Source organism: Lithobates pipiens, unplaced genomic scaffold (assembly GCF_037356315.1).
Source record: "Lithobates pipiens isolate NorthernLeopardFrog02 unplaced genomic scaffold, aLitPip1_a1.2 Scaffold_19, whole genome shotgun sequence".
NCBI classification, from domain to species: domain Eukaryota; kingdom Metazoa; phylum Chordata; class Amphibia; order Anura; family Ranidae; genus Lithobates; species Lithobates pipiens.
This window is the reverse complement of record NW_027507764.1, coordinates 23,942,851-24,009,734: the sequence shown is the minus strand read 5'-3', so window position 1 is coordinate 24,009,734 and position 66,884 is coordinate 23,942,851. Positions and strand designations below refer to the sequence as shown.

Sequence of the window (66,884 nt, the reverse complement as noted above, 5' to 3'; positions counted from 1 at the left end):
GTGAACCCAGCCTTAAGGGAATCACCGGCTGAAAAAAAAAAATGATATCTGGACGATGCCTTCAGCTGCAGGCGTTATTCAGATATCCCCACTGAAAGCCCAGGAAGGGATATGACGGCCTGCAGTATGAAGTGGTTAAAGCATAACAACATATTTTTTTTTTTGGTAGGTTGTTATGGCAGGAGAGACTCCATATGGTGGAAGCTCTTTCCATGCTTACTATTTTCTTTTTTTTTCTGAATTGTACACAGACAGTCACACAAAGCAACTTCACATGCAAACTCTACATGACATGAGTAAGTGCTGGAATGACATTATATCATACCTGGCCAGCCAATAGAGAGAGTTTAAGCCTCTGGACCCAGAAAAGCAGAAGAAGCTGCCAATGGAACAACTAGGTAGAAAATGGGCATTGTGTGAGGTAAGTCCACCATAATGGGCTAATATGATGTTTATACTTTCCCATTATGGACTGGAGACCCTTATATTTAGTTCCACTTTCAGCTGAGCATTTTCAAATCAAAATCTTTTAAAAAGACTCGGTGTCTACAATTCTTTATCAATCTTTTCATCAAACATTCACAATGCTCTGCATTCAAAGTGATGCATATCTTTAAATTCTTATGTCTTAAACATACTTCTTAGGAAATCTGTGATCACCCTTCTAAAGTATAATTTCAGAAAGCCAGGAAGTCTTACTCAAAGGCCTCTACTGAATTTGCTTTACTATAATAAAATCACCATGGAAAGATGTTCATGAAGATGGCACAGCATTATCGTATCAGAATTATGAATTTTAATATTGTACTGTTTTGAATCAAGATCCATGAATTCTTATTATAGACTTCTTATATCCAGAGCAAGTGATGGTCTATATAATGAGATAAAAAAAAAGGTATGGACTATGGAGGTCCCTTCCTATCCTGAGATTATCATGCAAATTTGGCATTCCCTGAGGATCACAGTTGGACCCCACCAGTCCCAACAATGAAGTCCCAACAATGGAGGTTGGCTTCCATAAACACGGTCATTGTGATGAAAACAGTATCAACAGTCACACCTCAGCCAGGCATTCTACATCCTCTTTAACATATCAATTCACAAGCGCATCACCAATGAGTTCAGTTATGTCCTGGGTGTGAATGTTCTCTCTGTAGATAGTTGTCAAATATTTTTAGCAAAACTAAAAGTACATTTTAAGTGAATAACACAATCTCATTTGTATTTCTTATAAACCAGTGACCAGTTAAACATTTGGATAATTATAATTTCTCAAAATTTTTGACTTTTAGGTTCTTCTTTTAGTGGTCATCTCCATGCAGTAGACATTTCTGATGAACAACAGATGGCATAAAGTGGAAGCTGCAATGCAAGTGTATTGCCCACGCAATTATCAATTAAAGTAACGCAGTGCCGTATCGCAAACAATGGCCTGGTCATTGAGGGGGTAAAACCTTCCGGGGCTGAAGTGGTTAGAATGATTTTAAACACAAACGTGTAAAAAAAATATATATATATATTATACCAATCTTTCTAATATAGTGGCTGCATTAGTAATGTTTAATAAAAGCTGAATTTCATTGTGCATTGAGACAACCTACACCACAAAAGCAAATATTTTGATAATGAACTAAACCCCTCCCCCCACAAGGCTACAATCGATTGGGAAGGGTTTTCCCTTAATGCTAAAAGGTGCAATAAGTAGCTGTGCCCCTTCCAATACTGAGATAATCATGTAAGTTTGGCCTTACATGAGGGTCACACCTTCACACCACCAGTCCCAACAATGGAGGTTGGCTTCCATAAACATGGTCATTGTGATGGAAACAATAGCGGCAGTCACACCTCAGCCAGGAATTCTGCCTCCTCTTTACCATATCAATTCACAATCCAATCACCAATTGATTGATCAGTTATGTCTCCTGGGTGTGAAAGTTCTCTCTGTATTCTGTAGATAATTGTCACATATTTTTAGCAACACCAAAAGTACATTTTAAGTGAATAACACGATCTGAGTTGTATTTGTTATAAACCAGTGACCAGTTAAACATTTGGATTATTCTATTTTCTCAAAATTTTTGATTTTTAGGTTCTTCTTTTAGTGATCATCTCCATGCAGTAGACATTTCTGATGCACAACAGATGACATAAAGGGGAAGCTACATAGCAAGTGTATTGCTTTTATACATTCTATTCAGACTGATAAAACTTTATTGAGATGAGGGGAAGTAAAACAAAAAAAATGTTTCCCTTTTTTGTAAATATAAGCATTTTTTTTTCTACTTGAAGCAAAGCTCAACACCTTTGTTTGAAAAATAAATGCTGGAAGGTAGGTTTTAATGGCAGAAGAGACCACATATGGCTCTTGTGTCATGGAAGCTCTTTTCATGTCTACTAGATTTATTTTCTGAATTGTACATTGACTGTCATACAGAACAAGTCAACATGCGATCTCTGCATAGCAGGAATAGGTGCCAAAACAAAGTTACATCAAACCTGGCTGCCAAATAAATAAAGTTAAAGTCTCTGGACCCAGACGACTGGAAGAAGGTGGCAATAGAGTGACTAGGTGAAGCATGGACATATTTTTGCTATAATGCGCAAAAATAATGTGCTCACGTGATGTGTTACATTATAGCAAGAGCCCTGTGGTCCCTTATGTTTAGCTTTATTTTAAACTGATCACATATAATGTATGTTTCCCCTATATAAATCTCCTTTTTTTTGGATTGTCCAAACCATCCTTTCTCAAACTCTTCAAAAGGAGGAACCACGGCAATTACTTTTCAAATCTCAGAGATCCCCTTCTAATGACTATTATATCCAAAGCTCTGTGTACATTAGTGTGAGGGTCAGTGGAAAGAATGTTCCCTAAATTTGTGCTCCGTGAGAAGAATCTTCCTTACAGATATCTAGATAGATCAATGGTGTTGGTTGCTACTTATCGACAAGGTAGAAATTACTTTTTGGTCACGGAACCCTTAGCAACCTCTGGAGGAACCTTTATAGATACATGGAACCCTGGACGTGAAAAGCTGATCTAGACTAGTTCTCTAATCACGGGAACTGAATTTCCAGCAGTTAAAGAAATTAATAGTTTTTGCCAAAGAGTCTATTCTGTAGTGAAACTATGATTTAAGGCTTCCTTAATGCCATGGAAAACTCTACTGTTGTGTTAATGGTTAGAATAGTTATGTATAAACCACCTTCTTTTTTTTTCTAATGGGTATTCAGGAGCAGCAACATTTTAAAAAGGTTGTCGCTTTTGAAAGCGATAGCTACCGATTTTTGTTATCCTTGTCTCAATACTTAATTTGTCCTTCACCCAGAATATTATGTCGGTATGATATTTTCTATTACCTGATATACACATGATTGTTTTTGGTCAATGACTCACCAAAGTAATGAAGACATGATCAGGGTGTTTTGAGATGAATCTCTAGAAAAAAGCCCAGACATGGCAGCTCCAATAGTCCAATCCTGAAAGGTCCTTTTAATCTTCATAAAGATATTTTTATATGAATTTCATGTTATAGTAATTTTCTTTTTTTCAATAAAGTCCCCTTTTAACTAAAAAAGAGGGGAAAAACTGCGCTACGGGAAAAAGGAAGCAAATGGTGTTGAACGGAAGCTGCAATTCAAATATATACCAAAAATATATCAAACAAAAATAGAAAAATGAAGAACTGCGCTAACCACAAGATACCCAATGTGATTAGGATATGTAAAAATATCAGGCCCACACTGTGGGTCTTGGTATCTAGTGTGTAGATATTATAAATTCCCCAAACTCAAATGTGTGTATCAAACTCCGTGCATGAACCCCTAAACCATAAAGATAGGCTATAAAAAATATATATATATTGCTATTAAGCGTAAATGACCTATCGAGAAATACTAAATCTGTGTTCAAAGACAATCTGTATAGTGTCCATACAGTCATATATCGAAAATCAAAAAAGAAAATTTAAATAAAAGCATAAACATAAAAAATATAAAAAATAAAAAAATAATAAATAAATGTCCATATAGTGAGTGAACACCAATGAAAAAATTCCAAATAAGATACGACAATAAAGAAAAGTTCCAAACGACTGAATTGCAAAAGAACGTATTGAAAATCTTCTCCAAAAAAGACGTGGTGTGCTTATCCTATCACCGAAATAAATGAATCAGCTCCTTACCAGATCCAAACGACCCCCCGTTACAGAGGGTCACCGCAAGCAGTAGTAGTCAAAAGGGTATCCGGACAACGTCTCCTCCTCAGATGGTCACGAATCTTCCGCACGATGGGGTTATGGCTGTTGCTCACTCCCAACACGACGTGGTATCACATAAGGGAAAACATAGGCTCCAGATAGTGTAAAACCAAATGACTTTAATTCTTAAAAAACGATCGTAAACACTTACATAAAAGACTTTAAAAGCAGGTTCAAAACAAAGGCGTGCACCGGCCGGATACACGCCAACGCCAAGACCAACCCGTCCTTCCTGGTCCACGAGAAAACGAACACGACTTGGGGTGACGTCGACACGTTCGCACCGCCCTACGCGTTTCGTAATAATTTACGTCGTCCAGGGGCACGGGCGGCGTGCGACGTCACCCCTTTTATAACCATATATTTAACCAAGCCTCACTTTGGGTCAGCGGCCATTTCGGACGTCACAAACAGTAGTAATCGAAGAGAACGTAGGCCAAGCCTCACTGTCACTCACGAACGTCAGGTGTGCGTACCCGCAACGAACGTCCTATAGTTGCGGGCCAGGCCTCGTTTTCATGTGAATATTATGGGACCGTGAGCCAAGCCTCGCTTCCAGGCATTAACCCTATCGGCAGAGTGACATGGCAGATGCCCCCACTTGAAGGTGCGCCTCCTGAACCCCGAAACGGGGTACAGTATGGATCGCCAAAAACAGAAAAGTAAAATAGATAAAAATCAATAAAATAAAACAATATAAAATTGTAATAATGAATTAGAACAAGATAATGATAAAAAATATATATATAGAGAAATTAAGCCATCCCAAATAGGGACAAGGATGCATCAGAAATTCTACACTTACTGCTGCATTCATACAACCCACAGGTCCAATTACATGTGGACAAATGGATGTAAAGATGTCTCAAAGGTAGTGCGTTTACCCGGTGTGTTTATATAGCAATCAAATCCACTTAATAAACAAGATTGCTATAGACATATGTTTCGAGTGCCATTCTTGTCTCGCGTGTTCCCCAGGGACTTTTCTAGAATGCCCCCAAAACAACGTCGAGGGATAGACCTAACAATAACCCAAAAGGCCGCCAGACCCAAAATCAGGTCTGTTACACAAGAGTATGTTCTACAATGATATACACCAAAGCAAACAGCAAAAACAATATTAGTAATTAATAATGCAGCAAGAAAAAAATTAAAATTAATAATACAATCGAATGGTTTTTCACAGTAACTAATACAGTAAAACCGTTATAAGGAAAACTTACATCAAAAACAGGTCACCTCATGAGTTATTAATGAAGGCATTTACATCGGTGTCCACATTGAGGCCAAACGGAGTATACGTTTTTAATTTATAAATCCAGGCCATTTCGAGCTTGGATATCTCCCTGACCAAGGACCCTCCCCTCCAGTGGGGCTTATATTTGTCTAAGCCAACAAATAGGGTACCTGATGGATCTCTCTTATGTGTCTGGTCGTAATGCCTGGACACAGGGTGTTTATCGAACCCCCGTCTGATGTTACCAATGTGTTCGTTCACCCTGACCCGAAATGCCCTCTTGGTCCGCCCAATATACTGGAGGCCACAGGGGCACTGTAAAAGGTAAACCACGGCCTCCGAGGAACAAGTAATGAAGGACTCTATGTCATATGTCCTAGAGGTGCTTGAAGATGCGATACTAGAAATCTTGGAGCCCCTAAATGAATTCAGGGTACAGACCTGACAGTTCTTACATTTATAGTAGCCAACTAGATTTTGAAAAAAACACCTATTGGCCTTAGGCGGGTCTTGTACACTGGGGGCAATCTTGTTTCCCAGTGAAGAGGCCCCTTTAAAGATTATTTGAGGTTTAACAGGCAGAACTGGATTCAAAACCTGGTCACTAGTAAGTAAGTGCCAATGTTTCTGAATCAGATTTCTTACACCACGATGCTGAACTGAGAAAGTCGTGACAAACGGTACGCCACCCTGTGTACATGCCCTGGCACTTTGTCTATCTGCCAGTAATGAGGGTCTATCTCTAGTTCGGGCAATCTCCATAGTGTCACCAAGAGAAACGGGATCATATCCCTTTTCCAAGAATCTACCTGCCAAAATCGCTGCCTGTTCATCATATTTTACTATGTCCGAACAGTTCCGTCTGAGGCGTAGAAATTGCCCCAGGGGGACAGCTTTTAGCCAAGGTTGAAAATGGCAACTATCGGTGGGGATGTACGAGTTCCTGTCTGTTGACTTGAAATATGTAGATGTGATAAACTCATTGCCAACCCTCCTGATGTTAAGATCAAGAAAGTTGACCTCATCCTGGCTAGCCTCAAAGCTAAATTTAATCCCTCTGTTGTTTTCATTTAGACCGGCCATAAATGACCGCAAGTCTGGTTCTGTGCCTTCCCAAAGGAGGAGGACGTCGTCGATATACCTCGCCCATAGGACTATCTCAGACCTTCTAGGGGCATTGACGACGTCCTCCTCCCATTTGGCCATAAAAAGGTTGGCCAGACTGGGGGCATATTTAGCCCCCATGGCCACTCCTCTATCCTGGCGGTAAAATTGCTGGTCAAACCAGAAATAGTTGTGTCCAGCCGCATATTCCAACAGTTCTATTAAGAAGTCAATCTGAGCTGAAGGAAGGCCTGATCCCCTCTGTAAAAATAGTCTCACTGCCTCGACCCCTAAGGAATGGGGAATGATGGTATACAGTGAGTTCACATCTGCTGTGACCAACCAAAGACCATCTCCAGGGGTGATACCAGACAGGAGATTGATTATATGTTTAGTGTCCTTAACATAAGACGGAACCTTTTGGACCAGGGGTTGTAGATAATGATCTATATACTTGCCCACCCGGGACGTGACCGAGTCGATACCACTGACTATGGGTCGTCCCGGGGGGCAAGATTGATTCTTATGGAGCTTCGGGAGGTAATAAATAACAGGTGTACGGGGGGCACAAGGTATCAAAAAAAGTTTTTCTTTATCATTTAGAATGCCCCTCCGATGACCTCCCTCCACAATCCTACCCAATTCCTTCCTATACTTATCCACTGGATCCCGATTCAGGATAGTGTACGTTTCCCTATCTTCCAAGATGCGGTGCATCTCTTTCATATAGTCACAACGGTCTAGTACCACAATCCCCCCACCTTTATCGGCAGGTCTAATGACCAGGGACTTGTTATTACACAAGGTGTCTAGGCCCATCCCCAAATCTCTCCGCATTCGAACTTTCTTTACCCTAATATCCTCCAGGTCACGTAGTACCACATCCCTGAACACCTTAATACTGGGTGCAAGGGATCCCGGAGGATTAAAGAGGGAAGCATTTGAGAGGTTGGAGTGTTGAAACTCCGTAATTCTCGTGGTACTCTCTCTAATGGGATTACCCAACATATATCGTTTTATGTTCAACTTACGGACGAATTTGTGTACGTCCATATAAGTTTGAAACTTGCTCAGGCATCTAGGCGGAGCAAATTTCAAACCTTTGTCTAGTAATTTGGTTTCAGAGGTAGTAAGTATCTGTTTGCTGAGGTTAAAGATTCCAGTACCTATGGCCTCTTTCTTTTTTGTTGATTGGGCTCGCCTCCCCCCTCTAACCCCTCTCTTTGTTCGACGGACCTTTTGAGGCCTCTGCTGTCCCTTTTAACTAAACCCTTTGGTGTTCAATATTAAGAAATAAAACATAATGGTATAAAATAACCCACAAGAACCTACAGCCAATGTTAAAAAAAATGTCTCGATTATCTGGTTAGTACTCCATCATGTATTTTTTTTTTTTTTCCAAAGGTTTTTATTGGTTTTCAAAATACATCAAACAGTGAAATAATAACACATAGAAATGTATATATCTAGATATATATAACAGGTAGGCAATCCATGTTGAGCAGTAATAATACAACCAAACAAATTGGACATAGTTGTACAGTAAATGTAGAATGGAATCTTAGGTCTAAGTAAACAGCTTCAATAAAATGCTAAAATCCGTGGGAAAAATTCCCTATGCAAATAAAATTAGCACATTTAATCGTGTAAATATAAAGTTGTACTATGATCAACAGGTCTAGAGGTGGATAGCCCGATCGTGACAACAAAGAACGTGTCAAGATAAGTAAAGATGGATACGGAGATAAGGGGATATGTGATAGGTTTATATCTTTTATTCTGGAGATGTATCCCCTCATCGAGAGGAGAGTGGGGAGAGGGAACCTAGGTTAAAGAGAGATAAGATAAAGAATGAATGAAAAAGGGTAAAGAGAAGGGAGGATGTGTCTTCAGGTAAAGGAATCAGAAAGGGGGTGTAGGAGGTCTGCTACTCGCCGTCTACGAATCAACACTTTTTCAAAGTGGCCGGATGAAATGTCGTGTGGTAGAAAACCCAGGGGGTACTCTGTGCTGAGTGCGGGTATGTAAATATGCGAAGGTTATTCAGGGGGGATTGTGAAGCAGGTCATGAAAGTCTGTAGTAGTTCGAAAGTGGATCCAAGGTGCCCATTTGGAGCTGAATTTCGTCGGAGTGTCAGCATGGATGTGGATCAGTTCTTCTATGTGTGCTATCTTGTCAACTCTACGGAGCCATTCTGTAATGGAAGGGATAACAGAGGATTTCCAATGTATTGGGATACATTGCTTCGCTGCACTGATTAAGTGAATTGTAAGAGATTTTCGGTAAGACGTGCTAGAGTGGGCATCATGATGTAGCAAGAAAAGTGCTGGAGAGAAGGGGATTGTCGAGCTCGTAAGTTTTTCAATGTTCCTATGTACTAGCTGCCAGAAAGGACGTATGGCTGAGCAAAGCCACCACAGATGTAGGAGGGTGCCACCTGAATTGTGACATCTCCAGCATGTATCCGGAGTTTCTGTATTCCAGGAATGGAGCAAAGCAGGAGAACGGTACCAGCGACATTGTAATTTATATCCATTTTCTTGTGTTGAAACGTTCAGTGAACCTTTGTGAATATGTAGAAAGATACGTTCCCATTCTTCCTGCGAAAAGGAAGAATTCAGGTCTTTCTCCCAAGCCTTGCAAGCCAACGAAGCGCCAGGATTATAATTTTGGAATAGAAGTGAATGAGTCAAGGAGACAAGGTGTGTCAGGGGGGTCCGTGAGGTGCAGAGTTTTTCGAAGGGAGTCAAGGGTCTAGAGCAGTCAGTTTGTTTAGTCGTGAATTGCAGGTAATGTCTGATTTGTTGGTAAGTCCACATGGAGATTGGAGGCATTTGTAAGTTTTCTGCTATTTGTCGTGCCGTGAGCATTCTGCCTTTGTTGTAAAAGGAGTGGATGAGAATCGGGTCGTTATTCCAATGTTGAATCAGGAAGGATTCGTGCATGCCTGGCGGAAAGAGTGGGTTCAATTTCAGTGGAGTCATTGGTCCAGGATTAGATGATATTTCCTTTCGAGCGCATACAGTAGAGAAGCAATGTAAAGTTGGAGCTATTAATGGGTGGGATTTGGTCGAAGCGAGCATGTGTGAGCGCTGTACCCAAGGAAGATGTCTAAGCGGAGAGTCTACGAACGAAGCTTCAAGAGCAACCCAATCTTTGTAAGGTGAGTGGATGTTCCAGTCAATAATTCTCGTCATATGAGTGGCTTTGTAGTAGTTAGCGATGTCAGGGAGACCTATGCCACCTTTGTCTTTGGGTAGGGAAAGTTGGTGATAGCTAATTCTGGGTCTGCGCGCATTCCACAGGTAATTTGTACAGGTTCGTTTATACGATTTAAAAAAGGCTACGGGGAGTTTAATCGGGACGGCTTGTAAAAGATACAGAACGCGAGGGAGAATGTTCATCTTGAGAATAGCAGCTCTACCGAACCACGAGAAAATTGGTTTGTTCCAGAGTTTTAGGTCTAACAGTATTTTATGTAGTAGTGGTAGGTAGTTTTTGGCGTATAGGTCGTCTAGATTTTTTGGGAGTTGTATGCCCAGATAGGTAATAGTCTCATTCGTCCAATGGAACGGGAAGTTAAGTTTACATTGTTCGACTAATTCATGGGGTAAAGAGATATTGAGGGCATGGGATTTACTAAAGTTAATTTTTAGATTAGACAAATTATTAAATGAGTCAAATGCTTTTAAAAGGGACGGAATCGTGATAAGGGGATTGGTGAGGAATAGTAAAATGTCGTCAGCGTATGCTGCGATTTTATATTCTTTCGTTTTTGCTTTAATTCCGGTGATATCCGGATTACATCTTAAGCTATTCAAGAAGGGTTCCAAGGTGAGAATATACAAAATGGGGGACAGGGGGCATCCCTGTCGTGTCCCATTCTGTATGGAGAAGGCATTCGATAAGGTATTATTCACTCTGATTTTCGCCCTCGGATTAAGATATAAAGCATCAATAAAGCGTAGGAAGCGAGGCCCCAACCCGATGGTTTTCAAAACACATTGCATGTAATCCCATGCAACCCTATCGAATGCCTTCTCTGCGTCAAGGGAAAGAAAAAAGCTCTTTTGTCCAGAAATTTTGATCAAATGGTGCAAGTTAATGGCTTTAATCGTATTGTCCCGTGCCTCACGGCCAGGGACGAATCCGACTTGATCACCAGAGATCAGTGTAGGGATGAGAGGAAGAATTCTATTAGCAAGAATTTTAGAGAAAAGTTTCAAATCAACATTAAGTAATGATATAGGTCTGTAATTTTCAACTTTAGTTGGGTCTTTGTCACCCTTCGGAATCACCACTATATGGGCTTCTAGCATATCCTGGTGGAGGGGATTAGTGTCCGAAATAGAATTGAAGGCTCTACAGAAGGGATCTAAGAGAACGTCTGAGAAGGTTTTGTAATAAACCGCAGGCAATCCGTCTGGGCCTGGGCTCTTTCCAGTTTTGGTCTGCTTAAGGGCAGTCTTCCATTCTAAAGGAGTAATCGGAGCCTCAAGAGAGGATAAAACGTCTGGGTTCAGGATTTTGGGACAGAATTGGTGTAAAAATCCCTCCATCGTTTGTTGTCTGTTACATTTAGTTAAGGGGGGTACATCGGAGTTTTTTTTAAGATTGTATAAATTAGAGTAGAAGCGTTCGAATTCTTTGGCTATCTCCCTATTCGAGGTAAGTTTCTGACCTGTGGAAGCATGTATGGAATGTACATTCGTCTTCGACCGTTTGGCTTTCAAGGCTTGGGCCAAAAGGTGACCACTTTTATTGCCGAACTGGTAAAAGAGTTTCTGAGAGAGCATATATTTTTTCCGGATAGATTTCCCCAATTCTTCACGAATGGAGGAACGAACTGCTTGTAAATCGTGGAGGGTTTGCTCAGCCAGTGTACATTTGTGTGCTGTCTCTAGCTTTTTAAGGCGTGTGAAAAGGTCGGATAGGCAAAGTTTTCGTTCCCTATTGATCGCAGCAGAGATGGAAATGAGTTTCCCTCTGATAACAGCTTTGTGAGCTGCCCATTGAGTGATGGAAGAGGTATCTGGGGTGGTGTTTTCAGAGAAATAATCAGTGAGACATTGTTGGATTTGAGAGGTGTGAATAGTGTCCGTCAGGATACTTGGATCCAGTTTCCATATATATGTGTAGTCATGATGTTCAGGAAATTGCAGCGTAATGGAAATCGGGTGATGGTCCGACAGAACCATTGGTTCTATAGTCGCACGTGTAAGATAGGGTAGATCCGTCTGTGTTAGGAAAAGGTAGTCAAGTCTTGAGTATTTGTCGTGAGGGTTAGAGTAAAAGGTGAAGTCTTTGTCGGTCGGATGAAGGGTTCTCCAAGTATCGTGGAGAAGTAAATCTTGTAGTGACAGTCTAATTTGTTTTAGGGCTCTGTAGGGGAGAGTAGAGGAACCAGTCGATGTGTCGATCAGAGGGTCTAGGGGAACGTTAAAGTCGCCACCTAGAATCAGCATACCCGATTGAAAAGTGGCCAATTGATTCGAGATCAATCTAAAGAAGGGGACTTGCGCCGAGTTAGGGCTGTATATATTCCCATCATGTATTAGTTACTCAAACTAGAATTAGAGTTAAAAAAATATATATATATACATATATATCCAAAAACTGCTATTTTCTAGTTAATATGGTGGCAAGTTTAAATTTAAAACTCAGTAAAGTTTAAAAAAATGTGTGTTTCAGAGTGTTTAATCTCATCACCTGTTCTGTAGAAAACCTGTTTATATGCAAATTGGCAAGAACAATGTGGGGCTATTTACACAACATTTCCATTAGAAGTCAGCCAATGGAACACTTCATTCTCTGCCTTCCCCGCCCATCTCCCTTGTATAAAGTGGAACTTTCCCTCCTCTGATCAGTGATTCTACTTCCAGAGATCCCGGTATACTCATCTATTACAGCCTAGCTGGAGATTTGGTGACGTTGTCCGGTGTTCAACTGCAGAGGAACAGGAATATTCAGAAAAACGAATTTGACTTCATCACCGCTGAAAACTCACCACATTAAGGTAAGGAACTTTCATCTAACCAATCATTGGATCTTTATTATTTAATGAACATTTTGATAGTAATTCTCCAGAGATGTATGAGGTGTATGTAATAAATATATAAAAATGTATATATGAATAACTGAGAAATTGGGCAATGGGTTGAGGTTCAGGACAGGATAACATGTAATACAATGTATACAGAAGACAGGATAGACATTGGAGGCTTGCCATGATCAACCTGATGAAAAAGGTTTTAGTAATACGGGATGTGTAAAAAAAATTGAGGCTGTAATTTGTGTGATGTAATACAAATGGAAACAGATGTGTTTTGGTGGTCAATTCATGTATAATTTATCTAAGGCTCTTCTTACAAGTATATTCCAATCTGTACAAAAAATACCTTGAAAATGATTAAGGGTGGCTGAAAAGGGATGCGGAAATTGAGTGTTTGGTTATCGTGGGTCATTCTAGGACTTTGACATTTTGGGGAGAATGATTTAAGGAAGTGTCAGTAATATCTTCTGATGGCCTTTAGCATGGTCTCTGCTGTCTATTGATTACAAACGGTGCAGAAACCAATTCCATATTTTACATGATAGTTCTGATTAAAATTACACTTCTTATCTGGCTGAGCTCGGTGTTCATCCTCCCGAATTTATGTAATGAAACTGAAACTCGGCATAGCTGGTTGGCAACAAGAAAGCAGAGTATATTTTGTAGGTCATCCTTATGGTATGTTTAGTCTTTTAATGATGGGATCTGCCAGAAATATGAGGGTCACCAAGCTGCTTCTGGCAGCAGATACATCACATTTGTTGCGTTCCTTTCCTGAAGGACACTTCAAGATAAAATTAGTCTTTTGACCCAGTTCTAGAGAGCCCCTTCCCCCACTTACACACACACACAAACTGGAAACTATTGGCTATATCCTGCTATTTGTGTATTATATGTCTTGGGGATTCCTTTTGTTTTTGGTACTTGCTCAATGTCCTTTAGCTGTACTAAATATATTTTGGTTGTGTTCAGTCTCCATATTTAATGTCCACCTTTTTATTCCCAAATATTGTACAAGTAGATATGGAGGTCTATTAGGCATTTTGTTTTTATAGGTTTATAACTGCAGGTAACAGTATTTATATTTGACACATTTCTAAAGTTTCTTTTCAAATGTACTTTTTTTGCTTATTAATGTAACGAGTTTTAATGTTTTGCTCCGCAGGAAACTATGGCCTCTGTTGACCATAATGTGGAAGGTCTTTTGGATAGAATGGTCTCCTTCTATGCACAAGGACTACAGCAGATCGACTTTGAAAAGTACTTCCTCATTGAGGAGGAGCTTGGAAAAGGCGGATATGGAAATGTATTCTTGGTGAAGGACGAGCAAACAGGTTAGTGAATCTAGCTGCTATTTCAGTATCCTCTATGTATAGGGATGTAAATTCAATCTGCAAGATACAGGCTTTTTCCAAGAGGTCACTAGTTGTAGACTTCGTCTAAAATAAAAGGGACAGTAAAGTATAATCGCTGTGCAACACTCGTAATAAAGAATAGCAGGTAAATGCAGTGAGCAAATATGGCCCATTATTATTACATCATTATGAATAGAATCTTTTCCAAATATTCATGTTGGAAAAATGATTTAGAGACCCGATTATTGGGCTGTTTCTTGGGAGGAGTTTTATGCAAATATCAAAATGTATTGATGGGTACATATCTGTCTGGAAGAGTGGGCTTTCCTAGATGAACTATATTTGTATGTAGAACACCATAGATTAGGATCACATGTGATGTGGAGTCCAATGAATAAAATGAAGGGGTTAGGAACAGTCAGGCTGGAGATGATATGATGCTGGATGTTCTCTAGTCTTGAAATTAGGTGGGCTCTATCTGGAGAGGTTCCTGTACAGCTGAGTGCTGGTGAGGCTGTAGTTTAGCTTCCAGTGAAGCATAATACAGTCTCAATCTGGCAGCAGATCTTCTTAAAATATTGAATATTTTCAAATTAAACATATAGAAATTACCAATTGAACATTTCTAGTTCTTGATCTAAGTTATTTCATTTTTTCACAGGTCAAAGAATGGCAATGAAGGTTATGGATAAGGACAAAATCAGTCAGCGGTCTTTCCTCCATGAATTCAGTATTTCATTCTTACTGTCTTCTCATCAAAATATCACCGGATGTTTTGGCTTCTTCTTCTCCACCATTGACTACTTCGTCTTTGCCCAGGAACTGGCACCTGTTGGAGATCTGTTCTCCATGATCTTTCCACATGTAAGTACATTAAGTTGTAGGAATGGCCGATTCTTTATTAAATCCTTAAAAAAAGGTTAAAACAAATTATTTGAGTTTCCCATCACTTTTTTTCTAAATGTCTTGGTGACCACTGTAATTAAGACTAAGCAAATTTCCCTGGGGGTGACACGTTCAACTATAAAATCCATCCCTAGCCTAAAATAAATAAATAAAAAAATGTATGGCCATACAAGTATGCTTTTACCTGACTCTTTATCCTTATATTCTCCCCTACTGTATTTAACATCTATTATGTTTTTGAACTTTTTCTAGGTGGGAATTCCAGAAGACGCAGCAAAGAGGTGTGCTGTACAGATGTCCAGTGCTCTGGAATTCATATCTGAGAAAGGTCTTGTACACATGGACTTCAAGCCAGGAAATGTTCTGGTGTTTGACCAGGACTGCCATTGTGTTAAGATCACAGACTTTGGACTCACTAAGGTAACAGGGACAGTTATTAGAGCAAGATGTGGAAGCAAATCGTACATGGCCCCAGAGATGTTTAACCTGGCTATTTCAGATGGGCTGGCTGTAGATGGCGGCCTTGATGTGTGGGCGTTTGGTGTCGTTATTTACTGCCTAATCACAGGAGAGTTTCCATGGCGGGTGGCCATGTTTGAAGATGAAGCATATAAACAGTATGTTGACTGGCAAAATGATTTCCAGGAGGTTAATCCTCCAGAAGCATGGGAAAAGGTTCCTGCTGGGATACAAAAAATGTTTATTAACCTTTTGGCAATCGACCACACCAAAAGAAGTAAAACTTCGGAAGTCTTGAAATACCTAAGTGAAAGCTGGAAAGAAGAAACTCCAGAGTCAACTTTAATACAAGAGGAAGATGATTCCATTGAAAGGATTTCTTCAGTCCAGTCCGAGGCAACATTGGCTTCCCACGTGAACACATCACAGAGCACGGTCTCCATCTCATCAAGTATCGGCACCTTGTCTTACCTTCTGACCACCGACCCTTCTGTATCTCAGTCTGAGATGATTCCAGAGCCACAGAAGGACCACATGTCAGTGGCACCAATTTATGTTTGATGAGGAATATTGGTGATGGCTCGTCTGAAACATCATCACATATGTTCTACTTTTCTCAGGTATGTGAATTTGAATCATTTGATCATAACATTCTATATGTATTTTGTAGTCAACTCCAAATTTTAGGGCCATGTCACACTAGCAGTTCTTCATCTTGATTTCGTATCTATATATAATATTCCTGTGCATAAAGCATATATCAAGATTACTTTTTTTGGAAATAATCTGTACTACTCAGTTGTCCCTCTTCTGCAAAGAAATGTACTATCCCACTACCAATAATGCTGTGGTGGAGTAAATCTTTCATCCAGGGATTAAACTATTGCAAACACGGGACTGGCACATTTTATGTGTACATACTTTGTGTTATGTGTCCTTCCCTTTCATCTCGGAAAGTTGGAAGGTATGGCACATATAACTTATGTTAGTCATTCTCAGAGTGGTGGGGCTCAGCCTTGCAGTTATGATTATTAAAGCAAAACTAAAATGAAGGAGGTTGATATGAAAGGTCTTCAAGCTTACAATGGTAATAGCAGGACTCTTGTTGGGTATTTTCTTATCATTTTGTGATTAATTATTTTAAAATATTTACTGATTAATTTCAATATGACATTGCCAAGAACAATGTTTACATATTTTGTGCAGTAATTCATAGGAACTTGAGTTTGGTTTGTATAAATCAAAAGAGTAGAACCAGTAAAGGAGGGTTTCTTTTTGGATGATTTAGGTCTCTATTCCTTTGATTATTGTCTTATTAACTAAGATGATCTATTCTAGGGCTGTTTTCTAATTTACACAAAACACCTCTATAGTCAGTGTCTGTAACCTTATCAATGTTTAGCATCTCATATATTATTATTTACTGCAGGATATTCAGTCAATCTATAATGAAGAAATTTAGAACTGACTATGTGGAGTTTTTTATTACTAATTCGATATTCATGTTTGCTGTTGACAGATAATTTTCTTTATTTTACTCCAACAATATCTTTTAGATGACAAGTCTGGACTATTTCCAGGGGTTGAACAAGACCCCTGCCTGGTACATGGGGGAATGTAACTTGTACATAAGTAGTTACTCCTCCTGTGCACTGGGTGGGGCTCTTGGATTTTCGCCATGCAGAAAAATACCCGCTGATCCTGCCAGAAATCCAGTGAGCTCCCAAATTCCTGTTTGAACTGACAACACTGGAGGAGTTATGCAATTAGGGAAATGTATTGATGGGTGGATGTCAGTCTGGAGGAGTGGGTGTAATTTTTTTAATTTTTTTTAAAGTACATTGAGAAGGTATTGTGTTTCTTTTCTCCCTTTTCTCTTTCCTTTAGAGCCCTTTCACACTGACAGCGCGGGCTCATTAGTGGTAAAGTGGCGCTTTACCATAGTTTTAGAGGAGCTTTTCGGTCACTAGCGGGCCGCTTTTAATCCCCGCTAGTTGGCCGAATAAAGGTTTAAAAGCGTTGCAGCGGCACTGCCCATGGATTTCAATGGACAGGGGCGCTTCAGGAGCGGTGTATACACTGCTCCTAAAGCGCCCCAAAGATGCTGCTTGCAGGACTTTTTTAACGCCCTGCCAGCGCAGCGCCCCATTGTGAAAGTACTCGGGCTTCCACACTGGGACTGCAGATGAGGCATTTTTCAGGCACTTTACATTCCATTTATTGCAGAACTGGCCACTGCCCTTAGGGACATATAGCAAAGAAAAAAATCTAAAAATTAAATTTGGTTGGGTAGAGCTTTAGTAAAAGCTTATTTAAACATTAAAAATGATATGTCATTGACCTCTTCATTGTGTTAAAATAGCATAATGATAACGTGAAGGGCATTTAAATATAGAGCTCTCCGGTCGGACGCTATTAAATTTGGAAGCAACGTTGTTTGTATCCAAGAATCTCACTTTGCTAAGGATAACCCACCCACATTTATACACCATAAATTTACACAGATATTCACCTCTAGCAACACCCAAAAAACGGAGTTATTACGCTATAAAAGATATCTTCTATTTTTAACAAATTTATATCAAAACAGATGCCCAAGGAAAATTCATAATTTTGGTAGCCTCATTAGACAATGCAATATACACAATTGTCAATATCTACGCCCCCAACAAAATCCCTCACCACTTTATTAGGTGATCAAGAAAAAAAATAAAAATACAGAAGGGGCATCTCATTGTTTGTGGTGACTTTAAAGTGGTTGTAAACCCTTACAAACCACTCTGACCTACAGGTAAGCTTAGATTAAGGCTTACCTGTAGGTCCAAGAAATATCTCCTAAACCTATAAGGTTTAGGAGATACTTACCCGAAGACAGCCACCGTTGTCTGCAGCGCGCAGGCGCACTGGGCAGGCCAAAGATCGCGGCGATATGCATGTATCCCGGAGCGACTTCCGGGTCTCGCTGCTCCCGCGCCGTGATTCGCCGGAGCCACGATGACTTCACTCCCGCACACGGGAGCCGACACTCGCGGCATATCGCCTCGATCTTCGGCCTGCCCTGTGCGCCGCAGACAGCGGTGGCTGTCTTAGGGTAAATATCTCCTAAACCGTATAGGTTTAGGAGATATTTCTTGGACCTACAGGTAAGCCTTAATCTAGGCTTACCTGTAGGTCAAAGTTGGTTGTAAGGGTTTACAACCACTTTAAGGTTTACCTGTAGGTCCAAGAAATATCTCCTAAACCTATACGGTTTAGGAGATATTTACCCAAAGACAGCCACCCAAAGACAGTCGTCGCGGCTCCGGGGAATCGACGAATCGCCGGAGCCGCGAGACCCAGAAGTCACTCCGGGATACATGGCAGCGGCGAAGAGGAAGACGGAGGACCTCTTCGGGGGCTTCTTTCTCAGGTAAGTTATTCATAATGAGCTAGTATGCTATGCATACTAGCTCATTATGCCCTTGCCTTACAGGGTGTGTTTTTTCCCCCCTTTACTTCCTCTTTAATGCACCAATGGATCCGGACATGGACACATCTAAGAAAGGAAAAACTCCCAGAAAAGGAATGGCCAACATCTTTTCAGCGAAGATATGCATGATTCCTGGAGATGTTTACACACTACAGAAAAGGACTTTACTTTTTTCTCTAATGTTCATAAGTCTTATTCTAGAATAATGAATGATAATAGCTCTGTTAATGACTCTACATTTTGGTGTTCTCACAAAGCCTATGCTAGGGGCCTGCTAATTCAAATAGCCGCCAGGGGAAAAAAAAAAAAAAGTAAAAATAACAAAATAAACTCACTACTAAAGGATATATCCAATCTGGAAGTCTCACATAAAAACCTCCCAATATAAATTTAGATCGCCAACTTAGTAACCTTATGCCCCATACACACGGTCGGACCACACAATCCGTCAAATTTTTTCAGACGGATTTTGCCTAAAAAATTGTCTTGCATACACACGGTTGCACAAAGTTGTCAGAAATTCCGATCGTTCTTAACGAGGTGACGTAATATACGTACAATGGGACTACGTAGAACCCAGTAGCCAATAGCTTTCGTCTCCAATTTTTTTCTGAGCATGCGTGGCACTTTGTGCGTCGGAAATTATCTACACGCGCTCGGAAAAAGTCAGGTCAGATTTTGTGGTCGGAAAATTTGAGATCCAGAAATTCCGACAGAAAAAGTCCGACCCTGTGTGGGCTCTATCGGATTTTCCAACAACATAATCCGATCTGACTTTTTCCGTCGGAATTTCCGACCGCGTGTATGGGGCATTAGAACTGAACTCCTAATTGCTGATCATGATAAATACTTGGAAAAAATTAACAACGTGGTTGAAAACAGAACAAAAATTTTAAATACTGCTCTCAAGGTAATAGAGCGAGTAAATTACTAGTGTCTCAACTTCATCAACAAAAAAATTTAATTAATCCACCACACCTTGAGCAAAGTAATACTCAATCCCCAGGAAATAGTAGACACATTTTCACAATACTATGAGACATTATACAACTTAAAAGATGATAAAAATACCCCCCAACCTTACACCAACAAAATTTAAAGCATTCCTAGACAATGTCACTCTACCCTCCATTGACCCCGTGTCTTTAGATCAGCTTAATAAACAAATTTCCAATGAAGAAATTATAAAGGTCATAAATGATTTACCCAAAAATAAAGCACCAGGAGTTGATGGCCGATCAGCAGAATAGTACATGGCCTTCTAAGACACCTTAACTCCATATCTGTCCAAAATGTTTAACCAAGCGGCACATTCAAAAACCTTTTCTAAAGAACTTCTAGAGGCCATAATAATAACATTACCAAAAGCAGGAAAAGACCCTGCGCCCCCCTGAAATTATACACCCATATCTTTACTTAATTCCGATCTTACAATATACGCAAAAATACTGGCCAACAGATTAGTTAATATTACCCCCACATTAATTAAACCTGACCAAGTAGGATTCGTTAAAGGGAGAAAGGCAGGCCTGGACTGGGACAAAAAAAAGGCCTGGGCATTCTGGACTAAGCAGCCTGGGGGGGCGGCGGCGCTTCGTGGGGGCGGTTGATGATGGGATGTGGGGTTTCAGCACCTTACCCCCTCCCTACAGTGCAAACCCCCTCCCTACAATACAGAACCCCCACCTACATTACAGACCCCCCCCACTACAGAAGCCCCCCTAAATTACAGAACCCTCCTACATTACAGAACCCTCCTACAATACAGAACCCCCCAAAAATACAGAACCCCCTATAATACAAACCCCCCTACATTACAGCCCCCTACACTACAGAACCCCCTTACATTACAGACCTCCTACACTACAGAACCCCCCTAACAATACAGAACCCCCCTACATTACAGACCCCCCTACTCTACAGACCCCCTACTCTACAGATCCCCCTACATTACAGAACCCCCCTACATTACAGAACGCCCCTACATTACAACCCCCCCTACATTACAGACCCCCTCCCACAGTACAGACCACCCCCTATATTAGAGAGCCACCCACATTACAGACCTCCCTACAATACAGAACCCCCTACATTACAGACCCCCTACATTAGAGACCCCCCTACAATACAGACCCTCTACACTACAGAACCCCCTACACTACAGAACCCCCCTAACAATACAGACCCCCCTACATTACAGAACCCCCCCCACATTACAGAACCCCCCCCACATTACAGACCCCCCCTACATTACAGTACCCTGCTACATTACAGACCCCCCCCACATTACAGAACATCCCTACATTACAGTACCCCCGCTACATTACATACACCCCCACATTACAGAACCCCCTAAATTTCTGGCCCCCTACAATACAGAAACCCCCCCCCCCCCCCCTTCAGACCCATAATGTACCTTGGATCAAAGCAGGACTGCATGTCGAGTCCCCTCCCCCTGTGTAGACATAAAGGAGGAGGGAGAGGCGGCTGCTACACTTTGCCGAGCCGAGACTGATCAGAGCCACGGCCACCGTGCCAGAGAGAAGGGGAACGTTGCGGGTCCCGGCCCCCTGATGTGCCGACAGGTGTCACTCGAGTGCGCCGAGGAGGCTCGCACGCACCCACCCTCCACTGCAAAGCACAAATACATTATACAGCACTTAGTACACCACTGGCCGAACATAAGCGGTCGGTGTTAGAACACCGGCCCTGCGTGTCAGAGCCCGCGGCTGGCTCTGCATATCCCAAGGATGCAGACATGCAGCCCAGCGGCCCGGCGGCCCCCGGCCCACCGGGAAAATGCCCGGTCTGCCCTATGGCCAGTCCGGGCCTGGAGACAGGCACCCGATAGCACCAGAAGGATGTTAAACATGATCAATACGATACATAATGACCGAATGCCCTCTCTACTCCTAGCATTAGATGCTGAGAAAGCATTCAATAGAATGCATTGAGAATATATTTCAAAAACCCTATCCTAGCCTTGCTGGAGGTAAATTTTTTGCATGTGTGCACTGTAATATTTTTGTTCCCCTTAACCACTTAAGCCCCGGACCATTTTCCAGCTAAAGGACCAAGCCCCTTTTTTTGTGATTCACCACTGCGCCGCTTTAACTGACAATTCGCGCGGTCGTGTGACGTAGCTCCCAAACAAAATTGGCATCCTTTTTTTTCCCCACAAATAGAGATTTCTTTTGGTGGTATTTGATCACCCCTGCAGTTTTTATTTTTTGCGCCATAAACAAAAAAAGAGCGACAATTTTGAAAAAAAAAAAAACATTATTTTTTGTACATTTTGCTACAATAAATATACCCAAGAATATATATAAAAAAAGTTTTTTCCCTCAGTTTAGGCCAATACGTATTCATCTACATATTTTTGGTAAAAAAAATTGCAATAAGCGTTTATTGATTGGTTTGCGCAAAAGTTATAGCGTCTACAAAATAGGGGATCGTTTTATGGCATTTTTATTAATATTTTTTTTTACTAGTAATGGCGGCGATCAGCGATTTTTTTATTGTGACTGCGACATTATGGGAGACACGTTGGACAATTTTGACACATTTTTGGGACCATTGGCATTAACCACTTAAGGACCAGGCCTCTTTTTCAGACTCGGTGTTTACATGTTTAAAACAGTTTTTTTTGCTCGAAAATTACTCAAAACCCCCAAACATTTTATATATTTTTTTTATAACACCCTAGAGAATAAAATGGCGGTCATTGCAATACTTTTTTTCACATCGTATTTGCGCAGCGGTCTTACAAGCGCACTTTTTTTGGAAAAAATTCACTTTTTTGAATAAAAAAATAAGACAACAGTATAATTAGCCCAATTTTTTTTATATTGTGAAAGATAATGGTACGCCGAGTAAATTAATACCCAACATGTCACACTTCAATATTGTGCCCGCTCGTGGAATGGCGTCAAACATTTAGCCTCAAAAATCTCCATAAGCGACATTTAAAAAATTCTACAGGTTACATTTTTTACGTTTATTATTGCTCTTGCTCTGCCGATCGCGGCGATACCTCACATGTGTGGTTTGACCGCCGTTTTCATACGTATTTCATCACGTATGCGCTCGCTTCTGCGCGCAAGCTCGTCGTGACGGGGTGTTTTTAAAACCTTTTTTTTTTTCTTATTTATTTTAATTGATTTTATTTAATTTTATACTGTTTAAAAAAAAAAATGGATCACTTTTATTCCTATTACAAGGAATGTAAACATCCCTTGTAATAGGAAAAAGCATGACAGGTCCTCATAAATATGAGATCTGGGCTCAAACATTCCTCAGATCTCATATTTGGACTTAAATGTAAAGGGAAAAAAATAAAAAGTTATTTGAAAAAATGATAAATATACCTTTAAGACGTATGGGGACGGAAGTGACGTTTTGACGTCGCTTCCGCCCTCCTATGGTATAGAGACGAGTGGGGGCCATCTTAGCCTCACTTGTCTCTATGCCCAGCTAGGAAGAGGACCTGATCGCCTCCGCCACTACCGACGGCTCCGGTAAGCGGCGGAGGGCGGCGGGAGGGGGGGTGGCACCTCTCCCGCTGCCGATAATGGTGATCTTGTGGTGAACCTGCCGCGGAGACCATCGTTATCGTACAGATGACCGGCGCCTGAAGAGATGGATATCTCGGTTGTGAAGAGATATCCCTCTTCAAAAATAGGACGTACATCAGCGTGCGCTGGTCGTTAAGTGGTTAATACAGCAATCATTGCAATTAAAAATGCACTGATTACTGTAAAAATGTCACTGGCAGTGAAGGGGTTAAGTGTGTGATTTTTTTTTTAACTGTAGGGGGCGTGGCTTAGCGTCTGAAGTCACTCATTGTCTTTCCCTATAACAGGGAACAGACGATCAGTGACAGGCTCAGTAGGAAGCACGAGTAGAGGTTTGTTTACACTTACCTCTCCTCGTTATTCAGCTCTGTGACCCGATCGCGGGACACCGGGGGGGCGATCGGGTCCGCGGGTCCCGCGGCCACGGTCACAGAGCTCAGGACCGGGTCGCGAGTGCGCCGCCGGCGGTGCGCTCGCGACCCATGGCTGGGCACTTAAAGAGCAACGTACAGGTACGTGATTGTGCCCAGCCATGCCATTCTGCCGACGTACATCGGTGTGAGGCGGTCCTTAAGCGGTTAAAGTATAGACCCATGTCTTTACTAAATTCCGATCTTAAAATATATGCAAAAATACTGGCCAACAGATTGGTTAATATTACCCCCACATTAATTAAACCTGACCAAGTAGGATTCATTAAAGGGAAACAGGCACCCGATAGCACCAGAAGAATGTTAAACATGATCAATACGATACATAATGACCGAATGCCCTCTCTACTCCTAGCATTAGATGCTGAGAAAGCATTCGATAAAATGCATTGAGAATATATTTCAAAAACCCTATCCAAATTTGGTTTTCAAGGCTTTATCCGTTCTGCCATTATGGCGTTATATATTCATCCCACTGCAAAAGTCTTCTCATCAGGTATGATATCCAGAACTTTCTCCTTAACCAAGGGGACCAGACAGGGCTGCCCTTTATCCCCAATAATATTCTCCCTGGCAATAGGACCTCTAGCGGAATATATACGCTCCTCCCCATATATCAAAGGTATTACCATAGGCCAAGATAAACATAAATTAGGCTTATTTGCCGACGACATTATATTGACTTTAACTAAACCTGATTTGTCTTTACCAGCAGTAAATTCAGCTCTATAAAATTTCTCAGAAGTGTCATACTACAAAATCAACCAAAACAAATGCTACATAGTTACATATACATAGTTAGTAAGGTTGAATAAAGACACCAGTCCATCCTGAGTGAGTGTCTACAATTGTCCCCATACCTGTACATTGCACACTCACATCGGTCCCTACCTTCAAGGAGCCCACAGTCCAAGGTCCCCATTCATATACTAGGGCCGATTTTGGACAGAAGCCAATTAACCTACCTGCATGTCTTTGGAGTGTGGGAGGAAACCAGAGTACCCAGAGGAAACTAACTCAGGCACAGGGAGAACATGAAAACTCCAGGCAGGTAGTGTTGTGGTTGGGATACGAACCCGGATCGGGGGGCGATCAGGGGGGGGTTTGTGTGCCTGTGTGTACCTACATGTCAGTGTAGTGTTGGTGCACACTTACTATTAGTCTTCTCCTCGTAGTCCGGTCAAAAAGACCGCCCCGAGGAGAATGACATCACTTCCTCCTTCCTGTGTAAACAATACACAGTGGGAGGAAGTTCGTCATTGGCCAGGAGCGATCCAGAGGGGGTGGCCAGAAACCAACGGCCATCCCCTCATCACGGATCGCTGCTGGAGGGAAACGGACCGCCGTATCCAGCGGGAGGGGGTCCGATCGGACCCCCCACCCGCTGGAAGGCAGGCACGTACATCTACGTGCTTGTGCCTGCCTGTGCCATTGTGATGACGTACAATGGCAATACGGCGGTCCTTAAGTGGTTAATAGAGCTTTCTCTGTCTGTTTTTCTATTACCTGCCTATCTCCTTCCCTTTATTTAGAACCCCCTAAACATTATATATATTTTTTATTCTAACACCCTAGAGAATAAAATGGTGGTTGTTGCAATACGGTCTGTCATACCGTATTTGCGCAGCGGACTTACAAGCGCACTTTTTTTGGGGAAAAATTATTTATTTAATAAAAAAAAATAAGACAACAGTAAAGTTAGCCCAATTATTTTTTTAGATTGTGAAAGATAATGTTACGCCGAGTAAATTGATACCCAACATGTCACACTTCAAAATTGCACCCGCTCATGGAATGGCGACAAACTTTTACCCTTTAAAATCTCCATAGGCAACGTTCAAAAAAATTCTACAGGTTGCATGTTTTGAGTTACAGAGGAGGTCTAGGGCTAGAATTATTGCTCTCGCTCTACCGATCACGGCGATACCTCCTATGTGTGGTTTGAACACCGCTTTCATATGCAGGCGGGACAGGGCGCATTTAAAAAAAATGTTTTCTTTCTTATTTTAAACTTTTTTATTTTTATTTTTTCACTGTTCTTTTAAAAAAAAATGTTGTCACTTTTATTCTTATTACAAGGAATGTAAAAATCCCTTGTAATAGAAAAAGCATGACATCTTAAATATGAGATCTGGGGTCAGAGAGACCTCAGATCTCATATTTACACTAAAATGCAATTAAAAAAAAAAATGTCATTTGAAAAAAATAAATAAATAAAATGTCCCTCTAAGAGCTATGGGCAATGACTTGGAGACGGGGGGGGGGGGGGCTGCGGCGCTATCTTCCCCTCACTCGTCTCCATGTCAGGCCAGGGACAGGTCCGGATCGCCGTTACCGACCTGGCTCCTAACTTTTTAAGCTGGCTCCTAGATTCCAAGCAAATTTGTCAAGCCCTGGTTTAGAGTAATTATATCTAACCCAGTTGTTTTGTATGGCACTCAGAAGCAGCAGGTTTTGATATTCCTATACAGATAGGTCCCTTTAATCCCCATCAACCTATCATTTAGACTGTTAAAAATGTTTATGCTCATTTTTCTTTTTCTTTTTTTTTTTTAATAGTTGTATTTAAACTAAATCCATTGGTGTACAATGTTACTGGAAATAGAACATAATGGTATCAATGAACCAGAAAGAACCTACAGCCAATGTTACAATATTTTTTTTTTTCTTTCTCAAAGTATCCGGTTGAATTTCCTCCTTGTATTAATTATTCAGTCTACAATCAGGTAAAAAACAAAAAACTTAGAAATATAAAAAAAAACATTCCATCATATTAGCTATAAAATGGCAAATTCTAATTTTAAAACTCATAAAAGTTTTGGTGTGTTTAATCCTATCACCTATTCTCTAGAAAACCTCTTTAAATGCAAATCAGTAAGAACAATCCGGGGTTATTTACACAACATACCCATTAGCATTCAGCCAATAGAAACTCTTCATTCTCTGCCTGCCCCACCCATCTCCCTTGTATAAAGCGGGCCTCTCCCTCCCCTGTTCAGTGACTACTTCCAGAGGTTCCAGTATACTCATCTACTAAAGCACAGCTGGAGATTTGGTGACGGTGTCCGGTGTTGATCCGCAGTGGAACTGAATACTCAGAGAAGGTAACCCAACTCCATTACAGCTTATTTCCCACCACATCAAGGTAAGGTCACTTTTATCTAACCAATCAATGGATCTTTATTATTTGATGAACATTCTGATCTTTCAGTAGGTTTATGAGGAGTATGCAACAAATATATAAAAATTTATATTTGAAAAACTGAGAAAAGAGGTAATGAGTTGAGGTTCAGGGCAGGATAATATGTAATATAATGTATACAGAAGACTGGACAGTCATTGGAGGCTTACCATAATCAGCCTAATACAGGATATGTAATAAAGGGTGAGGGGATAATTTCTGTGATATAATACAAGAGAAACAAATGTATTTTGGTGGTCAAGTAATATATAATTATTCTAAAGCTCCTATTACAAGTATATTCCAATCTGTATGACAAACAATTGACTGGACAGTGCTGATTTCTTTGCTGTGAAAGACTCTCTCTCCAAATGTGAGTACAACATCTTAGGCCTTGTACACACGGTCGGAGATTCCGACGGAATGTGTCCTATCGGACCGTTTTGTCGGATATTCCGACGGAATGTGTCCTATCGGACCGTTTTGTCGGATATTCCGACTGTGTGTGGTCTCCATCGGACTGTTTCCATCGGAATATCCGACGGACCGGCTTTTCCAACTTGTCAGTAAAATTTTCCGACAAAATGCTCCGATCGGACATACTCCGATCCTGTGTAGCCTACTCCGCCGGACAAAGTGCCACACATGCTCAGATCAAATTCCTAGACCAAAGCTATTGGCTACTAGCCTGAACGTTGTCCCGTCCTAACGAAATAACGTCATCACGTTATGTACAATCGGATTTTCCGACAACTTTGTCCGAACGTGTGTATGCAACAGTTTCGGACGAAATCCGTCGGACAAAATCCAATGGATTTGGTTGTCAGAATGTCCGACCGTGTGTACAAGGGCTAAGATAATGATCTCACTGAGCATTCCCTTCAAAAAGTGATGTGACTTGAGTTTTTGGATGGTATGACATCACTCATGGTTATCGTGGATCATTATGGGACTTCACAGTTTTTGGGAAGAGTCACTAATATCTTCTGATGGCCTTTAGCATGGCCTCTGCTGTCTGGTACTGGGTACAAAAGGTGAGGCAACCATTTTCCATATTTCACATGATGGCTCTGATTAAAAATGTGCTCCTTACCTGGTTGAGCTCTGTGTTCATCCTCCTGAATTTGTGTAATGAACCTGGAAACTCGGCATAGCTTGTTGGCCACAGGAAAGGCAAGTATCTCTTGTAGTTCATCCTTATGGTATATTTTTAATCTTTTAATTGCAGTATCTGCCCAAAATATTGGGTCACCGAGCAGCTGCTGGGAGCAGATACACCATTTCATCAATGCCAAACTATGTTCATTATTTATTTTATTATTGTGGTCGATCTGCTTCTGTGAATATGTTTTGGTTGTCTGGAAGAGCTTACACATTCAGTCAGCATTTTGATATATGACCCACCCAATGTAATAAAATTAATATATTATAAATTTTTTTTGAGATACAAATGCCTCCGTTTTTTAGAAAAAATAATAAAACATGTGCATTGTGCTGAGACAACATGGCAATGTTAAAGAATTCAACTGCACACGAATTGCTGGAAGATCCTAAAGAAGCTTGCACTCCTAAATAGGGAAGATCTACTGAGCTGGCTAATCATGATTCCCTCTTAGCCCTTGTACACACGGTCGGACATTCCGGCAGCCATATCCGTCGGATTTTGTCCGATGGATTTTGTTGTATACACGCGGTCGGACAAAGTTGTGGGAAAATCCGACGTGATGACGTTATTTCGTTACGACGGGACTACGTTCACGCTAGTAGCCAATAGCGTTGGTGTAGGAATTTGATCTGAGCATGCGTGGCACTTTGTCCGATCGGAATTCTCTACACATGATCGGGGTATGTCCGATCGGAGCATTTTGTCGGAAAATTTTACCAACAAGTTGGAAAACTTGGTCCGTCGGATACTCCGATGGAAACAGTCCAATGGAGACCACACACAGTCAGAATATCTGACAAAACGGTCCGATCGGACACATTCCATCGGAATCTCCGACCACATGTACAAGGGCTAACACCTCTTAGCTGCCTCTACCACGGTTGCTCAAGATTGAATCCAGTGGATTCTGTTCATAGTCCTCACATTTCCATGTAGTGGTTGAGAAAGACAAAGCGCCATAAATACAGTTGGAAGCAACTGAACAACATTTTGTAATTTTCTCAGGATTCTGAGGAGGTGAGGTGATGAGGAACATCAAAATGATGCCTATCGGGATTTCTATATTTTACTTCGATGGTATACTTCATCTTATGTCACTCGTTTACCACACAAGTCTGTCTGGGTGAAAGTCTTTATTTTACTGATCAATACAAAAGGTGATGGTTCTCTAATGACATATTTGTGGATAAACTATAAATATAAGATGTAAGTAATGTTCGGTATATGTTGCATAGGTTGGCGTTAATAGGTGTGCGATCTAACTGTATGGTTAGTTATATTCCCACATCCTAGGATCAGATAGCTCACTGTATGTGAGCAAATGAAAATGGGGTATTCAGTTAGTTCCAGATAAGATCCTAAATAAAAGACAATAGACTGGGAGAAGTTCTACAACACCGTTTATTTAAATAATTGGGGCAAACCTTCCTTTGTCTCCATATGCCAGATTCAACGTCTTCCATTGTTATATGATCGATAGGGGTGACCGGCTTGTGTTGTGCATACGTTGAGTCATTGACATGGAGAAGCCCTGTAACACTGGACTATTTCAAATTTTCAACCACAAACTGCAATTACCTCATTAAAACTTTGTGTGTAAAAGAGTAAGGATATATTACAATTGAAAATATGAATAATTTCAATTAAACATATGAAAGTATCCAATCCACAGAGGACTAATCTAATTTGATTAGGTTAATGAGAGCTGGCCACTAAGTCATGTGAATAATGATGTGCTGGCAGAGGCGTAACTAGAAACTTCAGGGCCCCAGTGCAAGAAATCATGAAGGGCCCCCCCATCAGTGGCAGCGGTGGTGTTGCGTAAGGGGTGGCAACGGTAGTGTTGATGGGGTGGTAGCGGTAGTGTTGAGTCATATCCAGAGGTTGTCTTTGGGAAATAGACGTATGAGTTCTGCCAGCATTGCTGCAGAGGTTGAAGGGATGGGGGTCAGCCTGTCAGTGCTCAGACCATACGCCATACACTGCATCAAATCAAAGTCTGCATGACTGTTATCCCAGAAAGAAGCCTCTTCTAAAGATGAGGCAAAAGAAAGCCCGCAAAAACAGTTTGCTGAAGACAAGCAGACTAAGGACATGGATTACTGGAATACTGGAACCATGTCCTGAGACCAAGATAATCTTATTTGGTTCAGATGGTGTCAAGTGTGTGTGGTGGAAACCAGGTGAGGAGTATAAAGACAAGTGTGTCTTGCCTACAGTCAAGCATGGTGGTGGGAGTGTCATGGTCTGGGGCTGCATGAGTGCTGCCGGCACTGGGGAGCTACAGATCATTGAGGGAACCATGAATGTCAACATGTACTGTGACATACTGAAGCAGAGCATGATCCCCTCCCTTCAGAGACTGGGCCGCAGGGCAGTATTCCAACATAACAACCCCAAACACACCTCCAAGATGACCACTGCCTTGCTAAAGAAGCTAAGAGTAAAGGTGACAGACTGGCCAAGCATGTCTCCAGACCTAAACCATATTGATCATCTGTGGGAAATCCTCAAACAGAAGGTGGAGGAGCGCAAGGTCTCCAACATCCACCAGCTTCGTATTGTCGTCATGGAGGAGTGGAAGAGGACTCCAGTGGCAACCTGTGAAGCTCTGGTGAACCCCATACCCAAGAGGGTTAAGGCAGTGCTGGAAAATAATTTTGGCCACACAAAATATTGACACTTTGGGCCCAATTTGGACATTTTCACTTAGGGGTGTACTCACTTTTGTGAGATACTGTAAAACAGCGGGTAACCATTTTCAAATTAGATACATTCCTATAGTTTCTCATTAAAGAATTGTTTTCTGCTTCTTACTTTAACATTTTTTTGTTGCTTTCCAGGACACTATGGCCTCCATTGACCATGATGTAGAAGGTCTTCTGGATAGACTGGTCTCCTTCTCCTCACATAGTCTACATCAGATAGACTTAGAGGAGTACTTCCTCATTGTGAAGGAGCTTGGCAAAGGAGGTTATGGAAAAGTATTTTTGGCGAAGGACAGGAAAACAGGTGAGTGAATTCATCAAACTGCGAGTAATGAGCCCAACAGTACTGGGTTCGGTTTGGCAGAGGTTCAGCAAACTTCAAAGAAGCTCAGAGGTCGACTCTTACAAATTTGTCTAGTTCCAATTGAAAATGCCCATTTTGTGGGCTAATAAGCAAGAAGAATACATACATAATCAATGTATTTTTTTTTAATTCCATTTGACCAGGAACAGTCTTTTATTAAAATTAAAGTTAAACATTAAAAATATGCAATTCCCTTAAATAACATATTTGGCGGTGTTTTAACCCTGCCTGTGAAGGGTCTCATCTCGGTGACGTATAGAAATCCCTGCAGAAACACTGACTCTAAAGCCCCGTACACACGACAGAACTTATGTCCGACAGACTTCCGAAGGAGTTCTGCCGGAGTTCCGACAGAGTTCTGACGGACTTTTCGGCTGAGCGGACTTGGCCACACACAATCACACTAAACTCCGACGGATTCGAACGTGATGACGTACGACTGGATTCGAATAAGGAAGTTCATAGCCAGTAGCCAATAGCTGCCCTAGCGTCGGTTTTAGTCCGTCGGAATAGCATACACACGAGCGGAGTTTTCGAAGGGGACCGGGTCCGGCGGAGTTCTTTCGGAAAAATTTGAAGCATGTTCCATATTCTAAAGTCCTTCAGACTTTGGCGAGTCAAAAGTCCATTGCAGCCCACACACGATCGAATAGTCTGACGGAATCAGTCCGTCGGACTTTGGATGTTGAAAAGTCCGCTCGTGTGTACGCGGCTTTACTAATAAAACCAAAAAAAAAAATGGGAATGACATATCAATTGCCAGGAATGTTAAAACTTTTAAGAAAACAAAAAGCACACAGACACCTCAAAGAGTCTGTGTTTTGGGGGCATTTGGAGGTATTTGTGTGCTTTAAAAAAAAGAAGAAAAGAAAAAAATAGACATTTCTTTTGGTGGTATTTGATCAGGCTCAAAGTTTTTTGCACTATAAACAAAAAAAGACCGAAAAATTTGGAAAGAAAATATATATTTTTTACTTTCTGCTATAAAACATATCCAATAATAAAAAAAATGAATTTCTTCATTTAATTTAGGCCGATTTGTATTCTACATATTTTTGGCAAAAAAAAAAAAACTACCAAAAAAAACGTATATTGATTGGTTTGGGCAAAAGTTTATAGCATCTACATACTATGGGATATATTTATGGACTTTTTTTATTGGTTTTACCAGTAATGGTGGGGATCTGTGGTTCTTAGCGGGACTGCGACATTGCAGCAGACAAATCTGACACTTTTTTGCGGACCGGTGAAACCAATACTGTGGTCAGTGCTAAAAAAAAATGCACTGTCACTGTATAAATGGCACTGGCAGGGAAGTGGTTAACATCAGGGGGCAATCAAAAGGGTTAAGTGGGCTCCCTAGGCAGTGATTTCTAACTGTGTGGGGGATGGTCTGACTGGAAGAAGAGAGACATCTGTGTTCCTGATTAGCAGTAACAAAAAAATCTCTCTCTCTCTCTCTCTCTCTCTCTCTCTCTCTTTCTCTGAGAGAACAGCGGTCTGCCTTGTTTACATAGGCAGATGACCATTCTGCTTCTGATTGGTTTGTCCCGCCGGCCATCACGCCCACTGTTTCCAATCACAGCGGGAGCGCTCCTCCGGCGGTGCGCGCGACCCAGAGCCAATCTAAGAAATCACGTACAGATATGTGATTTTGCACTTAACCACTTCAATACAGGGCACTTTCGCCCCCTTCCTTCCCAGCCCAATTTTCAGCTTTCAACGCTCTAGCGCTTTCAGTGACAATTGCGCGGTCATGCTACACTGTACCCAAATTACATTTTTATCATTTTGTTCGCAGAAATAGAGCTTTATTTTGGTGGTATTTATTCACGATTCCGTTTTTTTTTTGCGATATAAGTGCAAAAAAAGCGGAAATTTGGAAAAAAAACTATTTTCTTTTTTCTATTTTAAAAGAAATCCAATAAAATCAAATTTTGTCATAAATTTAAGCCAAAATGTATTCTGCTACATGTTTTTGGTAAAAAAAATTCAGTTAAGTGTATAATAATTGGTTTGTGTGATCACGGACATATGTATGCAAATGATCATGTACATATGTGTGCAGGTGATCACGTACATATGTGTGCAGATAATCATTGGGACATGTGATTTTAGTGGGACATATGTGGGGGACATGTTTTTATTATTAGGGACATGTGTTTTTATTATTTGGGGACATGTATGTTTTGGGGACATGTATGTTTTGGGGACATGTGTGTTATGGGGACATATGTGGGGACTGTGTTTACACTGTGTGGTGTGTTGTGTGTTTACATTAGACTGATGATCAGTGAGTAAAAAGCTGTAAAAACAGCTCATACTCACTGATCATCAGCCGGCTGCAGCGATCTGCTCTCCTCAGCGATGACTTCCGTGTGAGGAGAGGAGGAGCCGATTGCCTAGCAACCGGCTGTTTGTTTACATCACATGACGGCCGTGATTGGACACGGCCGTCATGTGATCAGGAGGGCCAATAACAGAGCCCTCCTGCCGATCTGAGATGTGCCGTGTCCGGGTGACACGAGCACATCGGGATCGTGCCGCTGCGCGGGCGATCCCGCTACTCCTGAAGGACGTTCCTGAACATCCTATCAGAAGTAGACGGCTCCCACCCGGCCGTATATATGCATTGGCCGGGTGGGAAGTGGTTAAGGGCCGCCCTACCGAAGTATATGTACGTGGGGTTGGCCCTTAAGTGGTTAATCTGAGGGGGAGACGAGTGTGTGCTTCCTCTTCTAAACCTTACCAGGCCACATGCCCTCAACATTTTGGGAGTACCTTACCAGGAGGGACCCCTGTCCCTAATGTTTGGCATTCATCTCAACAGTCAGTGTTTGGTCTGAGCTTATGTTCGGATTGAACACTGAGCTCATCTGTACCAACCACTATTTCTAAATTCTCTACAAACATTCAAAGGTAAATGCATGTAAATTTTGATCTGCAAGACCTAGACTTTTTTAGACTAATTTATTTTAGAGTAAAGCCTCGTACACACGATCGGATTTTCCGACGGGAAATGTGTGATGACAGGCTGTTGGCGGAAAATCTGACCATTTGTTACACTCCATCGGACAATTTTCTGCGGACAAATGTTGGCTAGTAGGTTTTAAAATTTTGTGTGTTGTGGATTTTCCGAGCTTCTGTACACAAGTCCGTCAGACAAAAGTCCAAAGTACAAACACGTATTCTAGGAAGCAAGAATGAGCCGGAAACGGTCGGTCTTGTGAACTAGCGTTCGTACTGGAGAATTAACATTCATGACATGGAAAATTATGAAATCTGGAAATGCAGCGCACAATTCTCTTCCTTAACGGGATAATAATGAAGCTGCTTTGCTGGTGATACTGATGGAGTTATTGCAAACACATTGTCAAAGGATTTTATCTCTAGTGATATCAAGAATAAAATTATGTTTTTTGTTTTTTGGGCAAGTTACCACCATTATCCTGTAGTTTTTAAGATCAAAGATACAACTATGTTGGTGTCCCTTGTCAATTTTACATTGTATTTTTTTTAAATGTAACTGCCCACTCCCAAACTGTCATTTGAAGTAAAACACACAGCCAAGTATTATTCTACACTATTTTTTATTGTGCATTAAAAAAAGAAAACAAGTAAAATTAGACATGCTATCTGCCAATAGAACTTCACCAAAAAGTGCATTCTATGCATCCAAAAATATAGAAAATATAACAAATAAAATCATTATTATTCAAACCAAAAATAAAAGAAAAGCCTCATGTATGTGTCCTGCTTCTTAATATAGGGGGTCAACAATGCCAAGAGTTGGTGAAAGCAATGGTTCGTCATACGAACATAATTCCGAAAATCATCCAGATTATTCTCCTGGAGCTCCCACAGCAAAGGCATATGACATAATTGGTCATGATTAATAAAGCAACCAATTTTTGGTCCAAGAACTCCTCCTCCTCCTGTTCCTGGACTGGACTTGGGTCAAAGCAATAACTCCAAGGCCGATAATAAAGAACACATTATCTCCTCTGATTCAGCAACATGTTTGGTTGACGGACGGCCATTCAGAAACTAACTGAAAAGCACAAAATGAAAAGCGCATACTGAAAAGCGCGTTCTGAAAAGCGTGAATCAACACTTAACAAACTTCTACTAACACAAAATTAGCAGAAGTAGCCCAAAGGGTGGCACTAAAGAGTTGAAAAACCACGTAGTACTTCACTATGTTCGTGTTTGTTGGCTGACAATTCCTTGCCGTTTGTATGCAAGACAAAATCCAGGCACACGCCTTCGGACAAAAGTCAGAGGTTTTGTCTTCGGAAAATCCGATTGTGTGTACGAGGCTTAAGACTACAAAGGAGCAGTAAAGTAGAACCCCTGTGCAACTCTCTTAATGGAAAACAGACAGTATATACTGTTGGCAAACATGGCCAAATGATAACATTTATTACAGCATTAATATGTGTTAGTAAAATTATTTATGGTAGTGGGCTTGCTCTTGGGAGAGGCTGCATAGATATCAAAATTACTTGATGTCTGGAGGAGTGGACATTCCTAGACAGGCTGTATTTGCATGTAGACCGCCCTAGGTTATGACCACATGTAACACTGAGCCTCCATTATTAATAGAATAGAAATCTAATAAATGAAAGAATTGGGCCAGAAATAATCAGGCTGAGGGGGTTATTTACTTATTTATATTTTTTGGCTACGTATTGCACTGCACATATTCAACACCAGGTGCAATAAAAAATGAAGCACACAAAAAAAGTCTACACAGTCCTCCTCTTAAGAGAAAGAATCCCGGCCTTGTTCCCCCGGGGTGCAAGACTCCTGACGTGTACTGAGGTACTCCGAGTTCACACGCCCAAAATCAGACAGACCCGATTCTTCAGGGGACCCGCAGAAGCAAAGTCATCCAAGTACTAGATGGGGCCCCCTGGAGAGAGACCTCCTAAGAGGGGGAGAACCCTAACCATGAGGCCAAGTGCACAACCCAAAGACTCCAGGGTAAGTCTGAGGGCCTACACCCTATTAATCGGTACTTAGTAAAAATTCATGTGTAAAGTTTAAAAGAAAAGTGCAAAATTACAAAGTGCTTTGGGGGTGTCAAAGTGGAAGATAATGGTTTATTCTCTGGCCGGTATGAAAATGTCTCTGGGCACAGCCTAGGAGGCCGGTTTGAAAAAAAATGTGCAAGGGTGCTGAGACCAAGGTGCCATGCTTAAAACACAATTAGTTACCCCACAGTGAGTTTTTCTGGCACCCTTGGCCTGCCAATCCAGGAGCACAAGCACCACAGGCTTTTCTCAGGCTTGTGAGAAGTGTGCCGTGAAATCAGAGTAAGAAATGTCAGTATAGGAAAGGTTGCTGTACAACTGTGTGCTGATTTAGTTTAAGAAAAAAAAACTTTGCTTGATTTAAGGTAATTTTTTTATTTATTTTTTCAAAGACCACAGAATGGCGTTGAAGGTCATGGATAAAAACAGAACCAGTCAGGAGTCTTTCCTCCGGGAGTTCAGTATTTCATTCTTACTTTCGTCTCATCCCAACATCATCGGATGCTGTGGCACCGCCTTCACCACCACCGACTACTTTGTGTTTGCCCAAGAACTGGCCCCTGTTGGGGATCTGTTCTCCTTGATTATACCAAATGTAAGTACACTACGATATCCAAAACTAAGAAAAACAACTTTTGCAATACTTGTATCTTAGCCCCTGTACACACGGGCAGAGATTTCGACAACCAAATCCGTCGGATTTTGTCCATCGGGTCTTGTCCGAAACTGTTGCATACACACGGTCGGACTAAGTTGTCGAAAAATCCGATCTTTCAGAACGTGATGATGTAATTTCATTACGATGGGACTACGTTCACGCTAGTAGCCAATAGCTTTGATGTAGGAATTTGATCTGAGAATGCGTGGCACTTGGTCCGATCAAAATTCTCTACACATGAACGGAGTATGTCCGATCGAACCAGTTGGTCGGAAAATATTTCCAACAAATTGGAAAATTGGGTCCGACGGATATTCCAACGGAATCAGTCCGATGCATACCACACAGACGGATTATCCGACAACACGGTCCGATAGGACACATTCCGATGGATTCTCTGACCGTGTGTACCAGGGCTTAGAGTAAAGATAAAACACCTGTCAATTTATTTTATGTTATCAGTATCCTTTGGGGAGATTTCCATTCACTTCCTGTCCCAGTGATGTAACAGAAAGTGAGCAGAAGCTCTATTTTTCGACACACGAGCAAACAAAATCCATGTGTGAATCTTACAAACTCTAAAAAAAATTTCATTTTCTATCACTTTCTATTAATTAATGGTCACTGGGATATTTTGAGAAGGTGAATCTCCTTAGGGAATATATTCTATAAGACAATATATAATCCCTTAAAATATACATTACCTATACGTTCCAATTTATATACTTTTTTGTTTCTGGATAAGCATTCTGCATTTTTTTTCGTATAGTCTACCCTACATGAACTATTTTTTAATTTTTTTATTTTTTTTTTTAGGTGGGAATTCCAGAAGATGCAGTAAAGAGATGTGCTGTGCAGATCTCCAATGCTCTCGAATTCATAGCAGATAAAGGACTGGTACATATGGATATGAAGCCAGAAAATATTTTAGTGTTTGACCGGGAGTGCCATTGCATCAAGCTCACAGACTTTGGCTTTGCTGGGGTCAAAGGGACGGTGATTAGAACTAAAGTTGGCAGCATTCCCTTCATGGCCCCTGAAATGTGTACAATGACCATGTCTGATGGTTTAACTATAGATGACAGCCTTGATGTGTGGGCATTTGGCGTACTCATTTACTGCCTACTTACAGGAGAGTCTCCATGGCAGGTGGCCATGACTAATGATGAAGAATATAAAAGTTTTGTTGTCTGGCAAAACAGCGTCAAGATGGATAGTCCTCCTGAAGCATGGAGCAAGGTTCCCACTGGGATACGAAGGATGTTTATTGATCTTTTGGCCATTAACTATACGAAAAGAAGTCAAAGTGTGGAAGTCCTAAAATACATGAGTGAAAGCTGGAAAGAAGAGACCCCAGATTCAGCCACAAGGAAAGAAGATGAGAATTCCATAGAAAGCAGCTCCTCAGTACAACCCATTTCCGTCACATCAACTGTCAGCAACATGTCTTGCCTCTTGTCCACAGAGGCTTCTGAATCTCAGACAGAGATGACTCTAGAGCCACAGCAGGACAACATGGTAGAGACACCAATCATGTTTGATAAATAAGTCAGAATGCAAGTTCAGACTGAACACTGGCTGTTCAGATGTTTGTCTTAACACCGAATTCTTAAGGCCTTTGACGTGGACAAATCTGACAGCTTTTCATTGTCAATGGTTACTAAGGAGGTAGCAGGGGCTGGCACAGGCTTATGTCCTTACTAGATATTGACATTACTTGGCTTATTCACTTACATAGTTACATAGTTTAGTCAGGTTGAAAAAAGACACAAGTCTATCCAGTTCCACCTTAAAAACAATACATGGCCAGGAATATGCAAATGAGCCGTAAATTAAGCATTATAACTGTTAAAATTGTATAGCAGATCATAAAATTGTAAATTTTGTATATAATTGTATTCTATTTTGTATGCCTTGCCTATTTATTGCTCATTGCACTTGTGCACACGGCACTAATATTTTTTTCATTACATGTTTGCATTCGTTCAAGTCCTGATTAGAATTAAGCCTACCTATGTTACGCCCCTTGTTACCATAAAACAAAATTGTAATATTAATGTGATTCCTATGTAATCATGTGTATAAAAAACGTCAATTGCGCCGAATAAATAGAACCATTATTTAGAAAGATGCTGAGTGTATCTTTTGTGTCTGTTCCCTACTGCAGTTGTTATTACTAACCACTTGCCGACCTGCTCACGCAGATATACTGTGGCAGGTAGGCTCTCCTGTGGGAACTGCCGTACCTGTATGTCAGTCCATAGGAGGATAGCGGGCATGTGCCCACCGTGGTCCGCGGGAGCATGCCCCATGGACTTGATGTCCGCTAGGCGGCCTGCGGTTGCCTTGTACACAGGCAGAACAGGGAACTGCCTATGTAAACAAGGCATTCCCCTGTTCTGACAGATGACATGACAGAGATCTTCTGTTCCCAGTGATCGGGAACAGTGATCTCTGTCATGTTCCAGTAAGCCCACCCCCCCTACATTTAGAATACGCTGAGGGAACACACTTAACCCCCTGATTGCCCCCTAGTGTTAACCTCTTCCATGCCAGTGCAATTTTTACATTGATCGGTGCATTTTTATAGCACTGGTGAGTGCATTTTTATAGCACTGATCAATGTAATAATGTCACTGGTCCCCAAAAAGTGTCATTTGGGGTCAGATTTGTCTGCCGCAATGTCGCAGTCCCACTTAAAAAAATGCACATCACCACCATTACCAGTAAAAAATAAAAAATAAAAATCCCTAAATCTATCCCATAGTTTATAGACGCGATAACGTTTGCACAAACCAATTAATATACACCTAATGTATTGCAATTTTTTTTATTTTTTTTACCAAAAATATGTAGAAGAATACATATTGGCCTAAACCTTGGAATGTTTTTTTTTTTTTGTTTTTTTGTTTTAATATATTTTTTTTGGCTATGTAATATAGCAGAAAGTAAAGTAAGAAAAAAAAATTTTTTTTTTTCAAAATTGTCTCTTTTTTTGTTTATAGCGCAAAAACTAAAAACCACAGAGGTGATCAAATAGCACCAAAAGAAATCTCTATTTGTGGGTAAAAAAGGACATCAACTTTGTTTGGGTACAACACAATCGTGAAATTGTCAGTTAAAGTGACGCAGTGCCGTATCCTAAAAAATGGCCTGCTCATTAAGGGGGCAAATCCTTCCGGGGCTGAAGTGGTTCATTTGGAATCACTAATCAATATGAGGATACGAGTTGCCTATCTATGAAATTTCCTGAACACATCACTTTCTAATGATGGCCATATTGGGCAATGATGTCGCCTGTATCTCCACCAATTAATTTATATAGCTGATGACCGCTCAGGGAGCTGTTGTTCAATTTTGTGTACTGTCATTTTTCTATGATACGGTGGTGGGCAGACATCATGATTGACAATGGATTTGAAGTGAGGAACATTTTTTTGGGATTTGTATGTTTTAATAAAGAATTTATCAACCATTTGAGTGTTTATTTCTATGTGACTTTTTTGGGGGAATAAATAGGGTACTATGTACCCGAATATAAATGCGCGTGGGGGGTTGGTGTCTATGGTCCCTTTTTATTATGAAAGGGGCTTTCAGATTCCAATAAGCCACCTTCCCCCAAAAAAAAAGCTGATCACCGGCTTCTGTCAGAGGGACATCGGTCCCTCATGGAGAGAGCCGTGGCTGCCTCATCTGTGCCCATCGGTGCCACCTATCAATGTCCACCAGTCCTGCCAATCAATTCCCATCAGTGTCTCATCATCAGTGCCCCCAATCAGTGCTGCCTATCAGTGTCACCCATGAGTGCCCATTATTATTTTCAAATTGTTTTAATACATTTTCTGTCTTTTAATTTTTTTTTCTGAAAAAAACAAACCAGGAAGACAAATCAGTGTTACCACCAAAAGAAAGCTCAATTTTTGTGAAAAAAAAATGCAAAAAATTAATTTCGGTACAGTGTTGCATGACTGAGCAATTGTCATTCAAAGTGTGACAGTGCTGAAAGCTGAAAATTGGTCTGGGCAGGAAGGGGGAAAGTAGACACATGCACTGACAAAAAAAAAAAATGTGTTTTCGTTCTCATTTCATTTGTTTTTTTTGTTTTGTTTTTTGCATTTTTTGGAAATTCTAAAAATTTTGAATTGTGAATTTTCACATTTTGCGAATTTCCAAGATTCCGGAAATTTTAAATTCAGAAAAAAATTGGAAATTCTGAATTTTCAGAAATTGAAAAATGTGTTAATTAAAGAATTTGTCAAAAAGTGCCCGGTAAGCAAGTGGTTAAAATCTGTATTCAACTCAAACAGTCGTTGTATGCATTTTGAGTGGACTTACCCTTATGCTTCAGCAAAAGAGACCAGTTACAAAAAAAAAGGATAAAGGTTAAGTTTCCAGCAAACAATCTTTCATTAATGGCTTTTTTTATATATATAGAAAAATTGCACACATACATATCAAAATGTCCCTTAGGCCGCGTACACACGTAGCCGACTATCCAACGGACTTAGTCTGACGGACTTCCCGCCGGACTGTCCGGCGGACTTTCCGAACGGGCTACTTGCCCACACACGGCACTTTTCCAACGGACTAATACGGCGTACTAAGTCCGCCGGACTATCCGCCGTACTTTTGAAATGAACGGACTCGCCCACATACGCGGAGGAAAGTCCGCTCATTTTTAGCACGTCTCCAGGTAGACGGGGCCAGCGAAGGAGGCGTCGCTGGCCCCGTCACCTAGTATGGACTTAAAGGGGAACCCCAATGCCAAAAAAAATCGGCGTGGAGGTCCCCCCCCCCCCCCCCGGTCCACATCAGACCCTTGTCCGCGCACGCTACCCAGACGGCCAGGAAAGACGAGCGAACACCCCCCCTCCTGAGCCATACCAGGCCACGTGACCTCAACACGGGGGGTGCCTTGGGGAAGGGGGGGCCACGCGGCCCCCCCATCCCAAAGCACCTTGTCTCCATGTTGATGAGGACAAGGGCCTCTTCCCGACAACCCTGGCCGTTGGTTGTCGGGGTCTTCGGGTGGGGGGCTTATCGGAATCCGGGAGCCCCCTTTAATAAGGGGGTCCCCGGATACTGGCCCCCCACCCTATGTGAATGAGTATTGTCCTGGACAATCCTGACAAAAATTTGTCCTGGAAATGGAAAACAGGGACGCAATGGAACCCTGCTTGAAACTGCACATGGCTTAGATGTGATCCCAGTCTAAGGGGGTTTTATGGGGCCAATGTATGTCGGGGGACCTCTGGAGTACATGCTTTTTTTTTTTTTTTTCGTTTTTTAAGCCAGGAGGGAAATGCCTGCATTTTAAAAACCCTTATTTCATTTGTAAACATCAGTGCTTTACATGGCTCCCAGGCCAATTACATTTTTAAAAAAGTTTTTTTTCTTTTTTCCACTGTACACATTCACCAGAGTAGTGCCCGTATTATTCTTTTACAACCCTTTGCCAAGAAGCTCAGCAAAAATTGACTTTTTTTTTTAAACAAATTTCCTCACTTTTTTAACTATTAAATATAAAAAAAAGTGCAGAAACGTTTTGCAGACCCCTCGTATTTTACAGATTTGATTCCTATTGATTTCAGTGGGGTTTGGGTTCAGCTTCCAAACTCAAATTTTTTTTTTTTTGTAAACATTGGATATTGAAATGTGATAGTCACCCCCCCCCCCCTCTTCAGGGGTGTAATTATGAATCATAGAGACCTGTATCAAAAATCTCATGGCTTGAGATGGTCGTATTCAGCTAGAATTTTGTTAGAAAAGGAAAATTTATATCAAATACTTACCGTAATTTTCCTTTCCTGATGGACTCCATGGCAGCCTACGTATGGGCTACTCCCACCTCTCATACCTCATAGGACCCCACTCCCATAAATCTTTGCTCCTAATCAGAGACCGTGTTCCATAACTTAGCCTACTCCAGCAAATGGGAGGTAATTCCTGCTGCCATGGAGTCCATCGGGAAAGGAAAATTACGGTAAGTATTTGATATAAACTTTCCATTTTCCTAACAGACTCCATGGCAGCCTACGTATGGGAAATAGCTAGCCATACACACCCGGGTGGACAAAAATTGCTGGTTCAGAGGAAAGAGCCGCTGGCCCAATACAATAGTGCTTCATGAAAGTATTTATCGATGACCATGAAGCTGCCTTGCAGATTACGTCTGCCGACACATGTCGGGAAGCTGCCCATGACGTTGATACACCTCTAGTAGAATGAGCAGTCACGGCCTCCGGAGGAGCCAGCCCCTTGGCCTTATATGCCCTTTGGATAGTCTGTACGATCCAGCCCGCAATGGTTCTAGAGGAAGCACGCAATCCTCTGTTTTTTCCGTAAAAATAGACAAACAGATGATCTGACTTACTGAAAGATGCTGTAGCTTCCAAATAGTACTTCAAAACTTCCCCAACATCCAGAGGATGGGTAATTGAAGAATCAACTGACTGAAAAGTTGGAAGAACAATCTCTTGATTCTCGTGGAATACCGATGTCACTTTAGGATTTGATCCTAACATTGGGATCAGAACCACTCGATCCGGGAAGAAGGTAAGGAAGGGCTCCTTAGAACCCAAGGCACTGATCTCCGAAACTCTCTTAGCCGATGTTATGGCCACTAAAAATGCTGTTTTAAGAGAAATATCCTTAATAGACAGCTGATCCACTTGTTGAAAATTTTCTTTTGAGAGGAAATCCAAAACAAGGGGAAGATCCCATTTGGAGAACCTTGGCTTTCTCTGAGGTCTAAGTCTTGATGGTCCTCTAAAGAATTGCCTGGTAAGAGAATGTCTTGCCCAAGAGATACCAGTAAAGGCAGAAATTGTGGAAACCTGGACCCGTAGAGAACTTACAGACAATGGCAGATCCAAACCTGATTGGAGAAAACCTAAAGCATCCTTTATTTTTGGGTTATTAAAGAACCACCAGAAGATGAGACATAGTCCATAAATTTAGACCAGATTCTCTTTTAAACTTTATTCGTACCCTGTCTTCTGGCATTTAATAAGGTAGCCAATGCTGAACTTGGGCATCCTAACACCCCCAGCCTCTTCCTCTCAACCACCAGACCATCAGATGGAGATGAGATGGGCATGGATGAAGGGATGTTCCCTGTAGAAGATACAGTCTGGAAGGGAGCGGAACTGGGTCCTGGTAACTCAGTTGTAACAGGAGAGGAAACCATGGCCGGTTGGGCCAATATGGGATGATTGCCCCTATTTCGGCTACTTCCTGTCTGAGCCTTTAAAGAAACCGAAGAATGACCGGGACTGGAGGAAAGGCATACACCTTGTGGAATCTCCACTGATCCGTGAGAGCGTCTACTCCGATGGCTTGGGGACAACAACCCCTCATATAATATCTCTTCATTTTAGCATTGCAGGGGGATGCGAACAGATCCACCTCCGGAATCATTCCCAACGACAGGATCCAGTCGAAAACTTCCATGTGGAGAGACCACTCATTGTTGTCTAAGGAGGTTCTTGAAAGGAAATCCGCCTGAACATTTTGAACTCCAGGAAGATACACTGCAGTCAGGTCCGTCAAGTTCGCCTGGGCCCAGGACATGATTGGACTCACCTCCTTTCAGAAGGGAGAGACTGCGAGTGCCCCCTTATCTTTTGATATACAATACCGCTGTCGTATTGTCCAACCTCATGAGGACTGAGGCCCCCGATGTCAGATGGAGGAAAGCCCAAAGGGCCTGGAAGGCAGCTCGAAGCTCCAATACGTTCGAAACCACCCCCTGAGATGGAAAATCCCACCTGCCCTAGGCTACCTCTGACAGACAGAGCACCCCAGCCCCTGTTCCTGGCATCTGATGTTACCGTTATCCAAGACACTGGAGCTATCGAATGGCAGTTGAGAAGATTCTGTCAGGAACCATGAAACAGACTGAGACAGAAGTACAATCAAATCACATAATAATAAAAATAAAAAGGTAAATAGAAAAAAGCATAATCAAGCATAGCCAGAGTCCTGTAGTCAGATCGGGTAGTCAGCCAGTCCAAAGTTCATTAACCAGATCGGGTAATCAGCCAGGCCAGAAGTCAGGGATCCAAGGAGAGCAACTGCAAGCTGGATAAGAAGCCAGGTGGGATGTCAGCAAGCCAGTCTTGAAACAAACAGCAGGAGATGGTTCCCTGTGATGTGACCAACGCGAAGGCAAATGAAAAAGTGAGCAGGAAGGCTTTAAATAGGCAGGTCAGACGAGCATCATCGGGAACAGCTGGTAACTGTGGAAAGAGATGAGAGCTGGCAATTAGCCGACAGCTGAGCGGCCAGCCCAGAGGTTTACTGCACATGTGTTCCTCTAGATTTTATGGCTTGTTTAAAAAAAAATAAAGATTCACACTGTTGGAAAATGTGGCATGTGGGTTTTTGAAAAAACAATAAACAGGCTTTGTCCTCCTTCCTCTGCATATAACATAATAGATTTCACTAACAAACATGATTCATCCTTCACATTTACATTCACCCAATTTAATGGCATGGAATAAAAACCCTTCTCCCTACATGACTAGGGCTATTCGGGAAGGATTGTCTCTTGATTATTATCATTTGGAATGTTCAAGCAGCCACCCTCTACTGTCTTCCATGACTTTTATCATAATGAAATAGTAATTATAATATACAGGTCATAAAGTATATCATCTGCCCAAATCATCCGTGTTAAATTGCAGTCCTCAAAGTCTTTGAAAAGGACATTTTGCCATCAGAGTATATTTAGAAGTGTTGTTGCCTTAGGCTGCCTATAGAATATCAGCTTTCTAGGAGTGGTGGCCAATGAATCTGCACAATGCCGGCCATAGTTCTCAACCCATGAAACTCACTCTTGGTTTCACTACATGGAAAGGTCATAGAAGTGATTTTTGCTTTGTGAGGATCAGGTGTAATAGTTGGGTTCTATGATTACGTGTGGTTTCATATACTGAGATTGTCATGCAAATGTGGCATTCACTGAGGGCCATAGTTGGGCAGCAAGAGTCCCAACAATGGAGGTTCGGCTTCCATAAACATGGCCATTGTGATGGAAACCATATTGGCAGTCACACCTCAGCCAGGTATTCTACATCCTCTTTAACATTTCAATTCACAAGCCCATCACCGTTGAGATGGTTAGTTCTGGTGAAGTTTTCTCTGTGTTCTTCACCTAGATAATAATTGTCAAAGTTTGAGGAAAACCAAAGTGTATTTTTAATGATATAAATTAAAGTGGTTGTAAACCCTTACAAATCACTTTGACCTACAGGTAAGCCTAGATTAAGGCTTACCTGTAGGTCCAAGAAATATCTCCTAAACCTATACGGTTTAGGAGATATTTACCCAAAGACAGCCACCGCTGTCTATGGCGCATGCGCCGTAGACAGCAGCGCGCAGGCGCACTGGGCAGGCCGCAGATCGCAGCGATATGCCGCGAGTGTTGGCTCCCGTGCGCATGCGCGGGAGTGATGTCATTGTGGCTCCGGCGAATCACAGTCGGAGCAGCGAGACCCACCAAGAAGATGGACGCTCAGAACTACAGGGGACAGCGGTGACTTTGCTGGCTCCTGTGTCAGGTAAGTGACACATAATGGACTACTATGCGATGCGATGCATAGTAGTCCATTATGCTTTACCTTTGCAGGGAATCAAAGAGGAAGTAACACCCATCAGAGTTTACTTCCTCTTTAACCTGCAAGACAATACAACCATTGTTACATTGTTTTTTTTTTACTACAACTCCACGGTGCAACTGTGCATAGAAACCAATCAGCTTTCAGGTTTTATTCTCAAAGCTGAAGGGAGTTGTAAACCTATGTGTAAACCTACGTGTTTTTTTCACCTTATTGCATCCTATGCATTAAGGTGAAAAAACATTTGTCAGTGACCGCCCCCCCAGCCTCCCTCCTCGTTTTACTTACCTGAGCCCTGAAACTTGACCGACGGGGACACACTCTTTCTCTGCTCTTGATTGAATAGATTGATAGCAGCACAGCCTTTGGCTCCCGCTGCTGTCAATCAAATCCAATGACCTGGGGGCGGAGCCGAGGCCTGCATTTGATCTCCATGGATGCTGAATCCTGGACTTGGGAGCACGTCCTCAAACTAACCCCCCGGGAGAGTGCTTCTCCCATTGGGTTATCTGATGTGGGGAGGAGCCACCGGGGGACCCCAGAAGACGAGGTTTGGGGCCACTCTGTGCAAATGAGCTACATAGTGGAGGTAAGTATGATATATATATATATTTTTTAAACCAAACCTTTAGTGTCACTTCAAGCCTCGTACATGCGGTACGATTGTTGGCCAAGCGAGCGTCTTATTTTTGTCAGAAGGGCGTGTGCCGGGATCTTGTCTTGCATACTAACAGTACACCATTGTCGGCCAACAAACACAAACGTAGTGATGTACTACGAGGAATTTATGCTCTTGAGTGCCACCCTTTGGGCCCCTTCTGCTAATTTCGTGTTAGGTGAGTATTGATTCCGAGCATGCGTATTTGTACTTTTGTGTGACGGACTTGTGTACCGACCATGCGAAAATCTGACGTCAAACCGCTGTCTGCAAAAAATTTACTAGCCTGTCATCCAACATTTGTTGGCTGAAAGTTGGACAAACAATTGCCAGAAGGAGCGTAGTAACGGTAAAGCCCCTTTCACATTGCAGGCGCTAGAGTGTTAAAAATAGCGCCTGCAAAGCGCCTTCAAACAGCCACTGCTGTATCTCCAGTGTGAAAGCCCTCGGGCTTTCACACTGGAGCGGTGCGCTTGCAGGACGCTGAAAAATGTCCTGCAAGCCGCATCTTTGGAGCGCTGTAGGAGCGGTGTATTTACCACTCCTAAACAGCCCTTCCTATTGAAAACAATGGGGCAGCGCTCCAAACCCACCTGCAAAGCACCGCTTTGTGGGCGGTTTTAACCCCTTTTTGGCCGCTAGTGGGGGTTAAAACTGCCCCGCTAGCGGCCGAAAAGCGCCGCTAAAACTACGGTAAAGCGCTGCTAAATATAGCGCCGCTTTACCGCCAGCGCGCCCAGCGCCTCAGTGTGAAAGTAGCCTTAGATTTTAGGACAACAGCCTGTTAACAGACAATCCTCTGCCAAAAATCATACCATGTGTACGAGGCTAGAGGCCCCTTTCACACAGGCTGTCCGATCGGGTCCACCTGCCAGTTTTTCAGGCAGACCTGATCAGACACTCCATTCACTTCTATGGAGTGGCGGATGTCAGCGGTGATATGTCTACTGACAGGCGCTGCTATCTGAACCGATCCTGTCTGCCAAAACCAGAGGGGTGGTGACCATATTTTCCATCCCTCTATCAGATCGGATATAATCAGATGAAAATGGACATGCGGTCTGTTTTTTATCGGATCTCCACATAGAGGAGAGCAGGACTCTGTTTATCTCCGCTTTCTGCTCAGTAAGTGGCAATGGACCTGTCACGCGCCTGCTCAGAAGGGATCAATCGAGCGATCCCCCGCTGAGCGAGCAGATCCCACAGAGTGGAGGTGCTTGTGTGAAAGGGACCTTATTGTTGAAGCAGAAGTTAGAAGCTGATTGGCTACTATGCACAGCTGCACCAGATTGAGTGTGCCAATTTAAGTAAATCCCCCCATTGAGACTGTCCCCCCCCCCCCAAAAAAAAAATGTTCTGGTTAGTACTCTCTTCTGTATTATGTATTCAGTCTACAAGCCGGTTAACCACTTTCAGACCGGACCATTTCGCTGGTAAATGACCAGAGGTCTTTTTACACTTTGGCACTGCGCTGCTTTAACTGGTAATTGCGCGGTCATGCAATGTTGTACCCAAACAAAATTTGCGTCCTTTTCTTCCCACAAATAGAGCTTTCTTTTGATGGTATTTGATTGCCTCTGCGATTTTTATTTTTTGCGATATAAACGTAAAAAGACCGCAAATTTTGAAAAAAAATGATATTTTCTACTTTTTGTTATTAGAAAAATCCAATAAACTCAATTTTAGTCATACATTTAGGCCAAAATGTATTCAGCCACATGTCTTTGGTAAAAAAAAAGTCAATAATTGTATATTTATTGGTTTGCGCAAAAGTTGTCACATCTACAAACTAAGGTACGTTTTCTGGAATTTACGCAGCTTTTAGTTTACGACTGCCTATCTCATTTCTTGAGGTGCTAAAATGGCAGGGCAGTACAAAACCCCCCCAAATGACCCCATTTTGGAAAGTAGACCCCCTAAGGAAATTGATAAGAGGCATGTTGAGCCCATTGAATATTTTATTTTTTTGCCTCAAGCGATTGAATAATGACAAAAAAAAAAATTTTTTTTTTTTTTTACACAAAGTTGTCACTAAATGATATATTGCTCACACATGCTATGGGCGTATGTGAAATGACACCCCAAAATAAATTCTGCTGCTTCTCCTGAGTATGGGGATACCACATATGTGGGACTTTTTGGGAGCCTAGCCGCGTACGGGGCCCCGAAAACCAAGCACCGCCTTCAGGCTTTCTAAGGGCGTAAATTTTTGAGTTCACTTCTCACTACCTATTACAGTTTTGAAGGCCATAAAATGCCAAGATGGCACAAAACCCCCACAAATGACCCCATTTTAGAAAGTAGACACCCCAAGCTATTTGCTGAGAGGCATGTTGAGTTCATGGAATATTTTATATTTTGCCACAAGTTGCGGGAAAATTACAAACTTTTTTTTTTTTTTTTTTTTTTTAACAAAGTTGTCACTAAATGATATATTGCTCATGCATGCCATGGGCATATGTGAAATGACACCCCAAAATAAATTCTGCTGCTTCTCCTGAGTACGAGGATACCACATATGTGGGACTTTTTGGGAGCCTAGCCGCGTACGGGGCCCCGAAAACCAAGCACCGCCTTCAGGCTTTCTAAGGGCGTTACAGTTTTGAAGGCCATAAAATGCCAAGATGGCACAAACCCCCCCCCAAATGACCCCATTTTGGAAAGTAGACACCCCTAAATTTAGGGGTACACTAGTCAGACTAGGTAATAAATGGCGGGTGCCCTGAAACTATAAAAAAATAACTAACCAACCAGCGTCACCTGTAACAGTTATATGGTGATCACTGGTGAAAGGGTTAACTAGGGGGCAATTAGGGGGCTTTATGCGGTAGTATATGGGGGTCCCTGGCGCTATAAAAAGCTGCAGCGAACCTAAATACCTACCTGCCTAACTAGCGTCACCTGTGACACTAATACAGCGATCAGAAAAATGATCGCTTATTAGGCTGGGTTCACACTGGAGCGATGCGGAAACGCCGCGAATCCGCGGCGGGTTCCCGCATCGCATGCCTCCCGGCGGCAGTTCACACTGCCCTATGCGAACTGCTGGGAGTGTCAGTGAAATGTTACTGACACCCCCAGATCAGTTCGCATATCGCAGTGCGATCTGCAAACTCGGATCGCATGGTGTGAACACCCATGCGATCCGATTCTGCTGCGGGCCAAAAAAAGGGTCCCGTGCGAATTTGCGGCGGGTGCGGCGGGTGCGGCGGGTGCGGCGGGTGCGGCGAATGGCTGAACTCGAATCGCACAGAGATCGGATGTGATTTGCACTGCAGTGCGGTGCGAATCACATTCGTTCTCATAAACCGCTGCAATGTGAACCCAGCCTTAGTGACACTGGCGACGGGGGGTGATCACGGGGTTAAACCTTTATTGGGGGGGTTAGGGGGGTACATTAGAACTAAAGGGGGCTAACTCTAACTGCCCTAACAGTTATTACAGTCACAAATGACACCAATGCAAAAAAAAAAAAAAAAAAAAAAAAAAAAATGACATTGGTGTCACTGTGACTGGGGGGCAGGGGTAATTGGGGGGGTGATCGGGGGGTAAAGGGGGGGTGTGAGTGTGCCTGGCATGTTCTACTGTGTGTGTAGAGTGTTGGTGCAACTTACTGATCCGCTCTCCTCCGTGTCGGAACGAAAAATACCGACACGGAGGAGAGAATACATCACTTCCTCTCCTGTGTTTACATTACAGGAGAGGAAGTGATGTCACCGGGGATTTCTATTCGTCGGGAGCGATCGCGAGGGGGTGGCCATGAATGAATGGCCGTCCCCTCGTCCGGGATCGCTCCCGTACGAATACCGACCGCCGCAGGCACCGGGCGGGGGCCCGATCGGGCCCCCGACCCGCGGGAGGCAAGGGACGTACATGTATGTCCTTATGCCTGCCCGTGCCATTGTACCGACGTACATCGGCGTGCGGCGGTCGGCAACTGGTTAAAGAAAAAAATAAAGAAAAAATAATGTGCCATTGTAAAGTTAGTAAGGCGAAAAGTTTAATAACTATAAGTAAAGTTTTAAACCATTTGGATTTCAGCATGTTTAATCAATAAATGGTTTACAACTAAAATCTTTGTTTTTAACTACTTTAAGACCAAGCCTCGTTTTGAGATTTTGGTGTTTACAAGTTAAATTCCGTTTTTTTTTTTTTGCTAGAAAATTACTTAGAAAAAAAATAGATATAAATGTTTGGGGGTTCTAACACCTTATAGAATAAAATGGGGGTTATTACAATAATTTCTGTCACGCTGTCACATTCTTAACAGTAAAGTTAGCCCTTTTTTTTTTTTTTTTTGTATTGTGAAAGAAAGAGTACACCGAGTAAATTAATACCCAACATGTAACACTTCAAAATTGTGCCCGCTTGTGAAATGGCAACAAACTTTTACCCTTCAAAATCTCCATAGGCGATGTTTAAAAAATTCTACAGGTTGCATGTTTTGAGTTACAGAGGAGGTCTAGGGCTGGAATTATTGCTCTCGCTCTACCGATCGCGGCGATATCTCGCATGTGTGGTTTAAACACCGTTTTCATATGCAGGCGCGACTTACATATGTGTTCGCTTCTGGGCGGTTGGGAATGGGAACTTGGATCAGTGGGACCACTGTATAGTGCAGATCACTGGGACCACTGTATAGTGCAGAAGATCACTGCTCCAGCATGGTCCAAACTGAAGATAGTCCTGAGTCAGTTGTTTGTTAAAGAGGGATTCCACCTACAAAAAAAATATTAAAAGCCAGCAGCCAGGGCAGGACTTAGGGTGGTGGGGCCCCTGGGCTTGAGTTACCTTTGGGCCCTACCTTCTATAGATTACAGTGTTTATCAGCGTATAACAAGTTTAAGAGGGAAGTTTAAGGAAAAAAATTACATTTAAATGCCCATCAATGCAGCCTTATCAGTGTCCATCTGCAGCCGTGTCCATTGACATTGCAGCCTTGTCAGTGTCATTTACAGACTAGTCAGTGTAGTCTTGTCATTTGCAGCCTTGCCCCAGTGTCATTTGCAGCCTTGTCATTGCAGTCTTGAAGTTTAAAAATGGTGCCACCAAGATACAGTGTCCTGTGTATCTCGATGGCTCTCGGGTCCTCTCGGCGGCTCTTGGGTCCTCTTGCAGTCCCCAGCGGAGCCGAGAGTAGCCAAGTGTACTCGGCTCGGCTCACAGTCACGCCCAGTCCCTGTGTTATGTCCATCATAAGGCGGGACTGGGCATGACTGTGAGCGGAGCCGAGCCGAGTACACTCAGCTATGTATCTCGGTGGGGACCATGGGGCCCCCTATTGGGCGGGGCCCATGGGCTTGAGCCCAGTCAAGCCCAATGGTAAGTCCAGCCCTGCCAGCAGCTATAAATACTACAGCTGCTGACTTTTAATAAATGGACACTCACCTGTCCCGGGTTCCAGCGATGCCGGCAGCTGAGGCCAATCGATCGCTCGGCTCTCGGCTGCTGCCGCCACCATTCTAGGTGAGGGAATCAGGAAGTGAAGCGAATCGGCTTCACTTCCCGGTTCCCTACTGCGCATGCGCGAGTCGCGCAACGCAATAGGAATTGTCCGCTCTGTCTCTGGGACCCGTGAGTGTCCCAGCAGACAGCGCGGCAGGACAGGAAGAGGCATAGACTCCCACGGGAGTCTATGCCCGGAAGTGGGTGTAAATACCTGTCTTTGACAGGTATCTGCACCCCCCTCCCCCCTGAAAAGTGCCAATTGTGACACCAGAGGGGGGGAGGGTTCCGATCAGTGGAAGTTCCACTTTAGGGTGGAACCCCGCTTTAATGAAGCCAGTTGGTCTGTCTTTCCAAGCTCAAAAAGCGAGTCCACACCTGTATGAGTTTCAGAGAGATACGCGTCCGATCCGATCAGAGCACATTTCTGGTTTCTGCTCAAGAGTGGCTACCCATTGGGTTTGGGAAGATTTATCTCAGTACTTTGTGTCTTCCATTTCCATGAATGTGTGAGGAACCAAAAGACTTAAACTGTACAAGAACAACTGTTTATGAAGACCTATGGCACTTTCACCACACGGTGAAGTCATAGAAGTTCTTATCATTGTATGTTATAGTAGTTGGGTTTTATATTTGGGTGTAATAGTTGAATTTTTTTTATGATTGTGACAAATCTTGCACTAATAATTAGTTTAAGCAGATATTTCACTTCCTATACTGAGATGATCATGCAAATGTGGCATTCCCTGAGATCACAGTTGGGCATCTCTAGTCCCAACAATGGAGGTCGGCTTCCATAAACATGGTCATTGTGATGGAGACAGTAGTGGAAGCCACACCCTAGCCAGGTATTACTACCTCCTCTTTAGCATATCAATCCACAAGGCCATCATTATTGAGATGATCAGTTCTGTCCTAGGTGTAAAAAGTATCTGTACATTCTTCAGCTAAACAATCGTGAAAGTTTGAGGAAAAACAAAAGTATATTTTCAATGAAAAAAAACAATCTCAGGTGTATTCATATATTTATCTACATTTTTAAATGGTTGTCGTTTTGTATTTTTTTACTACATTTTAGATTTTCAGGAGCCACTGCTAGTGGCCATTTCCATCTGATGAGCAACAGGTGACATAAAGGGGAGACCACATAGTAACTACAGTATATTGCCTTTTAAACCAGGGGCCTCAAACTGGCGGCGCTCCAGCTGTTGCAAAATCAACAAGTCCTATGAGGCGTTGCAAGGCTGACAGTTACAAGCATAGTTCCCATGGGCAGAGGCATGATGGGACTTGTAGTTTTGCAACAGCTGAAGGGCCGCCAGTTTGAGACCTCTGCTTTAAACAGTATGTTCAGACTGGTAGAACTATATTAAGATGAAGTGAAGTAAAGGAAAATCAATAAAACTACCTTGTTGCAACCCATAAGCAATTTTCATTCCCCTAAAAACTTATCTCAAGTACTTGTTTTTATTTTATGGATGGAGAGACTTTATTAGACATGTGCAAAAGGAAAAAATTTGTTTAGTTTCGTTTCGTTTTAATTTGTTAATTCATTAATTTCGTTTAGTTATATTCGTTAACTTCCTGAAATTCGTTTTCGGATTTCGTTTAGTTTTCTACCGAATTCGAAAAATCGGCCACATTCGAAAATATTTCAACCAAATTTGAAAATATTTCTACCAAATTCGAAATGATTTCAACATGATTCGACATTATTTCAACCACATTCGAAAAATATTTTGTGACCCGAATTTAGGGCCATATATCTCGGGGTCACTTGGTGCTAGAAACTCCAAATTTGGATATGTTGTAGTGCTAGTACTATTGTGTTTGCATACCAAATTTGGGGTTTCTAGCTATAAGTGACCCCGAGATATGTGGCCCCAAAATCGGATCGCAAAATGTCATTCTCTGCTCTAATAACTAATAACATTTTGCGACCCGATTTTGGGGCCACATATCTCGGGGTCACTTATAGATAGAAACCCCAAATTTGGTATGCAAACACAATAATACTAGCACTACAACATATCCAAATTTGAAGTGTCTAGCACCAAGTGACCCCGAGATACATGGCCCTAAAGTCGGGTCACAAAATATTTTCGAATGTGGTTGAAATAATGTCGAATGCAGTTGAAATAATTTCGAATCATGTCGAATTCATTCGAATTCATTCGTTATATTTCTTTCGTATTCGTTGTAATTTGTTATTTTTTTATTCGGACATTCGGATGCATCCGAATGTCCGAAAGATGCAAAATTCGGCCAAATTTCGATTCGTTACGAAACGAATTGCACAAGCCTAGACTTTATTAGTGTGATGATCAGGAAAAAGAATGGTCTTTAGATATGTTATGAGTGGGAAAAATACTCACCTTAACAAAAGCTAAAAAAAATCATTGGTGTCAGTTGGAACTTGAACATTTGAGGCAGAAGGGGTTTGAGGCAACTTATGGAATCTTCATGGTACAGCAAGATTACACATACATATTTTAGAAAAAAAGTAAAAATGTATTTAAGATAAAAAAACATCATTTAAAATTGTCATGTAGAGGGAAATATAAAAATACATAATATCAGATCTCTGAAGAGGAACTAGACACTTGGATACATGTCCACCCATACAGGAGGGCCATAAATCTTGTCCTATGTCAGTTCAACCTCAACATGTTTCGCAGTATGACTGCTTCTTCAGGAGTATACTTCAGAGTGATAATGTGTGTAAACATCTCTACAAAAAAAAAATGATCAGGTTAGAGAACAAACATGTATGTATAGCATGGATTAGGACATGTGCAAGGCCCAGATCAGTTTGGCCATAGAAATTGGCCAGTTCAAAATCCAGCTATCAAATTAGGTAGTAGATAAGTTATAATCCCCAAGACATCGGCATAACATATAACATATAATCCCCAAGACATAGGCATTCTCATGTATGTTGGATAATTGGAGCTTACCAAGACTGGACCAAATGAGCGTCTGCAGGCCCCAAAGTGGCAATATCTCGGGCGTGTGTGTGGAAGCCAGGTCACAAGAAACAGATTAGACATAAACTGTTGAAGTTGGAGAATATATATATGTGTATAATTAGATAAAGACATAGAAAGGACAGCCAGTATAATGTACTGGTTGTCCAAATACTAAGTGTGCTCACTTGAGTCACACGTATATAGAGTATACATAGAGCATAATCTAATATAGATCTATGTGTCTATATGCACACACACACACATATATCTGCAAGCCATGAAAGATACACACCTGTTAATTGTTTAAACCAGCCTTTCTCAACCTTTTCAACACAGAGGGACCCTTGAAATAGTTCTCTGGTCTCGGGGAACCCCTGCTAAAAATTAGAAATCTACAACTCATGATACATTAGTGTGATGGTCAGTGGGAAGAATGGTCCTTACACTTGTGGTGATTGGGAAGAATTACCTCCTTACAGATAGCTAAAAAGATCAATAGTGTCAGTGGGAACTTATCTGAGAGGCAGAAATTGCCCAATGCTGAAGGAACACCTAACAACCTTTTGAGGAACCCTAGGGTTCCACGGAACCCTGGTTGAGAATCACTGGTTTAAACAAACAAATGAGAGGCGCTGAGAGTAAAAGAACTTAGCGAGGAGACAGAAAATGCTTCTTGCTCAGTAAACCTTTAGCAACCTTTGCAGGAACCTTTATGGATCCATTCAGGAGCAGCAGTTTTGAAAGGTATTTGCTTTTGAAGATGCAAGTTTGCAGACTTGGCATCCTTGTCTCAATACTTGGTTCATCGTTCACCCAGAACATCATGTCGGTACAGTTTCCATTACTAGATATACACATGGATTGTTCTAGGTCAGTGACTGGCCAAGTAGTGAAGACATGATCAGGATGTTTGGAGAGGGATCTCTAGAAATAAGCCCAGACATGGTCGCTTCAAAAGTCCTATCCTGACGGGTCCTGCGGTGCCCAATTTTTTAAGCTGATGACCTCTTTTATGCTCATTTAAATTTTATTTTCAATAAAGTCATTTTTAAACTAAACCCATTGGTGTGCAATGTTACTGGAAATGGGACATCATGTATAAAAGAACCATCAAGAACCCACAGCCAATGTTATGAGATTTTTCTTTTCTCAATAAATGATCTGGTTTGTACTCTTCCTTATTTTACTTATTCGGTCTACAATCAGATAAAAATAAAAATCTTAGTAAAAAAAAAATCAAATTATTTTTAATTTAAGTATGGTGGTAAGATTAATTTTAAAACTCAATAAAGTATTTGGGTTTATCATGTTTTATTCTGTCACCTATTCATTAACAAACCTGTTTAGATGCAAATCAACATGAACTATTTGGGGCTGTTTACACAACATTTACATTAGAATAGAGGCTTTCCATTGGCTGAATTCTATGTTTTCCCCGCCCATCTCCCTTGTATAAAGTGGGCCTCTCCCTCCTCTGATCAGTGACTACTTCCAGAGATCCCGGTATACTCATTTACTGCAGCTCAGCTGGAGATTTGGTGACGTTGTCTGGTGTTGATGTGAAGTGGAACCCGAATACTCAGAAAAACGAATTTGATCCCATCACAGCTGAATTCCCACCACATTAAGGTAAGGTCACTTCCATTTTAACCAATCGATGGGTCTTTTTTTTTGAACATTACCATAATAATCCTGCAGAGGCGTGTGAGGTTTATGGGATAAATATATAAAAACCTATATTTGAAAAACTGATAATAGGCAATAAGTGGAGGTTCAGGATAGGATAATATGTAATAGAATGTATACAGAAGACAGGCTAGACATTGGAGGCTTGTCATGACCAGCCTGAAGTAAATATTGTTAGTAAGAAATGAAATGTGATAAGTTGAGGCAATAATTTGTGTGGTGTAAGGGAAGCAATGTTTGGGTGGCCAAGTTATAGGGCAGGGATATGCAATTAGCGGACCTCCAGCTGTTGCAGAACTACAAGTCCCCTGATGAATAGCAAGACTCTGACAGCCACAAGCATGACACCCAGAGGCAGAGACATGATGGGACTTGTAGTTTTGCAACAGCTGAAGGTCTGCTAATGGCATATCCCTGGTATAAGGATGGATATAAAATTATACATTTCAAGTATATTCCAATCTCTACCAAAAAAAAATAAAAAAAAATACTGAACAATGTTGAATTATTTGAAAGATTCCCTCTCACCAAAACAGACGTACAACATTTTACACAATGACCTCACTGAGCATTCACTTCAATTCATTTCATGACGTCTGTCAGGCTGATGCTATGAGTTCTTCCTGAGAACATAAAGATGACATTGAGCAGAAAAAAGCATAGAACATTTTTCGTTTTTTTAAGGTTTATGAAAAGGCAGGGGACAATTGAGTGTTTGGATGTTATGACATCACTCATGGCTATTGTGGATCATTCGGGGACTTCAGATGTGGTGGGAATGTTATAGTTTCATAGTTAGTTAGGTTGAATAAAGACACCAGTCTATCCAGTTCAACCTGAGTGAGTGTCCCTATCCCTGTACATTGCACACTCACATCGGTCCCTACCCTCAAGGAGCCCACAATCCAAGGTCTCCATTCTTATAGTAGGGCCAATTTTGGACAGAAGCCAATTAACCTACCAGCATGTCTTTGGAGTGTGGGAGGAAACCCACGCAGGCACAGGGAGAGCATGCAAACTCCAGGCAGGTAGTGTCGTGGTTGGGATTTGAACCAGTGACCCTTCTTACTGCTAGGTGAGAGTGCTAACTACTACACCACTGTGCTGCCCATTAAATTCTCACTTTCCCAGCATTGACAACACTCAGGATTACCTTACCAAACAGTTACATTACCCTTTAGAATTACCCTCTAAAGCCTTGTACACACGGTCGGAGAATCCGTCGGAATGCGTCTTATCGGACCGTGTCGTTGGATAATCTGACTGTGTGTGGTCTGCATCGGACTGATTCCGTCTGAATCTCCGTCGGACCCAATTTTCCAACATGTTGGAAATATTTTCCGACCAACTGGTTTGATCGGACATACTCCGATCATGTGTAGAGAATTTTGATCGGACCAAGTGCCACGCATGCTCAGATCAAATTCCTACATCAAAGCTATTGGCTACTAGTCCCATCGTAACGAAATTATGTCATCACGTTCTGAATGATCGGATTTTTCGACAACTTAGTCCGACCGTGTGTATGCAACTGTTTCGGACAAGATCCGACGGGAAAATTCCGACGGATTTGGTTGGCAGAATGTCCGACCGTGTGTACAGGGGCTTAGTCCATCTACCATGTTCGAACATAGGGGTTTTCATAGGTAAGTGTCACTAATATCTTCTGATGGCCTCTACTGTCTTGTACTGGATATCATTAGGTGAGGCAACCATTTTCCATATTTTACATGATAGTTTTGGTTAAAATTGCACTTCTTACCTGGCTGAGCTCTGTGTTCATCCTCCCGACTTTATGTACAGAAACCGGAAACTCAGCATAACTGGTTGGCAACAAGAAAACCGAGTATCTCTTGTAGGTCTTCCTTACGGTATGGTTAGTCTTTTCATGGCAGTATCTGCCAGAAACTTGAGAGTCACAAAGCTGCTTCTGGCTTCAGATACACCTTTCCATCATTGCTGGCCAATGTGTATTTCATCCCCTCACCCAGGGATTCTTGGGAATAAAATGAGTCTTTTGACCCCCCGTTATTAAGAGAAGCCCCCACACACACAACTGATCTGGTAACTATTGGATATATTCTGCTATTTATTTATGTATTGCTATACAGTATGTCTTGGCTTAATAAACGTATAACCGTGCTTGATATTGTTTTTTTTATAATATAGATTTATGGCTTCAGATATTTAGGTCCTTAACACCCCTTTCACACCAGGGCGTTTTGCAGGCGCTATAGCGTTAGAAATAGCACCTGCAATCAGCCCTAAAGAAGCTGCACCATTGTATGTAGTGTGATCCCCCGAGGGCTTTCACACTACAGCGGTGCTCTGGCAGGACGTCAGGGAAAAGTCCTGCCAGCAGCTTCTTTGGAGCGGTGAAGGAGCGGGTGTGTTTACTGCTCCTCCACCGCTGCTCCTCATTGAAATTAATGGAGCAGCGCTGTAATACCGCTGGCAAAACGCCGCTATTGCGGCGTATTGCCGGCGGTTTTAACCCTTTCTCGGCCGCTAGCGGGGGTAAAAGCGTCCCGCTAGCGGCCGAAATCCGCCGCAAATCGGAATAAAAATAGCCCGCGCTGTCGGCGGTGTGGTGTGAAAGGGGTGTAAGCTGTGCTTCATTAATTTTAATAGTGTTCAAGCTCTCACTTTAGTGTCCAAACCTTTCCCTTTTCTTCATATATATGGGGAGGTCTACTTAGCCCTTGTACACACGATCGGAGATTCCGACGGAATGTGTCCGATCGGAGCGTTTTGTCGGATATTCCGACTGTGTGTGGTCTGCATCGGACTGTTTCCATCGGAATATCCGTCGGACCAAATTTTCCAACTTGCCGGAAATATTTTCCGACAAAATGCTCCGATCGGACATACTCCGATCATGTGTAGAGAATTCCGATCGGACAAAGTGCCACGCATGCTCAGATCAAATTCCTACACCAAAGCTATTGGCTACTAGCCTGAGCGTAGTCCCATCGTAACAAAATAATGTCATCACGTTCTGAAAGATCGGATTTTTCGACAACTTTGTCCGACCGTGTGTGTGCAACAGTTTCGGACAAAATCCGATGGATTTGTTTATCTGAATCTCCGATCGTGTGTACAAGGGCTTAGAATTTCATATTTATAGTTCTATAACTGCAGGTGACGTTAATCACATTTGACACCTTTCTATCGTTTTTTCTTTTAACCACTTGCTTACTGGGAACTTAAACCCCCCTCAGTCCCAGACCAATTTTCAGCTTTCAGCGCTGATGCACTTTGAGTGACAATTGCGCGGGCATACAACACTGTACCCAAATGAAATTTTTAGCATTTTTTTCCCACAAATAGAGCTTTCTTTTGGTGGTATTTAGTTACAGCTCGGAGTTTTATTTTTTGCTAAACAAACAAAAAAAGATGCAAAAAAAAAAAAAAATCATGTTTTAATAGTTTGTTATAAAATTTTGCAAACGGGTCATTTTTCTCCTTCATTGAAGTGCGCTGATTAGGCGGCACTGATAGGCTGCATTGGTGGGCACTGATGGGCTGCATTGGTGGGCACTGATGGGCTGCATTGGTGGGCACTGATAGGCTGCACCGGTGGGCACTGATAGGCATAGTTAAGGCGGCACTAATAGGCACAGATAAGGCGGCACCGATGGGCACAGATAAGGCGGCACTGATGGGCAAAGATGGGCACAGATAAGATGGCACGGATGGGTGGCACGGATAAGTGGCACGGATGGGTGGCACGGATGGGCACTGATAGGTACCACAGATAGATGGGACTGATGGGCACTGATAGGTGGCACTGATAGGTGGCTCTGATAGGTGGCACTGCTGGGCACTGATGGGCGGCACTGCTGGGCACTGATGGGCGGCACTGCTGGGCACTGATGGGCGGCACTGGGGTGCAGCACCTTTGAGCAGATTGGGTGGCACTGTGGGTGGCACTGTGGGTGGCACTGTGGGCACTATGGGCACTGACGGGGGGCACTGACGGGGGGCACTTACTTTTGCTTTTATTTAATTTCAGGATGGCACTGCGGGAGGCAGGTGGGCACAGGCAGGTGGTCCCTTGTATTGATGGCCGTGATCGGGACTGATGTCCCGATCACGGCCGCCGGTGATCGGCTTTTTTTTTCTCTCCTCGCGCTGTCAGCGCGAGGAGGAATAATAGCTGATTACCGGCTCCGTTCTATCACATGATCAGCTGTCATTGGCTGACAGCTGATCACGTGATAAGGGGTCGGGATCTACCCCTTACACGGATCGGTGATCAGGCGAGTCTCACGGACTCGCCGATCACAGAGCGCGCCGCGCGCGCCCCTCAGGGGGTGCGCAGGCCGCTCGTAACCGGGACTACGTCAATAGACGTAGTCCCGAAAATGTAGGTCCGCGCTAATGCCGTCATTTGGCAATAGCGCGGATCTGAAGTGGTTAAATATTTGTTTTCTGTTTCATAATGTAACAGGTTTTCTGTGTTTTTCTCTCCAGGACACTATGGCCTTCACTGCTCATGACGTGGAACGTGTTCTCGATAGAATGGCCTCCTTCTATTCGCAAAGACTACATCAGGTAGACGTACGGGAGAACTTCGCCATTGTGAAGGAACTTGGAGAAGGAGGATTTGGAAAAGTTTTCTTGGCAAATGACAGGAAAACAGGTCAGTGAATTAATATAATCACCATTTCAATACTTTCTACAAATATTTAAGAAAGCTTAAAATATGAATTCGTGTTGGTAAAATTATTTAGGGAACTAAACATCAGGCTGACTCTTGGGAGTCGTTGTGCAAATATCAAAATGTCCTAATGGGAACATATCATCTGGTGAAATGTAAATCCCTAGACAGGCTATATTTGCATGCAGACTGTCCTACATCATAAGTGGTGCTAATTTACCTGGTTCCTGACCGGCGCACGCCGATGTACGTCGGCAGAATGGCACGGGCAGGCATATTGGCGTACAGGTATGTCCAATCTTTAATGCCGCCCTGCCATCCCGTGCCGGTCAGGACCCCTGTGAGTCCGGTCGTGGGTCCCGTGGACTCGATCGCCGCGGGGATACCCGCGATCGTCTCACGGGGCGACTGAATGGAGAAATGCCATTGTAAACAGCATCTCCCTGTTCTGCCTAGCAACTAGTGACGCTGATCTCTGCTCCAAGTGATTGGAGCAGAGATCAGTGTTCATTAAATGAAAGCCCAGCCCCCCACAGTTAGTAACACACCCCTAGGAACACTTAACCCCTACACTGCCACCTACTGGTTAAGCCCTTAACTGCCAGTGCCATTTATATAGCAGTGATTGCTGTATAAATGACAATGGTCCCAAAAATAGTCCGATGTGTCCGCCATAACGTCGCAGTCACAATAAAAATCTCTGATCGCTGCCATTACTAGTAAAAAAAAAAAATTAATAAAAATGCCATAAAACTATCCCCTATTTTGTAAACGCTATAACTTTTGCGCAAACCAATCAATAATCGCTTATTGCAATTTTTTTTTTTTTTTACCAAAAATATGTAGAAGAATACATATCGGCCTAAACTGAGGGAAACAATTTTTTTTTAATATTTTTGGGGGATATTTATTATAACAAAAAGTAAAAAATAATGCGTTTTTTTCAAAATTGTCGCTTTATTTTTGTTTATAAAAAAAATAAAAACCGCAGGGGTGATCAAATGCCACCAAAAGAAAGCTCTATTTGTGGGAAAAAAAGGATGCCAATTGTGTTTGGGAGCCACATCGCATGACTGCGCAATTGTCAGTTAAAGCAACGCAGTGGCGAATCGCAAAAAGTGGTCTGGTCTTTAACCAGCAAAATGGCCGGGGCTGAAGTGGTTATAATGATTAAAACAGAAATCCAATGAAAGAAAGGAATGGGTGTGGTGGAGGATGTGATGTGAATGATGCTGAATGTCTTCCAGCCAGGTAATGAGCCGGGCTCTGTCTCGCTTGCTGCAGCTTCCCATGCACAATGTGAGAATCTCACAGTGTGCAGTGAAATCGTAGTAAGAAATTTCAGTGCAGGAGAGGTTGCTGTACAACTGTCTGCTGGTAAGGCTGAAGTTTAGCTTTAAATGAGGAATTATACGTTCTCAACCCGGAAGCAGCAAACCTTATTACAATGTTTGAGATTTTCAAATGAACATTAAAAAATTACCAGCTATAAATTTCTTCATTCCTAACCTAAGTTAAAAAAACTGTTCACAGGTCGGAGAATGGCTTTGAAAGTCATGAATAAAAGAAGAACCAGTCGGGAGTCTTTCCTTCGGGAATTCAGTATTTCCTTCTTCCTTTCTTCTCATCCCAACATCATCGGATGCTGTGAGACCATCTTCACCACCATCAACTCCTTCGCCTTTTCACAGGAACTGGCACCTCTCGGTGATCTGTCCTCTCTGATTGTACCAAATGTAAGTATGCTAATGTGATACTAAAGTCTTGTTTGTTATTTTTAACAAAAAAAAAATGTTATACTTACATGCCCTGTGTAATGGTTTTGCACAGAGCAGCCCGGATCCTCTTCTTCTTGGATCCCTCTTCTGTGCTCCTGGCCCCTCACTCCTGTCAAGTGCCCCCACAGCAAGCAGTGTGCTATGGGGTATATGGGGGGCACCCGAGCCCAGCTTCAGCTCCCTGCGTCCATTCAGACATGGAGCCGTGGCCCGGTCCCAACCCCCGGTTCTCTCCTCATTGGCTCACTGACTTTGACAGCAGTGGGCGCTAATGGCACCACGCTGCTGTCTCAGCCAATGAGGATGAACATAGCTGGATGAAGATGGACCTTAGGTAAGTGTTAGGGAGGCTGCACACAGAAGGGGTTTTTTTTTATATCTTAATGCATAATGAGAAAAAAAAATTTCTGACTTTACAAACACTTTAAGATATAGGTATGGCCAAATTTTGTTTTTTCCAAGTTTTGAATAGAGTTACAGTAGGATGAGTTAACAGTTAAACCTCCCTTTCAGGGAAATTTCCCTTCAATTTCTCTGCCAGAGATGGCATCAAGAAGTAAGAGTTAGCTCTCCTGGTTGATACTAAGCCCTTGCACACACGGTCGGAGATTCCGACGGAATGTGTCCGATCGGACCATTTTGTTGGATATTCCGACTGTGTGTTGTGTGGTCTGCATTGGACTGTTTCCGTCAGAGTATACGACGGACCAAGTTTTCCAACTTGTTGGTAAAATTTTCCGACAACATGCTCCGATCGGACATACTCCGATCATGTGTAGAGAATTCCGATCGGACAAAGTGCCACGCATGCTCAGATCAAATTCCTACACCAAAGCTATTGGCTACTAGCCTGAACGTAGTCCCGTCGTAACGAAATAACGTCATCACGTTGGATTTTCCGACAACTTTGTCTGACCGTGTGTATGCAACAGTTTCAGACAAAATCCTTTGGACAAAATCCGCCAGATTTGGTTGTCGGAATCTCCGACCATGTGTACAAGAGCTTATACAGGTGTCTCTGTTGGAGTTGTCAGAATAAAATGTAAGTGTAAGCCCCTGTGCACACGGTCGGAGATTTCGACAACCAAATCCGTCGGATTTTGTCCGTCGGATTTTGTCTCTCGGATCTTGTCTGAAACTGTTGCATACACACGGTCGGACTAAGTTGTCGAAAAATCCGATCATTCAGAACGTGATGAAGTTATTTCGTTACGATGGGACTACGTTCAGGCTAGTAGCCAATAGCTTTGATGTAGGAAGTTGATCTGAGCATGCGTGGCACTTGGTCCGATCAAAATTCTCTACACATGATTGGAGTATGTCCGATCGAACCAGTTGGTCGGGAAATATTTCCAACATGTTGGAAAATTGGGTCCGACAGATATTCCGATGCATACCACACACAGTCGGATTATCCGACAACACGGTCCGATAGGACACATTCCGACGGATTCTCCGACCGTGTGTACAAGGGCTAAGTCTTCCAACATTTTAAATTTCCCATCACTTTGTCTTAATGATGGTGGTCCCCGGGACATTTGATGAAGGTTGATATAGGGCAGGTATATACAGTACATATTGCAATAGGATCAATCTTTAGTCTAAACCTAAAACAAAGTATTGTCATACATATACTTTACCTGTTTTATGGAGTAATATTTTGGATTTCTCCTTATATTCTCTCTATTGAATTAACATCTAATGTATTTTTTATTTTTTTGTTAGCGGACATCTTAGTTATTTTTATTTATTTTCTCTTTTTAGGTGGGAATTCCAGAAGATGCGGCAAAGAAATGTGCTGTTCAGATCTCCGATGCTCTGGAATTCATAGCGGAGAAAAGACTCGTACACGTGGATGTGAAGCCAGACAATGTTTTAGTGTTTGACCCGGACTGCCATTCCGTTAAGCTCACAGACTTTGGCTTTGCGAAGGTAACGGGGACAGTGATTAGATCCAAGTGTGGCAGCAAACCCTACAGAGCTCCAGAGATGTATGAAATTGCCTCTTCCTATGGACTGGCTGTAGATGGCAGCCTTGATGTGTGGGCGTTTGGTGTCACCATCTACGTTCTGCTCACTGGGGAGTTTCCATGGCAGGACTCCCTCCCTGATGATGAAGAATTTAAAAGTTTTGTTGTCTGGCAGAAGAATTTCGAGGTGGATAATCCTCCCGAAGCATGGAGAGAGGTTCCCACTGGGATACAAAAGATGTTTATTGATCTGTTGGCCATTGACTATACCAAAAGAAGTCAGAGTGCGGAAGTCCTAAAATACATGGGTGAAATCTGGAAAGAAGAAAACCCCAGAAAAGAATGAAGATCCCATCAAAAGCAGTTCTTCCAAACATTCTGAGGAATCCTTGTGTGAAGCTTCCTATCTGAGCAGTTTGACCAGTTCCCGACCGGCGCACGCCGGTGTACGTCGGCAGAATAGCACGGGAAGGCATATTGGCGTACAGGTACGTCCAATCTTCAATGCCGCCCTGCCATCGCGAGCGCGCCGCCGGCAGCGCGCTCGCGTGCTGGTCAGGACCCCCATGAGTCCGGTTGTGGGTCACGCGGACTCGATCGCCGCGGGCATACCCGCGATCATCTCACGGGGTGGCTGAATGGAGAAATGGCGTTGTAAACAGCATTTCTCCATTCTGCCTAGCAACTAGTGACACTGATCTCTGCTCCATGTGGTCCGGTCAGTAAGTGGTTAAAGAGCAGCGTTTCCATCACATCAACCCTGAGCTCCGCATCTTCTTTTTTGATTATAGACACTTCCGTGGCTCTGGAGTAGGACAGCCAAGAAAGGATGAGCTCCAGCATGTTCGCACAGCCCATGTGCAGAGCCCGCCAGGAAGTGGGCGCTGTGCTAATCACAGGCATTGAGACATTTCCCGGTCTCTGCAGCCATGCATCGGGAAATGTCTCACTGCCTGTGATTAGCGCAGCGCAGTGCCGACTTTCTGGCGGGCTCTGCACATGGGCTGTGAGAACACGCCGGAGCTCATCCTTACAGCCAAAGTATACAGAATCTTCAGAAAGAAAGGTCAGCAGTGACTCCATGTTTTTCTTTCAGTTGTGCACACCTCAGATAGTGAGGGGAAACAATCACTCCC

General features: G+C 42.4%; 2 protein-coding genes across 2 annotated transcripts; both read left to right on the top strand.

Moving 5' to 3' along the window:
- Nucleotides 1-15,933: 15,933 nt before the first annotated feature.
- On the top strand, nucleotides 15,934-38,507 carry LOC143997949 (serine/threonine-protein kinase SBK1-like). The gene is made up of 4 exons (XM_077493764.1): nucleotides 15,934-15,993; nucleotides 31,037-31,205; nucleotides 36,694-36,896; nucleotides 37,776-38,507. The coding sequence occupies exons 1-4, from the start codon at nucleotides 15,934-15,936 to the stop codon at nucleotides 38,505-38,507; spliced, it is 1,164 nt and encodes a 387-aa protein (XP_077349890.1).
- A 20,625-nt stretch (nucleotides 38,508-59,132) lies between these two features.
- LOC143997947 (serine/threonine-protein kinase SBK1-like) lies at nucleotides 59,133-66,094 on the top strand. The gene is made up of 4 exons (XM_077493763.1): nucleotides 59,133-59,213; nucleotides 61,814-61,982; nucleotides 63,534-63,736; nucleotides 65,543-66,094. Exons 1-4 carry the CDS (start codon nucleotides 59,133-59,135, stop codon nucleotides 66,092-66,094), a joined length of 1,005 nt encoding a protein of 334 aa, XP_077349889.1.
- The last annotated feature ends 790 nt before the right edge of the window (nucleotides 66,095-66,884 follow it).

Coding starts and splice junctions, on each gene's coding strand:
- LOC143997949 (XM_077493764.1), top strand. CDS start 15,934: ATGAGGAATATTGGTGATGGCTCGTCTGAAACATCATCACATATGTTC. Junction 15,994..31,036: donor ATATGTTCTACTTTTCTCAG/GTATGTGAATTT, acceptor GTTGCTTTCCAG/GACACTATGGCCTCCATTGA. Junction 36,897..37,775: donor TCTCCTTGATTATACCAAAT/GTAAGTACACTA, acceptor TTTTTTTTTTAG/GTGGGAATTCCAGAAGATGC.
- LOC143997947 (XM_077493763.1), top strand. CDS start 59,133: ATGTACAGAAACCGGAAACTCAGCATAACTGGTTGGCAACAAGAAAAC. Junction 59,214..61,813: donor TAGGTCTTCCTTACGGTATG/GTTAGTCTTTTC, acceptor TTTTCTCTCCAG/GACACTATGGCCTTCACTGC. Junction 61,983..63,533: donor GGCAAATGACAGGAAAACAG/GTCAGTGAATTA, acceptor AACTGTTCACAG/GTCGGAGAATGGCTTTGAAA.